This window comes from Helianthus annuus, chromosome 8 (assembly GCF_002127325.2).
Source record: "Helianthus annuus cultivar XRQ/B chromosome 8, HanXRQr2.0-SUNRISE, whole genome shotgun sequence".
NCBI lineage: Eukaryota > Viridiplantae > Streptophyta > Magnoliopsida > Asterales > Asteraceae > Helianthus > Helianthus annuus.
Window position 1 is genome coordinate 14,169,602 of NC_035440.2, and position 70,655 is coordinate 14,240,256.

The 70,655-nt window shown below is 36.4% G+C and overlaps 8 protein-coding genes and 1 pseudogene across 23 annotated transcripts; 2 read left to right on the plus strand and 7 right to left on the minus strand.

Moving 5' to 3' along the window:
- Positions 1-5,925: 5,925 nt before the first annotated feature.
- LOC110872148 (gamma aminobutyrate transaminase 3, chloroplastic) lies at positions 5,926-11,766 on the minus strand. The gene is made up of 19 exons (XM_022120932.2): positions 11,614-11,766; positions 10,517-10,599; positions 10,346-10,430; positions 10,189-10,261; positions 9,987-10,084; positions 9,451-9,543; positions 9,302-9,375; positions 9,180-9,218; positions 8,995-9,083; positions 8,795-8,871; positions 8,642-8,716; positions 8,495-8,542; positions 8,341-8,424; positions 8,137-8,224; positions 7,974-8,052; positions 6,867-6,957; positions 6,496-6,574; positions 6,281-6,396; positions 5,926-6,164 (listed from the first exon to the last, which is right to left on the minus strand). Exons 1-19 carry the CDS (start codon positions 11,647-11,649, stop codon positions 6,090-6,092), a joined length of 1,482 nt encoding a protein of 493 aa, XP_021976624.1. The 5' UTR covers positions 11,650-11,766; the 3' UTR covers positions 5,926-6,089.
- Positions 11,767-13,349: 1,583 nt separating this feature from the next.
- On the minus strand, positions 13,350-18,362 carry LOC110872149 (inorganic pyrophosphatase TTM2). 4 transcript variants are annotated; one of them, XM_022120934.2, is made up of 12 exons: positions 18,198-18,362; positions 16,938-17,285; positions 16,729-16,843; positions 15,955-16,150; positions 15,748-15,861; positions 15,478-15,651; positions 15,154-15,348; positions 14,957-15,079; positions 14,330-14,436; positions 14,147-14,246; positions 13,812-14,057; positions 13,350-13,716 (listed from the first exon to the last, which is right to left on the minus strand). In XM_022120934.2, exons 2-12 carry the CDS (start codon positions 17,275-17,277, stop codon positions 13,498-13,500), a joined length of 1,929 nt encoding a protein of 642 aa, XP_021976626.1. In that variant the 5' UTR covers positions 17,278-17,285; positions 18,198-18,362; the 3' UTR covers positions 13,350-13,497. The 4 variants fall into 4 exon arrangements, with proteins under 4 accessions (XP_021976626.1, XP_021976627.1, XP_035832352.1 ...); XM_022120935.2 differs by having other exon boundaries at positions 18,173-18,362; XM_035976459.1 differs by having other exon boundaries at positions 18,067-18,362.
- Positions 18,363-22,223: 3,861 nt separating this feature from the next.
- LOC110872150 (peroxidase 11) lies at positions 22,224-24,122 on the minus strand. The gene is made up of 4 exons (XM_022120936.2): positions 23,869-24,122; positions 23,593-23,784; positions 23,298-23,463; positions 22,224-22,756 (listed from the first exon to the last, which is right to left on the minus strand). Exons 1-4 carry the CDS (start codon positions 24,091-24,093, stop codon positions 22,332-22,334), a joined length of 1,008 nt encoding a protein of 335 aa, XP_021976628.1. The 5' UTR covers positions 24,094-24,122; the 3' UTR covers positions 22,224-22,331.
- A 1,209-nt stretch (positions 24,123-25,331) lies between these two features.
- LOC110872151 lies at positions 25,332-26,957 on the minus strand. Its single transcript, XM_022120937.2, has 2 exons — positions 26,827-26,957; positions 25,332-26,312 (listed from the first exon to the last, which is right to left on the minus strand). Exon 2 carries the CDS (start codon positions 26,288-26,290, stop codon positions 25,502-25,504), a length of 789 nt encoding a protein of 262 aa, XP_021976629.1. The 5' UTR covers positions 26,291-26,312; positions 26,827-26,957; the 3' UTR covers positions 25,332-25,501.
- A 2,938-nt stretch (positions 26,958-29,895) lies between these two features.
- On the minus strand, positions 29,896-33,305 carry LOC110872152 (LAG1 longevity assurance homolog 3). The gene is made up of 7 exons (XM_022120938.2): positions 33,059-33,305; positions 31,310-31,539; positions 31,056-31,211; positions 30,765-30,950; positions 30,475-30,659; positions 30,299-30,354; positions 29,896-30,185 (listed from the first exon to the last, which is right to left on the minus strand). Exons 1-6 carry the CDS (start codon positions 33,194-33,196, stop codon positions 30,323-30,325), a joined length of 927 nt encoding a protein of 308 aa, XP_021976630.1. The 5' UTR covers positions 33,197-33,305; the 3' UTR covers positions 29,896-30,185; positions 30,299-30,322.
- Positions 33,306-37,614: 4,309 nt separating this feature from the next.
- Positions 37,615-38,568, minus strand: LOC110869599. Its single transcript, XM_022118840.1, has one exon. The coding sequence runs from the start codon at positions 38,566-38,568 to the stop codon at positions 37,615-37,617; it is 954 nt and encodes a 317-aa protein (XP_021974532.1).
- Positions 38,569-42,342: 3,774 nt separating this feature from the next.
- Positions 42,343-43,170, minus strand: LOC110869600. The gene has a single exon (XM_022118841.1). The coding sequence runs from the start codon at positions 43,168-43,170 to the stop codon at positions 42,343-42,345; it is 828 nt and encodes a 275-aa protein (XP_021974533.1).
- Positions 43,171-65,496: 22,326 nt separating this feature from the next.
- On the plus strand, positions 65,497-65,996 carry LOC118480916 (annotated as a pseudogene).
- Positions 65,997-66,208: 212 nt separating this feature from the next.
- LOC110872155 lies at positions 66,209-69,355 on the plus strand. Of its 13 annotated transcripts, none has more exons than XR_004864717.1 (6): positions 66,209-66,651; positions 66,821-67,086; positions 67,292-67,372; positions 68,330-68,532; positions 68,784-68,873; positions 68,996-69,355. XR_004864717.1 is itself a non-coding variant. In XM_035976461.1 (5 exons), the coding sequence occupies exons 2-5, from the start codon at positions 67,910-67,912 to the stop codon at positions 69,080-69,082; spliced, it is 396 nt and encodes a 131-aa protein (XP_035832354.1). In that variant the 5' UTR covers positions 67,388-67,464; positions 67,572-67,909; the 3' UTR covers positions 69,083-69,355. The 13 variants fall into 13 exon arrangements, 2 of the variants coding, with proteins under 2 accessions (XP_035832353.1, XP_035832354.1); XR_004864716.1 differs by having other exon boundaries at positions 68,330-68,512; positions 68,789-68,873; XR_004864719.1 differs by having other exon boundaries at positions 66,821-66,917; positions 67,028-67,086; positions 68,330-68,873.
- Positions 69,356-70,655: the final 1,300 nt, after the last annotated feature.

Sequence of the window (70,655 nt, forward strand, 5' to 3'; positions counted from 1 at the left end):
CGCGGGAGACTCTTGGTGAAAATGTCAGCCACCTGAAGATTGGTTGGAACAAACTTGGTATAAAGTTTGCCAGAGTTGACTAACTCACGAATAAAATGATAGTCCAGGTCAATGTGCTTAGCACGTTTGTGTGAGACGGGATTTTGCGTCATAAACAAGGCACTCTTGTTATCACATAACAATGTAGGACGATCCGGTGGTAAAGCATGCAATTCTCGTAAGAGGTGAGTTAGCCATACTAGTTCAGCAGCGGTGTTTGCCATGGCACGATATTCCGATTCACAACTGGATCTGGAGATAGTAGGCTGCTTCTTAGCACTCCAGGATACAAGATTACCTCCCAAAAAAATGGAATAGCCATATGTGGAGCGTCGTGTATCAAGACAGCGTGCCCAGTCAGCATCAGAGTAGCCAATGATAGATGGTTGAGTGGAACGATTGTAAGTAAGCCCGAAGGATAGTGTGCCTTTGACATAACGTAATAGTCGTTTCACAGCTCGAAAATGGTCAACTGTGGGACTATGAAGAAACTAAGAGAGCTGATTCACCGCATAAGATAAGTCCGGTCGGGTAATAGTCAAGTATTGTAAGGCACCGACTAAGGAGCGATATAGAGTGGGATCTGAATGAGACACACCAGCAACGGTGAATGACTCATGGGGTGAAAGAGGAGTGTCAACATGTTTAGAGTCATACATATTTGCCCGAAGAAGGATATCCTTAGCATACTTAGCTTGTGTAAGGAAGATACTAGTAGTGGTTTTAATGACCTCTAAACCCAAGAAATAGTTTAGATCCCCAAGATCTTTAATGGCAAACTCGTTGTGCAGACGAGAAACAAAGGTGCGAATGATGCTTTCATCGTTGCCTGTAAGAATAAGGTCGTCAACATAGACCAGAAGATACATGATATGAGAGTCTTTTCGTAGAACGAAGAGAGATGTATCTGCACGACTGCAAGTGAACCCATATGATAAAAGGAATGTGCTCAATCGTTGAAACCAAGCACGGGGAGCCTGCTTGAGTCCGTAAAGAGCCTTGGATAGTTTGCAAACATGGTGTGGAAATTGAGTGTTTGCAAAACCAGGCGGTTGCTCCATGAAGACTGTTTCATTCAAATTCCCATTTAGAAATGCATTTTTAACATCAAGCTGATGCAATTTCCAGTTGTTAGAACCGCAAGAGATAAGACAATTCGGACAGTAGATGCCTTAACGACGGGACTAAACGTATGAGAATAATCTAATCCTGGAATTTGAGTAAAACCTTGAGCTACTAATCGGGCTTTGTAGCGCTCAATGGACCCATCAACGTGGTACTTGACACGAAACACCCATTTGGAGCCGACAACATTCGTGGATGTAGGTCGTGGAACTAGTGTCCACGTATTGTTTTGTTTTAAAGCCTCAATTTCGTCCACCATGGCTGCCATCCATTTCAGGTCTTTGGATGCCGATTTGAAACCTCTTGGTTCGACAACTGATGATAAAGCAACATGTAGAGCATGCGATTTTAAAGCAGCAAAATCTGCTTGATACTTGGGCTTAAAAATTCCGGCCTTTGCTCGTGTTGTCATAGGATGAAAGTTAGAGGTGGAGGTGTCTGGTACAGTGGAGGTGGAGTTGTTTGGTGGAGAAGTAGGCGAGGAAGGTTGGAAGTGGGCTGTTGTGGGGCCGAGGTTTGGTGGGTTGGTTGGGTGAATAATCGGGTTGGTTTGTGGGTTTGTTGGTGGATCAGGTGGTGCCTGTGTGGTGATGGGTGCGTTTGGTGTGGGTTTGTTGGTGGGCCGAGGTTTGGTGGGTCGGTTGGGTGAATAATCGGGTTGGTTTATAGGTTGGTTGGTGGGTCAGGTGGTGCGTTTGGTGGGGTTATTGGTGTAGTTGGTGATGGGTCGCAAAGTGGGCAGGGCGCATTTGGGCCAGAGTTTGTAGATGGGCTAGGAGGTGATGTAAGTGATTTGGGTGAGGTAGTTATATTTTGAGACTGTAGGTGATTTTGAGACAAAGGTAGCTCTTCACAAAATGTTGTAAGCACCAAGTTTTGGGGATACAAGTTGGCAGTAGTGTTTTTAAATGGGTAGGAAGACTCATTGAAGCGAGCATGACGAGAGATAAAGATCCGATTGGTAGAGGGATCCAGGCAACGAAAGCCCTTATGAGAAGGACTGTAGCCAATAAAAATGCATGGGAGGCTCCTTGGTTCAAGCTTATGCTTAGCATAGTCTCGTAGGTATGGGAATACTTGACATCCATAGACCCAAAAATTAGAATAATTAGGCACCTGTCCGAATAAAACCTCAAAAGGAGATTTATTGTCGAGTAGAGGTGATGGCACTCGATTAATAATGTAGGTAGCCGAAGTAAAGGCGTCTACCCAATATTGAGCTGGAACATGAGCATTAAACAGCATGGCAAGACCTGTTTCAACAATATGACGATGTTTCTTTTCTGCACGCCCATTTTGTTGGGGCGTGTATGGACATGAATACCTGTGAAAAGTTCCATTTTCTTCAAAAATTTGTTGAACTGTATGATTCACAAATTCGGTCCCACCATCACTCTGAAAGGTCTTTATTTTTCTCGAGCATTGATGTTGAACAAGTTTGATAAATGCGGATAAAACCGCGTAAAAACCTGTTTTTGTTTTGAGTGGATAAAACCACGTAAACCGGGAAAAATCATCAATAAAAATAACATAGTAGCGAAAACCATCTTTAGAAGTAATAGGTGATGGACCCCACAAGTCACAATGAATCAAATTCAAAGGAAAAGAAGCACGTTTTTCATTCAAACTTAAAGGTAAACGATGACCTTTTGCAAGTTGGCACGAAGTGCAAATATCCGGTTTAGGTAATAAAGAGGTAACAGACAAAACACCACATTTATTCAAAATGGAAATAACATCAAAAGAAATATGCCCTAAACGAGCATGCCAAAGTTCATAAGAGGCTTTATTCGAAACATTACCAACAAAGGCTTGTGGTCCATTCTTGAGCACATAGAGTCCATCAATGCATGTCCCACGAGCAAGAACCTGTTTAGTTTTCCGATCCTGAATATCGAAGTAGTGTTGAGAAAACAATACATCAACTGGGTGTTCTGCAGTTAACTTGCTAATGGATAATAACTTTTTAGTGAGATGTGGGACAACAAGTACATTATTGAGATGAATATTTTTGCACAATTTATAGGTTCCTGTGTGAGTGATGGGAAGTTGTTTTCCATTGCCAAAAATAACTTTAGCATTACCTTTGTATGGAGCCGAATGATGAAGGCACTCCGTGGCTGGAGCCATGTGATCAGAGGCGCCCGAATCGCCTGTCCAGTCTGGAGAATCATTTGTAACATGGCACTTAGCATGGAAAGCCTTGGCTAAGGATTCATCCGAAGTTGGTGCTTGACTAGCAAAGGTATGCAGGTTTGGGCAAGCAGAGGCATAATGGTCGTTTGTACGACATAGTTGACAATGAGGAAGGCGATGCGTGTTGCCACGGCCCCTGCCAGAAGAACCTCTGGAAGAAATACCACGAGCGGAACCACGACCCCGATTTGGCGTTGGAGAGTCACATCGTTGTTGAGCGTGAAACGCAGCAGGGGGTGCGGTAGTACCATGAATGGACTGAAGAAATAATTCGTGACTTTCTGCCTGAACAACAAGATCACGAAACGAAGGGGCTGGTTTTGTGGCACGAATGGCTGTAGAGAAGACCTCATAGGAGGGGCCAAGACCACAGAGGAACCAATGTAGTTTATCAATATCAGCAACGGGATGCCCAATGGCAGTAAGCTGTTCACAGAGAAGGCGAAAGCGACGTGAAAAAACCGTAATAGAGGACGCACCTTTGGTGAGTTGCCTGAGAGAATCCCGAAGAGATTGAACACGTTCAACAGAGGCATTGCTATAGGCGTTTTCAAGAGCACACCAGATCTGTCTCGCACTGGATAAACCGAGAACCTCCGCTGCGGCTTCTTCGGTTAAGGCGGAGAGAATTAGAAGAGAAGCTTTACGGTCAGCCTGAACCCAGGAAGTATATTGCGGGTTCGTAATCTCTTTTTCTTCAGAGACGATGGTTTTCGACGTCTGAGAAGAGGAGCCGTCAATATGATGCGAGAGGGTATGAAGGCCGACAAGAAGGGTCATATGGTTGCGCCAAACCAGATAATTATCGGCTGATAGCTTGATTGGAGATAGATGAGAAACAGAGGTGGTGTTTGAGAGGGAATCGGAAGCCATTGAGATGTGGTGGGGCTGAAGGAAATAGGGAAAAAAAAGGGAAAGAGGTAATTAGGTCACAGGAACAAGACAAAAAAGAAGGAAAGGAGTGAAGGGCTTTTGTCAGTAGTAGGCTGATACCATGTGAAAGGTGAGAAATCAACCTCATAATGTTTGAGGTTTGGGAGTATTCTATTTATACAGAGATTGTACAGTAATCTCTCCTTTGATTTAGGAGAGTCAATGACAAATACAAGGTAATAGATAATTACGAGGAAATACATTAAATACAAATAAATTACAATTATTTCCTAATACAAAGAAAGTCACAAACTATCATGAAATGCTAGAACTATTTGCAAAGGATAGGGCATCAGGTGCACAAGCTGAAACTGGTAAAGAAAGAAATGCCCGATTTTAGAAGGATGATGGCATTAACACAGAAACACCTCCAGAGAACTGGATGAATTCTTAGTTGCCAATGATGTAACTCTAGAGAGCCAATACAATCTTGATGATGATGATGTTCATGTGGTTGATCTTACGTCTTCTCTACCCGAGCAGTCTTCTAGTGCAAAAAAATATAAGAGCAGAAAAAGAAAAGTCGAACAAGAAGATGAAGGTTTAACCTCAATGATTATGAATGGTGTTGGCAACATAGCTAACGCTATTGCTGAAGGTAATAAAAATATTTAGGAAAGCTATAAAATACTTGAAAGAGTTCATCATCGCGAGTACACAGGTGATGAAATTATTAACGAATTGGAACCGATGGGTTTGGAACCTCAAGAAATACCACTGGCTTTCAATTATTTGGTGGAGAATCAACCTAAAGCGAGATCACTATTTAGTTGTTCTCCTAATATGCGGTTGAGTTTGCTGATAGGTATGATGGGTTTAGGTAATTAAGGACTCAAGGATGCATTTATCTAGTAAAGTTTTTCTTGTTTGATAACTTAGTACGTTTATGACCTTTTTATTTGTTTCTTGTTTGTTTGACCTTATTTAGTAAAGTTTTTCTTGTTTGATAACTTGGTTTCTTTATTTCCTCTTTTAATTTGGTGTTTTGTATAGTGGTTATGGCGTTATTCCACAGTTATTCGAATTTGTTGGTCAAACAGTATACCTATCTGAAGTGGTTCACTGTTTGATTGCTGGACCAGATGATTGGAGATTGGAATATGTTAAGTGAAATGCAGGGAATTTGTTGAAATGTGTTATGTTATGAGACTGTTAAATTAATCATTTCGGTTAAATTCAATAGTATAGCATCTTTTGAACGTTCAAAATCCTTGTAAAAACGTACTCTTGTTACTAATGTTACTTTTTCACACAGTTAATACAGGTCTAGTCCTCGGTTATGGTTTTTTCATAATTTTTGGTTTCTGGTAGGTTCGGGTTTAAACCGGGTCGGGTCGAGTTAACTCATTTGCTCAGCCCTACATGAGTCTCTATGTCATGACATATTTTTAGGTTAATTAAAATGTTCTATGTTTAAAGGGTATAATGGTAAAATTGTTCCTTTTTTTCTTTTCCTCCTAACTCGGAAACACATAAAAATATAAAATGCTTGATTTCTTATCTTTTCCTTTACTTTTCACTAAACTCGGGAACATGAAAAAAAAATCACATCTTTTCCTCTTTTTTCTCTTTTAATTCATTTTCCTTCCCCTCCCCTGTTAAATTAAATGAGACTCGGGAACATTGTTAGTATAATTTGTTTAATAGCCAGAAAGCCTTATAAAAAACACGCAACATAATATTTCCAAAATGATCTCCACACATTTTCAACTTTGTGCAAAAAAAACATTTTTTATTTGATAGTTTCAAGTTTAACATCTTTCTTGACACATTTTGTCCTCAAGTGTTGCAAAAGGCTACTTCAGCTGATGTTTGAGTTCTTCCACCTTTCTTTCAGTGTCCTTCAGTGCCTTCCCATATTTACTTATCAACTGTGAAAAACATCAAAAATATAAAGATATTATTTTACCCATTATATCGGCAATTGAAGTTTCAATAATCGGTTAAGTTTCAAACGATCTAACACAAAATTTTAGCGAAAACCCACCTCGTCAACTTCATTAGATGTCATGATGAAAGGCGGAGACATCATTATACTATCACCAGCAACACGCACCAACATCCCATGTTTCTCACACTGTGCTCCAAAGTATGCACCTATTTCTGAGTTCAAACAACATTAAAAACTTTGTATAAGGTTTGATGGTTATGATTTATATAGTTGAATATGCTCATGATTCTTAATTTAAAAAACAATCTTACTCCATTCAGGCGGGAACAATTCGTGTGGTGACTTGTTATCCGTAAATTCTGTCCCCAAAATCAATCCAGTTCCACGAATCTATAAACATTTTAACATTTAAACATGTAACGAGTTGGCATGTTTTTACTTTCTGAGGTCAGACAGGCAACTTCTAAATAAAAAATAAATGAATTGTTGTTACGACTATGACACCAAAACGATATGTTTGTGATGCCGGATATATAAAGTTTAACATATGGATACAATATTGCCTAAAAAGATATGAGGATTTTATTTGAAATTCTTAAGTTGAAAAGCATGTTTTTGGATCTCAAAAGTCAAAATGTATTGACCAAATGAAAATAACCCGAAAAGGCTAGAAATTACGTACCTCTCCAATTATGGGACTTGAGGAAAAGGCTTTTATACCGTCTTGAAACATTGGGGAGATACGGTTTACTTGATCGAGAATATTTCGCTCTCTAGAAAAAACCAACATATTGATTTAAAAATCATAAATAATATGATTTTCACTTTCATTTTATTCAAAACTAGGATTACAACCCGCCGCAATGCGGCGGGGATTCTTTAGTTATAACTAAGTCGGTCTAGAACCCGCACATTATGTTAACCCTGTCAAACGGGGAATAAATAGACGATGTAAAACGTTCACCCACACACGCATGTTGCATCGTGTTAACTCGCAAAATTTAGAACGAAACGTAAAAACGTTAAGCCAAAGACACACGTTGCGATGTGTTATGTCACAAAATTTAGAACCAAGCATAAAGCGAAAAATTTGCGGAAAATGAAAACTATAAAGAAACAAAGTTGAAAGTAAAAAACTTATGAGAATAAATTGCAAAAGATAAAGAGTGTTGGGTTAAAAGTAAAAAACAAATAGTTTTGGGTTAAAAGTAATTTATGAAATACTTTTGGGTGAAAAGTAAAAAAAATCATTTTTTTTTTTTGGAAAACCCCTAAAGCCAACGTTACGACAACCATATGCATAACCAGATTTTCTTTGAAAAACCCACAAAGTACACATCGCGTTGCAGCGGGGCGTAAAACGGTGTCAAATAGTACTAATGTCACACAACCGTCATCAACCACCAACACTGACTCGACCTAGGATATGCGTGTTGCGAAACCTTTCAAACATGGAAAAATAGAGGCAAAAACGTTGAACCACACATGTACGTTACGTCGTATTAACTCGAAAAATTTAGAACTATACGTAAAACGGAAATTTGCGAAAGATGAAAAGTATAAGTGACAAAAGTTGTGAAGTTAAATTGCAAATAATGAAAAGTTTTGGGTTAAAGTTAAAAAAAACAAATTATATAGGGTTAAAATTGCAAAAGGTAAAAACCTTTGGGTTATAAGTAAAAAAGTCAAGTTTTTTTTTTGAATAATGTGCAAAGCATAATGTACAAGTTGATATGCACCAAAAGTTTGCTTCTTTATAAGGGTATAATTGGAGCAAATAATAGCATACTGGTAAATCTTGAGAGTTTCCAGTGCAACAGCACAAGCTACAGGGTGCCCGGAGTACGTGAATCCATGAGAAAATGTACCTGATATTATAATATAAGCAAATTAAATATAAGATTATGTTGGAGATATAGAAATAACGGTTTCGTAAGTTTTTCGTGTAGTACCGAGTTTATTGCTTTGAGAATATATGACATCTGCAACCTTGGGGCTCACGAGAACAGCACCAATCGGCATATATGCTGAAGAAAGCGCCTGAAAATATTAATTGTTATTAACCTTTTGAATGATTAAAAATGGAAATTCAAATACAAAGTAAATTATTAAGTATATAACGGTTCTAGAAGTTAAACATTATAATCCTTTTATACCTTAGCAATGGTGACAAGATCAGGTTTAATGTCGTATTTATCACAACCGAACATGGTTCCAAGCCTTCCGAAGCCGCAAATTACCTGTAAATAATATACAATACTATGTAGGAAGCGTATCATGTAGGTAAGAGATTAAGAATATAGAAAGTACCTCGTCAGCGATGAATAAAATGTCATATTTTTTAACAACAGCTTGAATCTGCATAAACAAAAGACATAAAATAAAATTATGAAAACGAGCAATCAATTGAGCGTAGCGTAGGGTCAAAATGTTGGTCAATTTAAAAGTCAACTTGACCTTCTCGAAGTATGTTTTAGGAGGAAGTATCACACCTCCTGCTCCCATAACTGGTTCAGCAATAAAAGCAGCAATCTAAAAAAAAAAAAAAACCATAAAATATAATTAATTAAGTATTGACCTTTTGTTAAATGATATGCGAAGTGCGTTTACCGTCTCTGGTCCTTCTTTGAGAATAAGGTTCTCCAAATTGGTAGCCAATCTAGTTGAAAACTCCTCTTCGGTCTCACCTAACATATTATTTAAAAAACATTAAAAATTTATAGAAAAAGACGTCTTGAAATACCACGCTTATCAGTTATCACATTGTTTTCGGACGGTTAAATGTTCGTGATAAACAGAAAAAATCGAACCTGGAAGATGATATCGCCAATAATGGGGGCAATCTGTATGCAATACAAACGGAGTTGGCAGATCAAAATGTTGATGTAATGCCGGGAGTCTGAAAGAAAACAAAATTATAAACAAAAAAAAAATATGTTAGAAAATACACTTTTGACTTTTATGGTCAAAGTCAAAACTTCTATACACATCATACCCTGAAAGGCTAGCTGATATGAGAGTGGATCCATGGTACCTGTGACAATACAGAGTACACATTATAATTGTGTTAAGCATGCAATGTAACATTTAAAATTACTCGTATGGATGTTAAATTACGATTTTGTCCGAGCGATGATTTTCTTCTTATTTGGCCTTCCGAGCGCATTGTTGTAGTACCAAACCAGCTTCACCTATAAAATCGATATTGATATGAAAATGGTGTTTCTTACAAAAATTAAAATCACTAATACGTATTATAACTGAACCTGAGTATCATTTGCATCGGACCCGCTGTTTGTGAAAAAGACTTTAGCCATTTCGTTTGATGTGAACATTCCCAGAAGTTCTCTTGCAAGATCCTGTAAGCAAAAGTATATAATATTAGAGTTAAATGCCATTTTAGTCCCTGTGGTTTGGGCCATTTTGCCAGTTTAGTCCAAAGGTTTCATTGTTAACCTGTGGGTCCAAAAAGGTTTCACAGTTGCCATTTTAGTCCACTGGGTTAACTTTATCCATTTTTTCTGTTAACGAGAAGGCCAATTCGGTCATTTTATATGGCTGAATTGCCCTTTTAGTTTACAGAATTACATACAAAATGACCAAATTGGCCTTCTCGTTAACAGAAAAAATAGATGAAGTTAACCCAATGGACTAAAATGGCAACTGTGAAACCTTTTTGGACCCACAGGTTAAAAATGAAACATTTGGACTAAACTGGCAAAATGGCCCAAACCACAGGGACTAATAATATTATCATCAACTATTAATGTAACATGTATGTTAATAAACGGTTCTATTGTACCAAAGAAGGTTTTGTAGTACGGTTCCAGAACGAATGGTAGAAAGGTAAAGTATTTAGTTGCTTGGTTGCCGCAGCAATTAGACGAGGCTCATTCCCACCTAAAAAACAATTCAAAATAATATAAAAAAATAAGTAAATAACTCGTTTTAATAATTTGTTGACGGTTTTAGAAAGCTGTTAAAAATGAAAATACGAGATTGACCTAAAGGATTGCACCACAAGCCTGCAAGAGCATCGAGATACTTCTTCCCATTTACGTCATACACGTATGATCCCTATAAGTATTGAAAGGTAAAAAATAAATAAAAAAATGAAAATGTGACTATAAAAGTTAACAAAGTGTTACAATAACAGGATACCTCAGATTTTTCTATCACCAATGGGTTTGAATCAGTAGTCTGCCATCCCGCTGTGAAAGGCGCCAACATACCATGCCCCTTATATCTAAGAAACCGTATTAAAGGTTAAATGCAATAGGCATTCACAAAATATATGTAAACGAGTAGTGTTCTGCGTCAAATACGACATACCCATCATCATCAACAGCGGCGGCATTGGTACTGTGCCATCTTACGGTGGAAAGATTTCGCACATTTCTTGTGCATGTATGAACCTGTAAGCCACAACATTATTATAAAAAAAATGTATATAAATTCATAACTACTTATTGAAAGTGAATTCATAAGTGTACCAAGAATCCCATAGGTTTAAATTTTGAGTTAAATGCTATTTTAGTCTCTGTGGTTTGGGTCATTTTGTCAGTTTAGTCCAAAGGTTTCATTTTTCACCTGTGGGTCCAAAAAGGTTTCACTGTTGCCATATTAGTCCATTGGGTTAACTTCATCCATTATTTTTGTTAACGAGAAGGGCAATTCAGTCATTTTATATGGCTGAATTGCCCTTTTGTTAACAGAATTACATATAAAATGACCGAATTGCCTTACTCGTTAACAGAAAAAATGGATGAAGTTAACCGAGTGGACTAAAATGGCAACAGTGAATCCTTTTTGGATTCACATGTGAAAAATGAAATCTTTATACTAAACTGGCAAAATGACCCAAACAATAGGGACTAAAATGGCATTTAACTCTTAAATTTTTAATCTAACCATAGACATCTTCATTTTTTTTCTAATGGAAATCTGCTGTTAAAAAAAAAGAGAGAGATCTTCAATTTAAATAATACATTTTGTGAGAATCAAGAAGACCTTTTAACATTAAGGTCAAACCCTTTAACTAAAGTCAAAATTGACATAAATTCTCATAAACTCAAGGGAAAAAAACACAATGATCAGAATCAGATTGTATAACAAAAGTGTGGTGGGTGATTAATTTAACCAAAATCAACATCAATTAAATATCTGAAAAAGTGTTGGGTATAATTTAAGAAAATAAAGGCGTTGACCGTTCAATTTTGAAGTCACAAAAAAAGAATATAAGTCAGAAATACGTCTAGGTGCATTCATCAATCAACATAGCCCTAAACCCTGTTATCGAACAGAGAAACAGTAAAGAGACTTCAATTATACAATAAATGACGAAATATAAGAGATTAAAGATAGAATTTAACAATCAGATGATCATGAAACATAATATTAAAACATAATAAATGAGAAAGTGTATAAACCTTAGAGGAGGTTGATGATCGAATGAAACGATTCATGTTTTCTTGTTAGTGAGAGTGAGTGAGTGAGAGAGAGAGAATCAAGAGGACAATAATAATAATAATAATAATAATAATAAATAATTTGATTCCAGGGCCTACAACCAACCAAGGTTATGTCATGTATGTATGCATGAAGTAGACAAGTAGCTAGTGTGTACCTTTCTTTCTTTCTTCCACACACGGAAAACACTAAAGATTCCAAAGTGTTTGTTTTGGGTTTTATTTTAAGTTTAACCGTCAAAAAATTTACTTAAACATGTCAGGTTCGTGTTGATTTGATGATCCCTAGTCGACACGTTTATTATTATACTTTCTTTAGGGTGAACTATGACGACATCTTTTTTTAACCACATCAATATCTCTTTTTCAATCAAGTTAACTAATTGGGATCCGGCACAAACAATGTTGAATGTAAACAAATCTGATTTGTCCATAAATTAGATCTATAGTTGGTATTGATAAGTGAAGTTGGTTTACTTTGAATACTCCATTTGGTCCAGTGAATGCACCAAGAGTGTTTGAGATTGATTCTGTTGGCCGTTAAAAAAATATAGCTAGAACTAAGATTAAATAAATACAACACAAAAGAATGAAAACACATTTGATAAGAATATAATAAGATAATTTTATGATAGCAGATTACGATATCAACATTATAAGTAGCAGACAACATTTAACTTAAATCATGATATTATCAACACACCAATCTATATAATCAGTACATCCATTGTGTTGTTATTGCTATGATGTCTTATTTAGAGATGTACTGTTTTGTGCTATTACAAAATCTCTCACTCGTAACAACTAACAAGGGTGGTTACAGGAAGAACCCCCGTCTTCTCCTTCCAGTAACGAGCTTATGTGTTGCCTTTTTGCATATTTATCTCTGACGCTTTGTGACCAACCACCTTCAATTCTACCTTCCTCTAAGAGCATTCACATCCAATCCATCAAATTATACATACATTCCACTAAAAAACAACTCCTATATCAATATATTTTCACTAAAAACAAATACGTTTTCTCTCTCCGTTTCAATTAAATAATATTATCATTACATTTTTCTCTCTCCTTCACTCACAACCACTTTCAAAATATATTAAAAAATTATAACGGGTGAACAGTGTTCCCCCAAATATACAGATGAACAGTAACATTTTCTCTCTCCTCTACTCACAACCACTTTTTATACCCTTTATAATATAAAAACCCCTCCTCACATAATTTGATGGTTAGGATGTGAATGCTCTTACGCCTATAAACGCTCTTTGGGTTTATCCTCTTACATATTTTGGACAACAAAATACTTGCTAAGTACTTAATATGGGGATTCTTTTTTTATTTTCTAAAACGACAAACTCACAGACCCACTAATCTGGTCCAAGATTTAAATTTGATTTCAATGGCTCATCGCGTAGACAACTAAATTTGAAGTTCATCACGATGAAAAACGACAAGAAACAGTGCTCGTGCAGGAACCTGGAGCGCCCCTCATGTAGTATCATCCAAGATTTCGACAATTACGAACAACAAACCTTCAACCTGTAGGACCTGTAGGACCAATCGGTAAACACATCCAATTAGTCCCATCAGGATCCCAGTATGACTATTCTTTTTACTGAAGAACAATCTGGTCCTGATTCACCTATGATCAATGGAAGATAGAAACTCGAAAATGTGAAAGTGACAAAATAACATGAAAGCTAAAAACAGTATCTTTCTTTGGTAAAAACTCGAAAGTGACTAGCGTTCAGTCTGTAAAACCATTGATCAATTTGACCCATGAACATTCCAACTTTAAGAAGAAGAAAAAAACGAAAAGTGAACGAATTAATCGAAAAAGAATCAATTTCTTGGTGAAACACCCTTAAACAAGAAGATCCCAACACCACCACAGGCAAATGCTAACAGTAACGAAACCACGACGCCATCAAGCTTTGACCTTTGACTTTTCTTGAATTCTCTTTCCTCACGAGATCTTTCATCCATTTTACCACGAAGACTGTTACTCAGAAGATCAAGCTGATGCATAATTTTCAGTTGGTTTCTTCCAATTCCTGTTATCTGTTTTGAAAAAGTCAAACAGTAAACAAAAACTTTCATCTTTTAATAAAAAAGTCAAACACTTTGGAAACACATATTATTATAAATATTATTACCTCTTCTACCAAATTAGAATCCTTGACTAACTGAGTCGACGATGACGAATGGCGCACCGCGGATCCAGTGAAATACGAAGTCGACGCAGATCCAGATCCATTACACGCGTCTATTTTCTGTTGACTTTGACTACCATAACTCATCCCTTTAGTGAACTGCGAATTCAGTTCATCAATCCGAGAAGTAAATTCGTCCATGCGATCATTCAAAGTCGAAATCTGTTCTGAAAGTTGACTAATTGCTCCCTTAACAAGACAAGAAAGAAGAACAGTCAAGTCAACCATATTGACCTTCTAGAATACGCTAACATCACTTAAAGATACAATGAAATCACCTGGCTTGCTAACGCGCGTGTCGGTTCCTGACTCGTGTCCTCAAATCTTTTAATGGAGGTTAAATTTTTACTTGCGGATGAATACGAATGTGACAGTCCACTGCAGATATAAAAGTACGTAACCGTAAACAATGACAACGAATTTTATTATCTTTGTGGGCGTTAAACTATTAAGAGATGTACCTTTTATGAAATTTATTTCCCCTTGTAGGTAGAGTAACCGAACCTATGGGACTCGAAATCATTTCCTCATCTATGCTTAGTTTTGTTTTTAAATCATCCGGTAGCACCTAAGGCATTTGACATTTAAAAACTAAACTAACTTTTTTAGAAAAAATTAAAATTATTCAAGAGTAAAGTGTCGTTTTCGTCCCTGGGGTTTGACACTTTTGCGACTTTCTTCCAAAGGTTTGTTTGTTTTTCCGCATCTGGATCCAAAAGGTTTGAAATCTTGTCAATTTCATCCAAGTCGTTAACTCCGTCCATTTTTTAACGTTAAGTCAGTGGTATTTTCGTCTTTTTAGACATTTTTTGTGATGATTAAAGGGTTTGGGTGGGGAGAAAGTCAACATAGGTGGATCTTTATTTATTATAGTGTTTTTTACTTTTATAAAAAAATGTCTAAAAAGACAGAAATGCCACTTATTCAACGGAGAAAAATGGAAGGAGTTAACAAGCTGGATGAAAATGGCAAGATTTCAAACGTTTTGGATCCAGATGCGGAAAAACAAACCTTTGTACGAAAGTCACAAAAGTGGCCAAACCTCAAGGACGAAAATGGCATTTTACTCTTGATTCAAGCTTTTATACCATGACTTCATTCAAGAGCTTTTCGAGCTTCATTTGTTCAAGATACGTTCGCGGAATATACGACCCTTCTAATCCCAGACGCTCAGCAACGGATCTAACGCCTAAGCGGTCTCTTCCTAGCACCTTCTCAAAAAAAAAAAGTTTAAAACCATGACTTATAAAGTCAAAGTCAAAATCAAAGTCAAGGTGTGTTGTACCTGAACATAACGTCGGTTAACTTGTTCCAACCAGTCGATTTTCACGCACACGCTTTCATATGTGAACACGTGGCTACTTCTTTTTAAAATGGATGCTATTGTGTACCCTAATGCCATTAAACCACCAAGAAGCCGAACGCTAACTTCAAAACTTATTCTTGGAGATATTATAAATGGAGGATCCGTAACCCATTCCTTTAATTGTAAAATAAAAAAAAATAAAAAAAAAAAAAAAAAAAAAAACTTAAAAACCAGAAGTAATATGCATAAACATAAACATTTTACAAAAGAAAAAAAAACATCGATTAAACGCAAACAGCAAACCTCAAACATAAGATTGTATTTTCCTTCCCTGTTCCGCATCCGCAAATAAGATTGACAGGTTTCCGGATCTTCGCCAGGTGGCAAAAGAAAAATATCGTAAATCTGCTCCAATGATTCCGTACATTCTTCTGACATGGCAGATTTGACTTGTTCAACACTCACATTTCTTGATGACTAAAATGTTTAGAATTGCGGTTAATTAGCAAGAATATCAAGAAAGCCGAAAGTATAATTAATAATATTAAGAAATTAAAAAGAAAGTATGAAAACCTTTAGGATATAAGTGGGATTTTGAAATCCCGTAAAGGGATTAAACTTGTTAACGATCTTGATATGAGCGGTTTGGAGGTCGGGTTCGATGAATGCCTTATACATCGGATAAACCTGCATATATTAATTGATTATAAATACATATTTTGAAAACTTGTAAATCGAACCTTCTTTCTACCTATAAATGAATTAGAATTTAGATTAAACCGTTTCAGAAATCTGGTATATGATTTCTTCAGGTTCCTGTCCAGCCCGTTGTATGTCCCTTAATACCCGTTTAACAAGATCAAAATGAACGCCACCTGTCACGGATACTCTAAGATCCAACAAGGGCCTCAACTTTTCACTCAATGCATAGATCCCCTCGATTATCACTATTCGAGAGCTCGGGACTTCGAGTGTCCTGACACCATTATAAAATTACAAAACATCGCTTAAATGTGTGTAGGGCTGCAAACGAACCGAACGAACACAACGTTTGTTAAGAAATATGTGTGTTCATGAACACTTACCGAACGAGGTTTATGTCCGTGTTCGTTTGTTAAGGATATGAACGTGTTCATGTTCGTTTGTATATATATATATATATATATATATATTTTTTAGGCAACGAACGAAAACGAGCATTGATGAACACAAGTGGAAACAAACAAACACAAATAAGCGTTTATGAACAGAATGTACATTACACTGATACTTATTAAACATTTTATTTGTCGGAATTTTGAAGTAATACAAAAACTAAAAATACTAATGAACTATCGAACATAACCGAACACGTTACGTTCACAAACATAAATGAACGAACGCGGCCTCTGTTTATGTTCGTTCATTTAACTAAACGAACGATACGAAATTTCTTGTTTGTGTTTGTTTGTTTAATAAACGAACGGACACAAGTGAACTTCCCGTCGAACGGGAACGTTTGCTTCTTTTGCAGCCCTAAATGTGTGTGTTATTTAGTAAAAAAGATATACAAACCTGTAACCTGTGCGACAACTAGACTTGAAATCGTATATCGGGACTTCAATCGTCTTGCCTTCTTTCAAATCAAGAATGTTTTTTAGCAAAGTATCATAATCCGTCAAGCGAGGATCTATTAGACAACAAAAATAAAAAAAATGACACATTTGGTTTCTTGAATGTTGACATGAAAAAGTCAAAGTTTAGCAATGATGTTAACAGCTTACCATCAAAGTTACCATCAATTACTCGGGTGGCATCGTTGTAATTATCCATCGATATGACTGCAACGCTCGGCATGAAGCTAAGTATTTTGTCGGTGAATGCGGTTTTCCCAGCACCCGAAGGACCCGCTAACCCGATCAGTATGATTCCATCGTTCTTCTGGGCTAACATCTGGCAAGCCCGAATCACAACAAAGAATCCCTTTTCGAATGATAAAGAATCCTTAATTTGAACGATTTCAAACCGCGCATTGTCTTTTCGTTTAACTAAACGAACTTGATCTTTCAAGAGTCGCTGTTTTCTTGAATTTGATTCGACGTTCGAGTTATCTTGAGCCATCATGTTCAATTCTGTACAATAATAGTTGATAAGCAAGTAATTTACATTGTACTTTCATGGGACATACTGCTTACAACAAACAGATTTTTGGGCATGAAATCATATGTGATTATAATAAGTGACAGAAACAAAAACCCTAATAAACAAAGGGTGGTGCTAAAAATACACCACCCCCAAATCTATAAAGTAGAACGTGTCACATCATATGGGCCATATGATAGAGCGACGAAAAGAGACAAATCGTCGGTCGGACGACTTTTTCATATGTCACATCAATCATTTGTTTTTCTTTTTCTTTGTCAGTCAAACACATCAAACAGAAACAGACCGTATGATTTGACAAACACCACCTCATACATACAACCCTTGTACGACCCATATGACCATTTTTCGACTGTCATAGGACCGTATTCCCTAAACACATAATCAAGATTAATTTCTAATAATGAAGAAGCAAACAAAAGAACAAACTATTATGCACAATTGGGAAATTACCAATTACCCACAACATTCTTGTTTCTAAAACTAATAATCCAAACACATTCAATGTCAGCCAACCCAGAATCCCACAAATGTACGAACAACACACATCAATCAATCTTCACACAATTCCAAATTAACCAATCAAACATCAACAAATACTAAAACAAATCAACACCCAGATCAGCAATTACAAAAACAATTATACCCCACGAAAACAAAACTCAAATCGGATCTAAAACCAATCAAATCAACCGACATAACCGATCAAGAAAACCATTACAAAAACAGAGTAGTTTCAAGATTACCAACAATTGAACAAAACCCTTTAGTAAAGATCAAAAATTGATCAAATGGGGTGTTAATCCAGTGGGTTTGGAACAAGATTACACAGTGGGTTTGTGAATCAAGAACGTACAAAGATTGTCAGTAAGGAGGCATACGTGTGAGAGAGAGTATTAATTTGTTTTGTTGTGAAAGATGAATTGAAGGATAACGAGGTGGTGATTCTCCTCGGGAAATGGGAATTTTGCAGGATTTTTAGTGAGAATGAGAGATTATATAAACCCTTTGAACAAAGAGAGAAAATATCAGTGCGAGCATGTGTGTGTGTGTTTGTGATTATGGATGATTTTTTATTGTGTAAATAGATTTGGGCTGTTGGGGCCCATGTTATGGTCTTGGACCTTTTATTTTTAAAAGTTGGAAAGGGACTTGCTTTTGTAAATTTTATTATATTGATGTAGAGATGCCCAAGTTGGGTATTTGAATACCCGGTTTTGTGTATGGAACCGGTTTTAGGTACCGATTCATAGAGAAAACCGGGTATTGGAATAACCAGATATGGTTATAGTTTTGGTTCTTAACTAAAAAACCATACCTTAAGTATCAACTCACGCCCATGCCACATGACATGGGCCGTGACGTGAGTGAGGCGTGGTACATCGCCGAACGGGTCGTGGTTGGTAGCGGGGTTAGGGTAAATTAGTTTATAAAAAAATAAGAAATAAATGAATGAGTAATAATTTAAATATGATTGGGGTGGGTGATGTGGGTAAAAGGGTGAAAACATTGTAGGTGAAAGTGAGGGACAGTAAGGTGATGTGTCAATGATGTGACATGTATTTTATGACGTGACAGTGACGTGAGGTGAAAGGGATGTGAATTCATTACGAATAGCCGAAGAATCATAGACCTCTATCATATAAGCTAGCCTCACGTTAGCATCAAAAGTGTTATTTCTCTCCGCCATCTTCATTTGATTTCATTTCACTTTCCTGATTTTCTTTTGTAAAAGTATATATATATATTTATGCATAGTTTATTTGTATTAAAAAGACTGTCGATACCATAAAATAAAGTTTTATGCGTGTGTTCAGGGGCGTCCCTGGAGGTGGGCGGGGAGGACCACCGGCCAGGGCCCAAGATTACGAAAGGCATGTTTTAAAACAAAAATCTTATATATGTTATAATTATTTTTTAAGAGTATACCAACATAATTAGATGAATGGCTTAGTAGTTAAGTTCCCTATTTCCAAACTTGAAAGCCCGGGTTCGAGTCATGCTTGCTGTTATATTTTTTGAAGGGTTTCATTTTATTTTTTGAAGGTTTTTTTTTTTAAATCTAAAATAGATGATATTAGTTTTGATATGTGAATTGATTTTGGTGTGGATTGTGCTGACAAAAGTAAACCACATTTAGAGAAATAGGAAATGTGTTTGTTTTTTTCATTTTTCTTATTGTATTGTGTTTTTTATTATGTGATAAACCTTATTTGGCCCGAACCGTTGAACCGATCCGAAACCCGAAACACATGGCCGTAGCATCTCTGTTTGGTCTGAGCGAATACTATGATTTCGTGAACAGTTATATAAAAACCTAGTTTACATTTATATATTTCATTAAAGCTGAGGAGAACATTTTTTTGAGCTTGAACAGGGCACACGAATTTTTAGGGACGGCCCTGCGTGTGTTATAGTCGATTTACATAATAAATTGCACGAGTGTTAAAGGGACTTTCATATAATAGTGACTCTGAAATGAACGTCTAACTATATACAATACAAAGATTTATTCTTAGGAATTTAAAGAGGTCAATAATGATATTTAACTAAGTTTTAAATAACCCTTTAAACATAGCGTGTAGTGGTCGTATAATTTAATTAGGTTAAATTAACGTCTTTTTTTTTAACCGATGGTATGTTAATCAATATAATTTAATTTGGAGTTTAGTAAAATCTTCTAAAACAGAGGGTATACTAGCCATTAGTTTAATTTGGTGAAAGTTACGTTATTTTAAAGTTGAATAACATCTTTTGACTTTTCGTAGTTATGTTACATGTTTATAACATTTACAAATTTCATTGTCCCAATATATTAAAAGAATGTGTTTAAATGCATCGTTTTTTACTTGTTACACGGAAAATAGGCTCTACACTCATGACATAAGAATGTGTATTTAAAAAAACAATTTCATATTATTAACAATCTATATTTAATATATAGGTAACTACTTGCACAACGTATCATATATATACGAGCCAAGATGTTTTTTTCCGCTTCACTTATTTCACCCATTTACAATCCTACATCTTTATTACTAAAGGGTTGTTTGTTTCAGCTCTTAATGGTTTAGATTGTTTGTATCGCGAACAGATGTTTGAATGGTTCAGACATTTGCCCTCGAATGTTTAGTATTATATTTAGTCAAAATGATTAAGATCTCTTATCTAAATTAGTCAGACATTTGTTTTTTAATGGTTAAACATTATACTGGCTCTTAATGGATCAGACTTCTTACTAGTTAAACACTTAATGGTTCAAATCTCTTATTAGTTTAGCACTTGCTCATTATTCAGAGGTTGCCAAACAACCTCTGATTGTAACTTTTTTTAATTCAAAACTCTTGCAATTTCTAACATATAGTACTAAATAAAATGTCAACCTTAGGAGAAGTAAAAGTCACATTTGAACTCACATGTTTCCTTCCCTACACATGCTAATAATGTCGCATTTAAGTTTATGTACGTGAAGAAGAAATGGTTTTATATGCCATGTACATTGAACACTTCCTATTCTATCACCTCAACTACATATTCACCATCAATTATGATGATCATCTCCCCACATAGTACATATGAACTATCAAGTCAGTGGCGGCTTTGATGTTATGCGGGGAGGACCTCCGCACAAGACCCGTGATTTTGAGGGGCACACGATTTAAAAAAAAATCCGATATACATATATATGTTATTTTTTTAAATAGTAAAGACATACCAATTCCAATATAGCCCATTTACAAATCATATTTTATGTTTTAGAATTTAGCCCACTTGACATTAGGTTTATTGAGCCTCATACTAGTTTGATTTTTTTAAAATAATAATAATAAATCATTACGGAAGGACACATTTTTCAAGCACGAACAAGATACGTAAATTCTCAGAGACGTCTCTGCATCAAGTTCACATTAATAGGGGTCGTCACGTGGTAAAACAAACGGCGTGAAATGACATATTCAAGAATATTCGTTAGGAAAAATTGATACAATTTAGTTAGAAAGTAGTAAATAATCTTATGTGGTTGATTTCTCCCTATTGTTATTACATCAAACGTATTCATGGTGGAGGATAGATACGAATTGGTTAAGAAAGTAGTAAATAATTTATATAAATATTCTTTCTTAAGTAAAATTAAACTTTTAACTGATTTGTTTACAATAACTAAAAAGACACCTAATGCAGATGACAACTTGATTTGGTAATTTGGAGCAAAACCTCATGCCATATTAAACCAACTCATGTACTAGACCAGACCCTAGACCTAGGGTTGTAAATTGTAATCGAGTCGAGCCAGGCTGGGCTTGAGCTCGAGCTTGAATTTAAACGAGCCAACTCGGCTCGTTAATGTTTCAAGCTGAAAAGTCGAGCTCGGCTCGTAAAAACTTCGAGCCAGCTCAAGCCTAATCGAGCCGGCTCGTTAATTATTTTTTATATTTTTTATTAATTATTTTACAAATATTTATAACATAAAAAAATAAAAAAAATTAACACACTTTTCTAAAATATATATACACACACATACATACAAGTCACTGAGTCAAGCCACATAGCCGAGCCGTTGCATCGAGCCAGGAGCCGAGAACCCTTGGCTCGAGCTCGGCTCAATTATAAAACGGGTTGGCTCGAAAACAAAACGAGCTTTTTTCAAGCGAGCCTCGGGCCCTAGCGCTTTTTGAACACCCCTACCTAGACCTGACCCGTTAAGGCAACAAACTAATTATTTTCGATTATGCTTATAATTCTGACGATCAAAGTGGGTTTTTTCCTGGTGGTCCTGACGGTTTTGGGCCATCCTCGTTCAGGCCATCGGTTCAACCGATCTGAACCGGTTTTTGACCACCCCTACACATTAACACCAATGAACACCATATTTAAATATTTTTTACACGATTTTTAAAAACAATATATAATAATTTCAATAACATAGTGTTATAAATATAAATAAGGCCCAGATTACATCTTGATCATGAATATAATAAAATTAAAACCTTGTAAAATCAATCACCAATCCATCTTTATGTATTCATAAACCTACAATTCTTCCTCACTTCACCATCAACATAAGTCTCAGGATTTGTAATGTTTCCCATTTTCACCATAGACTCAGAAAACTGTGCGAAAAACGCTATCTGATCTTCTGCGTATTTCCTCACAAGTTTACTTGTTTGGACTCCAAGAACGCTGGAATAGAGTTCTTGATCCGAATTAAGAAGACCTTCACCTCTAAGAAGTATGTGGTAATATGTGTTATCGAAAAGACTAGGTGAAACATAGTCCATTGCCGCTTCGTTGTTATCTCCTCCTCCTGCAGCCGGACATGTTGCCTTTAAATTTTTGAGGTTTGGCTCTGCGATGTTGCTCATTGTTGCGGTTGTTTGGTAGTCTCCATAGATTCTTGCTCGATAGTTTGTACAACGAGCCATTCCGATTGTGTGAGCACCTAATAATAAAAGATCCTTGAGAAATTTATCGAGGCAAACACCGCTTATATCATAAAAAACAATTATACTTGGTTTTTATAAAAAAAAAAAAAAACTACTTACTTTTGATAATTTTTTTTTTTTTTTTTGTATAGTAAAGTCCTTCACTTGTCTAAAATGCACATACTTGTGAAATATTTTGAAATAATCACTTGTATACTCCTAAATTTGGTCAATTTTGATAAGTTTTGCAAAAAAAAAAAAAAAAAAAAAAAAAAAAAAAAAAAAAAAAAAAACTATACAATCTTTGTTGCACAATTTAAAAGTTAACAAGACATATTTGTAACAAAATTTGAAAGTTCAAGTATTTTAGATAAGTTTAGGGACTTTAATATACAAAAATTAGTTTTGACTTTTTTGTAAGTTGAGAGACTTTAATATAACAAAGCTAGTTCAGGGATTTTTCTATGAGAAATAAGGAAGTATGTTGGTTTTTTTTTTTTTTTTTTTAATAAATTCAACCTTTTTGAAATTTATAGAATACTTTTTTTTTTTTTTTACCAGAAAGTGCAACCATGTCAGTGACAGAGAGGCTTTGATACAGAAACTTAGATATGATGGATAGAAGGCCGTCGTTTGGACGAGGAATATTTGATTCCACCAGCGAAAAACTAGCTGTTTTCGAGTCTTTTCTACCAGCCGGGACATCCCAATAAGGTCCACCAACCTGTAACCACAGTTCATAACATCAGCAATAATCATAAGAGAACAATCTTTATTGCTAGACCGGTTACTGGACCCCACAAATACCCTGTTAACCAGTGGGACCAGGTAAATGCGATATGTTTTAACTTACCAACACAGTTGCATCTCTTGCAGCATATGTAAGAAGATCAGCGCATGAAACTATGCCGGGACACTCAGATTCAAGCTTTTCCTTTATCCTATCAATGAATTCAAAACCCTTCAAAGCATTTAAATTGGTGGGAGCATTCTTTTCTCCTTGTAACGTGACTGTATCGTCTAGCAACACCGATCCATCACAACCCTAGATCAAATCAAGAAAGATTAAATAACAAACTAAAAAGCTCAAAAATGGAAACAAAGAAAGAATCGTTTTTGTTGAACGCACTTGTACGAAGCAGTCATGGAAGTGTAAGCGTAGGATCAAAGCGGCGTTTCTAAGATCAGACTGCACAGCACACTCCATTTCTTTCCTAACAATGGCTTCTGCATTTGGGCAAGAAGATTTGTAGTAATCTAAAGACAATGGTGGGTTAGTTTTAGTTGCATGCAAGAACTTGAAGCAAAAGATGGTGAGAAATGAAAGAATGAAGATGGTTGGTTTGATTTTCATTGTGATTATGTTGGTTTGGGTTTCTTGGGTGGTACTTAATGGAAATGGTTGGGACTGAGGCTGTATAAGTAAAGAAATTTGCATGCATGCGTGTGTAATATGTTGCTTTTTTGTATGAAATTGTGTTTTTAGTCAAGAGAGGATGGAACCACTATTGGGTTAGTTGGTGGCCATTTTTCAACAAAGATTCATAAAAGGAAAATTCTAATTAATTGTCTTTTGATTATGTAATTAACAGTCAATATCTGCTAAACATTCGTTTACTTTATATATAAATTGATAACCAACCTTCAACAATCGATGCGAGCATGGACTGTTTCAAGCTCAATATCTAAAGTTCAACGTGAGTAGTTTTTCAAACTTGAGAACTGCTCGAGCTAGTTTATTGTTTATTAGTTATTTGATATTTTATTCATGGCCACATATAATTATTTTTATATATATAATATATATTGTTTTGTGGGGAGAGTTTAAATGAGAACGCTAAATATTGTGAGAACCGTGAAAACGAATTAAAAAACAATGAGAACTTCGTCAAAAACAATTCAAATTCAAAATTTCTTTTTACACTTATCATTATTATCCGAATACAATGTTAGATATTAAATTTATACGTTGAAATTTACGTGAATTGGTAAATAAAGAAAATGTACACATGTGTAAGTTTGTCATTTACACATGTGTAAATTTGTTATATTTACACATGTGTAAAAATCTAATAAGAGTGATTTTAAGAGGAGAAATGAATTATTTAATGTTGTAAATTCTTTTTTTGGTGTTGTATTTTAATTTCAATAAGGATTGTATTAAAAAAAATTGGTTTTGATTGGTGTTCTCATTCGTTCTCACGGTTTTCGCAATATTTAGCGTTCTCAAGATAACCCTCCCCATTGTTTGGTTATTTTTATCAAATATATATGCATAATAAATAATATTAAATTTCTATAAATAATAGGCCTGTTTAGCTTGCGAGGCTAGTGAGGCCCAACATATAAAGTCCGGGCCCGTTTATTAAACGAGCTCCGATTTAGGTTCGAGCTCGTTTAAGCCCAGTTCGATTCAAATCTTTACAGAACCAATTTGAAGTAGCTCATCAGTCATGCAGCTCGACTCGTTTACACCCCTACTCCAAACTTGTCTTTAACTTCCACCATAGTAAACCAAACAAACATACAGTTTCTTAAACAAACCAAATCAAATTCAACTTACAATCTTAACTGACTCGAAAACCGCAAAACCATTTTAACATTTAGTTTTTTTAGAGTTGAGATCTGTTTTCCAAGACCAAACCAAATAATGAACACTAAAAAGTCACAACTCCTTAAAAAGTACATGTATTACAAGAAAGGAATAATACACACTGCTCAGTTCTCAAATACAAAAAAGTATGAAAAATTTGAACTCGAAATCAGGTATATAGTTCAGAATCCAGGTAATGATTTTTAAAACCAAACCTCAAGCCTTCATCTTCATCATCAGCCTCAATACTAACTTCCATGTTCGGCAACACATCTTTAAGCAACAAATCTTTAACCACCGACGTTACCAAACCACCCGATTCAGGCCACGAGACACACAGAGTCGCCTTTATATTCATCATCTGACAACAACCCAACAGAGCAGCACCCAACCCTTCTACAACACTTCCTGAAGGAAAATAGCTTAAACTTTTCAAAAGCGGGACCCTTTTTCTTTCCCTCGAGGTTTCCAGCTTCATTACAAATGTATCATCTGTTGAAATCCTGCCTCGGAAGTTTCGGCTTTGAACAGAATCAAAGATCACAACACGCTGTGGGATAATGTTTTGACCGATGAGCGTTTTGGCAATCGAGTGGGTTCGCTCTGAAGAAACCGAGTATTGGAAGTTGGCAAGAACGATGGATTCACTACCGTGGCTGATGGCGTACAGGTTGCAAGATTTGTCTTTAAGAGAAGGGTTAACAGAGTTCCCTGAGGATGGTATTTCCGGTAGAATTAGGGTTCCGATTAGTGTTTTGGGGGATAAGTGGTGGAGTAAGTGTAGAGATGGGGTGGAAATCGCGATTATGAGGAGTGAGGGTCGAATTACGGTTTTGGAATTTGGTGTGGAGTGTAATATGAAGGGAGATGGTAGTGGTGGTGCGGGTGGAGCAAAGTTGTTTAAATCTTCTAAGAAGAAACGTGAAGGCGGTGGTAACTCTGTTAGCACGTCTTCCATGTCTTCTTTAGGTTATTATCACCTTAAATTCACACACGAAAGGTTAATAAATATCAGAAAACTTCTCATCATTTGCTTTATATCACTCTTGAAACTAACTATAAGCAAACAAACAAACAAACATACACAGTAAACTGCAGCAAAACTGATATCTTTTCTACACTTGTGATCTCAACATTAACCGGAAAGAAGCACAAATTCAGGTACACTATTAACAAGTTGTTCTTTCTAATTATCACTAATCCAACTTTCTTACAAAGGAAAACATCACATAGTTCAAGCTATAGTGTATAAATTGACCTAATTAAGCAAAATCAATAACACATGATACTAAAATAATCCAGAAAATCTTCACTTGGAACCCTAATTCCATACCTACGTGTTTCATTAACATTTTTAGCATAACCTACTTGCGGAATAATTATTTAGGCGAATCCAGGTGAAAAACCCTAACAGAAAGTCAATTTTTACATTTCTTGAGCAGGAAGAAACATGTAATAGTGCGTGAAAAACAGTAAAACTGAAAGAAAACATACCGATTATAATGATATTGATTGGAATTACAGCAGTGAAGAAGAGAAACCGTTGTTTTTGAGATCTGATAGCCTACTGAAACCTGCAATTTCCTCTTTGATTTTGGTCTCTTTTATGCATTGCGTTTTATTGAAGATGAAGTTATTTCAGCTTTATCCCCTCAGGTATTTGGAATGACCATGAAACGCCCCTCATCTATAGACACTATTCATTTAGCTACACTCGAACTTTACGTTTGTTAATTGAGCCCCTTGATAATTGATATTGATTTTTGAGTAAACTGCCATTTTGGTCCCCGAGGTTTGGCCAGTTTTGCCACTTTAGTCCAAATTTCAAACGATTTGCGATTTTGGTCCCTGTGGTTTCGTTTTTTTTTGCCATTTTGGTCCAAATTTCAAATTTGGTCAGATTCCCCAACTAAAACCCTGATATTTTGTCTTTATCCTCAGGGGTATTTTGGTCATTTTAGATTTAATATAACTTAAAATTTATTAAAAATAATTAAACCCAAATACACCACAAATCAACAGTCCCTTCTGACCCAAATACACCACAAATTCACTTCAATTTCATTCTCAATTGTTACAAAAATGACATTTGCATCATTCTACTGTGATCAATCAAAGAGATCATCGAACAAACCTATGATTTCACCACAACGAGGTCAGAATCAAATCAAGTGGATGATGATGAAACAGATAATGAATTTTGGTTGCTTCGAAGACCACCAGCATGATGATGATGAAGAACACATAATCAAGCTCACCGGAATTGTTGAATTACGCTTTAACCACCACCTGCCTCTCTCTCTAGCACCCCTATCTCCCTCTTCTCTCTCTCTCTAAACAACCCTCTGTCTCTCTCTCTCTCTCTAACACCCCTAAATCATCTGCCGCCCCAAATTAGGGTTATTAACATACTTGCAGATCCTAACATTCAAAGCCATTTCCTTAAATACAACCCAGAAAGCTCAACCCGTGTACGGCGGAGATGAAGGACTTAAGACCAGGCCGGAGTTTCAGAAACGGTGGTGGTGGTGCTTGTGCCGGCAAAAAGGATAGAGGGAGAGAGAGAGTGTGGTGATGGTGGCGGTGGTGATCTGAAAGGGGAGATGAAGATGAGGGTTTTGAAGATTTGAAAGGGGAGATGAAGATGAGGGTTTATTGATTAATGTGTATTGTTTAATTAAAAATGTGTTATAATAATTCCAAAATGACTAAAATACCCCTGAGGGTAAAGACAAAATATCAAGTTTTAAGTTGGGGAATCTGGTCAAATGAAATTTGGACCAAAATGGCAAAAAAAAAAAAAAAAAAAAAAAAAAAAAACAAAACCACAGGGACCAAAATGGCAAAAGGTTTGAAATTTGGATTAAAGTGGCAAAACTGGCCAAACCTCAGGGACCAAAATGGCAGTTTACTCTTGATTTTTTTTAACATCCAACAAAGCGTACCCACATGTGCGATCGCAAACAACGCCAATGACCCTTCTTGTCACCAATTCCAGGGGAAACTTGTCGCTCGAAAGTCCACGGTGATAAAACCCTTAGCTCGCGCATTACATTTTGTCGGCATAATTATTGTAACGTGGTTTGGAGCACCTTTTCGAGGTAAGTTTTACATCAATAGACTCGTATCCTAGTTCTGATCCAAAGTCCTAATACGTCAGTTTGTAATTCAGAAAAAAAAAACTTAACGGAGTTAAGTTTTTTTTTTAACTGAGGACCGGTGGAGAAAAATATGTGAAAGGTGGGACTGACATGGAGAATATTCAAAGGTGAGACTGACAATGGCCATTGACGTCTAGTTGAGATTATTACAAGCCAATTCTCCTAATATCAATATGATTTCTGATTTTACATGAAAAAATCACTCAATCCAATTAGGGTATAGTAAGGTTTTTAAATTAGTCTAAAACACACAAACTTGTGAACAAAGTTTGATGAAGGAATGTGATAACCTCATAAACAGATCAAATTTTGATGAAATGGCACTTCAAATGTGCAAAAATAATGACACGGATAATTTATATACCCGAGATGATATAAATTTGTATATAAAGCGATCAGGATGAAGTAGCGTTCCACGTCAACAAAAGAGTCTACGTAACATACTATGGAATGGGGCAATGCGCTGGTAGCCAACATTGTTTGGTATGCAGAAATGAGAGGTGGAATGGAATGAGTGATTACGAGAGAATGAAAAAAAGAGTGTTTGGTTGGTCAATGGAATGGAATCACCCATTCCAAAAGTCATTCCATTCCCTCAAAATCATTCCTTCAACCCCCATGTTTTTTTTTCCATTTCATCCCCTCTTGCAACTCATCAACAACACCACAACCCACGACCTTCGCCACAACCCACCACCACCTACCACCGACGCAATCGCCGCCACCCGTCACTGCCTCACCCCGAAAGCTACCGCCGCCGCCGCCACCCCCTCGCCACCGTTATCACCCACAGCTGCGACCAACCGCAAACGCCACTCGCCGCCGCCGCCCACCACCATCGTCGACGCCACCACCACCACCAACCGCCACCTTTGCTGCCACCCACCACCACCAACGACCACCTTGTCGCCGCCATCACTCGTCGTCACCGCCGCACCGCCACTCGCCGCCGCCACCACCACCACCCATCGCCGCCGCTGACACCCACCACCGCCACCTATAACCACCCACAATCACTACCACCGACCACCACCACCACTCACCGCTAATTTTATTACTCCGTTTTTCTTGCCTACCGAACAATACACAATAATAATTCATTCCATTCACATGGTAACCAAACAAGACATGGAATGGTAGTGATCCATTGCATTCCCTTGTCCATTCCATTCCCTCGTCCATTCCATTACTGTTCATTTCACAAGTAGATGCATTTTAAATACAGTAAATAATATACCAAAATCAGGTTGAGAGTTATTTTCACTCAGAATGAAAAAGTGTATTGGTTATTTTATGGTATTTATAACACGGGTGATGTGTTGAGGGATATTATAATGCAAAATGAATAATATGTTATTTATTCATGATATTAATCCTAATAGAATGAAAAGCAGCAAATCCAGAAGAACAAAAGATAAAAGCTTTATCAATTACATTACAACATCTACAAAACCGAAAATGCAACGGTAAATGAATGAAGTTGATTCACCAAAACCACCAAGGTTCCTTGACGACGATAAGAATCCGGTGAATACAAGAAAAAACTATCAACAAACTGAAAACACATCACCAATTGTCTGAACCAGCATGTAACATGACAACAGTTGACTTTGTATATCAATTTTGACCCTTTATCTATACAAGTCTGTCCAATAACAAAACACTACACAGTTTGATCTGAAAAACATCTCCCTGCAAATGAACACAAAATTATAACACTTTTCTTCATCTAACATTTTATAAAGACAGAATCTTTATAAAATTAAAATATATAATTTCAAATAAAAAATGCAACTTATACGAACCTACGGGAATGAGAGATCAAATGATCAATCTTCATGTTCTTTATCACTGTCTGAATCTGCAAACCGGGCAAAACAAGAAACCAAAATCAGCAAGAAAAAGACTTGGAATTTATTATTTATTATTGTTAAATAAATAAACATAATAACGTATGTAAAAGATGAACGGTTTAACTTACCAGAACGAACATCGTCGCTGAGTTTGCCTCTATCTTGAATCTGTTTAACAAGCATGCGGTACATAAGCACCCACCAGTATATGTGAAGAACAAGCAGGCAGTAAAGAAGAGTGTTGAACACATAGTAGTATAGTGGGCCCTCCTTAATATGCTTCTCCTTATCCAAACTCACAACTACCTCATAACTGAAATTTCAAAAAAAAAAATAAAATAAAAAAAAAAATTGTATTTTTGATGAAAATATTCTTTCGCGTATTATTATGTAAACACGTTGATCATCATATTCTAACCTTGTACTCCACAATATCCAAAACGGGTAATAAATAAGGCGAAGCACGACCCAAGATATCACAAATATAATAAACGAGAAGCTTGCAAGTCCTTCTGCACCGCTGTATTTAGACATCTTGCCTACTTCAAGAAACACGTCGCTTGCATCGTGAAGGGCTAAAATTATCGAACCAGCACGAGCAAACCTACAAACGATATAAAAAAAGAACTTACTCATCCTTAATTTCTACAAAAAAAAAACATATTCATCCTTAATTTCAACAAAAAAGGCGAAATAGAAAACTAGAAACCTGCATATATACGACATTGCAATGAGAATTGCCGTTGCAACATGATGCCCCATCGACACGCCAAAATCAGATCTTCTTGTTTCCCAGAAAATCAAAGCGAAGATGGAATACGTGTAGAATCCACCCGTATACATGTACAGACCTTTCAATTTTAACCTGGAAATCAATTAAGAAAGATTATTGTTATTATTATAACTAATTAATAATTTTTATTGTTAAGGATTAACTATGCATAAAATTAATAAAGAGCTTACTTCATTTTTTGGTCAGGCCATTTCTGGTCACCGGGGCCTAACCAAAAACTGTTTGTGTTAGTGAACCATGGTTCGTTATAAGTTACGGCCAGCGCTAGAATTTCTGCTGAAAGATAATAGATGCATTTCCAAGCTGATTCTTTGAATTTTCTTATCTTCTTAATTCTGTCGTCTGTCTCGACATCTAGCTTCTGCTGCCCCTTATCGAATATTAACCATCTACCTACACGCTGCAACGTGTGACTCAGTTATAAACAAATAGTTATCTTAAATGAACTTAAAAAAATAGTTATCTTTTAATCATGCATATTTCTAGTTTTCTACTAAGTGCTTATCTTTCTTTTTCATTGAATTCTTGTGCCCCTAATTTCTTCAAACGTTTAAAGTAATAAAACTTACGCCCCGCTTGCGGTGTGTGCATAATGTATATATGTGTGGGCCCTTGGGGCGCAAAAGCGAAATTGCACTAATTTTAACGTTATTTTACTAATTTCGTGAAAATAATGTTAAAAGCAACGGATGGTTAATCATGCATCATGTTGTGGTGTTGATAGCCGAAAGACAAAAGGGCACACACAGAGACACACTAATCGGCCTTTGTCCAGATTGCTGAGTGTTATGTTCCTTATGTCCAAGTCTTTGATGCAAAACTACTATCGAGCCAGGGTCTCACTAGAAGCAACCTCTCTATTCCAACGGGGTAGTGGTAAGGTTGTCTCATGGTTTTAAAAAATGTTTGAGGCGTGCGCCTCAAGGCGCGCCTCGAGGCGAAACGGCCCAAAAACGAGTCTGAGGCGCGCCTCATGGTGTTTTTAATGTATATACGCCTCAGAGGGGCTGAGGCGCTAAGAAAGCTGCGCCTCAGGGGATTTTGATAGTTGTTTTTGATGTTTTTGACTTTTTGTGTCAATTTCAAGCATTTCATGTCTTTTTTAAGTGTGTTTCTGATGAATCAGATGATGAAATTAGTTAGTATTATTATTTTTATAATATATATAATTTTTATATTTATTTATTAATACCGCCTCGGCCTTACGCCTCGTTTCGCCTCGAGGCTTACGCCTCATGAGGCGAAGGGAAAACGCCTCGAAACTCGTTTCCGTTCTTTTAAACTTTGGGTTGTCTACATCTTACCCTCCTCAGACCATACCTTAGCTTTGCTATTGGTGGGATTTACTGAGTATGATGATGATGATGATGATTAAAGTAATAAAACTTGCATTTTGCTCTTTCAAATCTGGCACCCAATCATCCTCGAGTTAGGGAAGTACTCATAAGCTTTATCCCCTTAAGCATGATCAAATAGATGATTCGATTCCTAATTTCAAAGGCATCATTGAAAGCTTTCTAATCGATAAATTCCATACTTTGTAAAGCGACTCACACGGCACGACGAGCAAAAACTTGTGAAATCTCAAAGAACTATAAACAAAACCTCATCTAACACTAAAGACCAACACTAAAACATTCATAAGTCATGTTAACCATTAATTACACAAAGTATCTTATCAAATTTACACTAAAAACATTAAACTTTATCGCAAAAGATTAATCAAAAACAATCTATGATCTATGGCATTACAAGAATCACAACTTATGTTCACATGAACTAAAAAAACATCCCCTGTTGACTTCCATGATCCAAAATTCAGATTACTAGACATATATAATCTTCAAACATAATCAGTAAATAGATTCAATCTAATTCTCCACAACCCCTAAACAAATTTAAACCAAAACAATTATTACCTCAAAAACAAATCTGTCGAGGAAAAAGCGGACAGTTGGGAAGAAGACAGCAAACATAGGAAGAGCAACAAAATCCCCATATATTGGGAACGATTCATGTTCAAAATCAAGAGAGTTTAGAGTCTCAATAAGACCCATATCGAAACAAACTACAGTTTGAAGTTTGATTTGATTTGATTGGATGAATATGGAGGTTTGTTCGAGGGGAATGAACAGAGGTTTCAAACAGGCCCCTTGACTTGGATTTAATGTACGGTGAATGAACATTTAATGATGAGTTTAATTGTTTCAGTTTTGGTTCAACTGGAATTGCACAACGTGCAACTCATTTGTTAACTTTTGGTTTAATTGCCGATACATGATAGTCTACCGGTACATTAGGTTTATCGATATAATTGGGTGGTTCCACTAATGATGCTCCAGTGTTCTGTTAGTGATCCAAATTTGATAAGAATAAATATTGGTTTATTACCCGATGCGTCATTGTCATAGGAAACCCAGCCGTACCGGTAACAATATTATCATAACAGGTACCAATATTCATTTTTACGAGTTTCTTTTAATTGGTTGACTCAATATAATTATTTTCCATGCCAGGCAGATACTTGACACTCGCTCATTGGTCCTAGGGCTGTTCATGAGCCGAGCCGAGCCGAGCCAGGCCAAGCTCGGGCTCGGCTCGATTATAAACCGAGCTGGCTCGGCTCGGCTCAGATTTGAAACCGAGCTGAAAATCTAAGCTCGGGCTCGGCTTGGTTTTAAACCGAGCTAGCTCGGCTTGGCTTGGTTTGGCTCGATTTTATAAAAAAAAACTAATATATATCTCTTAAAATTTAATAGCCTAAAATATTATTCAATAATTTAAAAGAATATATTCAAAATATGTTCAACCTAATACAATTCAAACCAAAATCAAGTTTAACAACGCAAAATAAGTTTTAATTTCAATAAAATACAATATTAGTTCATTAGTATGGTAATCAATCTTCAAATATGCCATAAATATCAAATTACAAACCTATATACATGTAAATAATAATCAGTTTTTTTTTTTGTAATATATTATAATGTATATAAAATTAAAACTTATTATAAGTAAAATAATTCGAGCTAAACCGAGCCGAGCTACAAAGCGAGACGAACCGAGCCAGCTCGGCTCGTTACGAGCCGAGCCGAGCTAGGCTCACTTTCTAACCGAGCTGGCTCGGCTCACTTTTAAACCGAGCCAAATCGAGCGAGCTTTTTCCGAGCTAAATCCGAGCGAGCTCAGAGCCGCGAGCTTTTTGAACAGCCCTAATTGGTCCTGACAAATTACAATTTTGCCCCATTTCAATATTACAATCTTGCTATCATTTTAGTTTTTTTAGTAAAACTATGTTAATTTTTTTTTTAATTAGTTTACTCGATGTAACTTTTATTGAGATCATGTTATGAATAGTATGTACAAGTAATCAAAATACACACGTATATGTTTTGAAAGTGAGAAATATTTAGCTTAGTGTCTCGCAACACGAACGGGACAAAAACTAGTTAATATACAATAATAAATACATTAATGTTGAATGAATTTACGATCGTCTTGTTATTTTAATTCCTTGTATCCATCAAAAGCCACATTAGAATCTTTCCATAAAGCAAGACCACATGGCCACATGGAAAAAAAAAATATAAAACTTCTATAAATTATTATCCTGTGTTCCTTAAATGGCCACATGGGAAAAAAAATATAAACATTCTACAAACTAGTTGATTTTCCGAACCACGCGTTACGGCGGGGACTTAATGACTGCAAAACGGCAAACAGATACCGAATATCAAAACATAAATAAAAATGACGTGACAAGATCACTGCGTCCTAAAAACGATTTTAAATAACCTATTATATAACAATAAGACCCGCACGTCCTACACGCTGGAAATTCGGTTGTTTTCAGTTCAGTTATTACGGTGCTAACACGTTAAAATATGGATGAGCTCGGTACCGCTGAATGTACCGAATGCAGTCTCAGACTCCCAAGCTTCTTTCTTTTTCTCTTTCGGTGGATCCTCGTTTGTATTGCTTGAAGACGTATCATTATTTTCAGAACTTCCCGTGAAAGCATACATGTCGCTGAAGGGATTCAAGAAAATATCATCCATTTTGATTGTACCTGCAAAATCAACCGACACTTAGAAAAATTTTTCAAAACTTTTGAAAAACCTAACACAAAAGCGGATCTATCTGTGACTGACAGGTAAGCGGATCTATGTGGTTCAGATAAGCGAACCAAATAAACGAACCAGACAATAACAGTTTGAGCGAACCAGAAGTTGTCCTTTCGAGCGGACCAGAAACTGTTCGTTCGAGCGGACCGTATGAGCGAATCAGTCACTTGGACAAATAAGCGGACCAGACAAGTACGTTCGAGCGGACCTGTATATGTCCGTTCGAGCGAATCTAACAGTAAAAATGTCTGAATGAGCGAACCACTTAGGTTATTTTGAGCGAACCTTTTGTGAAATACGAGCGAACCTATCAATTTTGTCCAGAAAAGCGAACCTCTTGTTCGAAAAAGCGGATCACTGTTTTTACCCTGTTTTAACCATTTTTAGTCCGAATTTCAACCTGAAACTTTCTAGGGTTTGTTATTAGTATGTTTTACACGTTATACTCAATTTTCAGACAATTTCAACCGTAGGAACCACTGTAAATTGAAAAAGTATGAGAGAAAGTGAGTAGAAAAGAGAGATTTCTGCAGATTCAAGCTGTAGCAGTATGAACTCCTCGTCCTGAGCTCTGATACCACTTTGTTGGACCGTTGTTTGACCCGAAAAGTCAGCCGAGACAGTTCATCTTCGTATATAAAGGCGGAATCAGTATATATGAAGTTACACAGCTTGTCCTATTAATTCCACTGCTTTTTATTGCTTTCAGAATAAATTTTGACAGAGTTTCGCTCCAGAGCACACACATCCGTAATGATCCGCTCAAATGAACCTCCTATTTATAGGCCACACTGGTTCGCTTATTTGACCGACAAATAAGCGGACCTACAACTTTGCACTATAAGCGTACCAACTAAGTACCTATGAGCGGACCTATATACTACTTTGACATATAAGCGAACCTACATTTAACAATACATATTTTGACATTTTTGACTCTGTGTTGACCTAATCTTGACCTAAGACTTCGTGTAGACGTAGTCAACAGACATCCCATGCATCAACAAAAACCACGTCTAAAACGTAGTTAAAAAAAATAAGACATTAATGCTCAAAGTTGTGTGGATGGAAAGATCAAAGATGTAGAAATATGAAAAATGTAACTTGTCCCACAAGGACAAACCTTGGAATGTTATTTAAGTAGGAACTTTTTTTGGATATTGATTTTCTCACATATGAACAAAAGTGGGGATGACCCTGAAGGGTATGAGGCATTCTAACTCCCACATGGGAGCACAATCTTATGTTTTGATAGTGCACTTTGCATTCGCACTTGATGATACATTAGTAACTTTTTTATTACCTAGCAACTTGGTTTAACTAATTTTGTGTTTTTTACACATTTTAAATATATTAATAAATTTCTTAATTGATTAGCTAGTATAGACTTATATTTGTTGTAGGTGTGAAAAACATTTAATGAAAAGAGTTTCACTTATCTAGAACTGCAATTTTCTTCTGCACATACAAATAAATCTAACAGTTTCGATCATAAAACTCTTCACGTGTAATAACAAATAAAAGACTTATAGATGGTTCATCACACTCGATTCTCTTTGAAAACCACTATCTTTTGCGAGTTCTTGACTCTTGGGGTGAGGACATCTATCATTGACACACTCTCCGCCTACACACCGACAAAACAAACAATTTCCACATAATGGTTCACACTCAGCAACACTTTTGCAGCGTGGTATACTACGTCGAACCGCGATTGTCCCCTGCCACATCCCTTCACACATAATTTGAATAACCCATATATTAGATAGTATAAGATCAACAAGTTGAAAAGATAACATGTATATATATATAAGCACAAGGGAGCATGCACAAGAGGTTCTAATTACCAAATAGAATGAAGGCAAACACCATAAACCTAGTCATAGCTTGTTGTGTAATCCCCATTTTGCTTCTGCTATGATTTTCTCTCTATAATACATGTATATATATACACACAATTACACACAAACATGGTTTAATGTGAACATAATGTTAATGTTATATAAGGTACATGTGGATATTTTAAATATTTAATCCATATATATCTAACGAATAATTTTTTTATTTTTGTTTTTACATTTGACATTTGTTTGCATTTATGGCATGTGATGTGTTTTCTACTACAAGTAGAAGGATATAGGATATACATGTGATGTAATTAATACAATACTCCTCTTCCATTCATTTACATTGGGTTTTTTTTGAACGACAAACATCAAACACTTTATTCGATCACTAAAAGTTTTTACAGATACACAAAATGGTTAGTAAGCTACTAAGCCAACCACCCATATTTAAAAACTCCTATTACATCACCACAAGGAGTCGTAACAAACAAGAAACTAAGTTTCCTATCTCAAAACGCACCCAATCTCTCCATTCCAGAGCGCTGATTTCTTTGCTCTATTTTTTATCCACAGGAAAGTCATAGTCTGCATCTCACCAAAGGTCCCTTCTATGTTCACGTGTTTTCCTTTGAAAATCTTCTCGTTCCTTGCCTTCCAAATGGCCCAACACGTTGCTAAGATAATCGATTGTAGATACACTCTTTTTGGTTCGTCTAAATGCGCAGATTTGTAGAATTCGAACAGGTCTTTTATTGAGTGTGCAAAAATCTGCTGAACTTTACACCAATTACTTACTTTATGCCACAACACCGCTGCTGCGTAACAAAAGATAAATAAATGATCTGCGTCTTCGTCTCTTTCCCCACATAACGTGCAGACTGGATCGGTAGCTAGCAAACCCCTCTTCTTTAACCCGACCATCGTTGATAACCGGTCTTGTACCCCGCGCCACCCGAAAATGTTTACCTTTTTAGGAACCCATTTAGCCCAATCGTAAGGATAGAATGGTGTAGCAAACCTGTTTAGCATTTCTTTCGTTGATGAAACCGAGAAGACTCTGTCACCCGAGTAGGTCCATATCCACTTATCATTCCTGTTTTCCAGTTGGATTGTGCTTCTCACTGCCTCGATTTGGTGCAGTTGGTCTAACAATGCATTTGTGTTAAGCATAAATTTCCACTCCCACATGTTTAAACGGTCTTCAACAGAGGCATGCTTATGTCTTTCCAAACTGAACAGTTCCGGGAAAATATCCTTCAGCGGGACCTCTCCAGTCCACCAATCCAACCAGAAACGAACCTCTCTACCATTACACACCACCCCTTTTATCATGTTTTGAACCGGCAAATTGTAATTGTGAAATTCTTTCCCCGCTCGAACAATGTTGTTCCAAATTCCGGAAATGCCTTCCCTAACAGGAAGGTACGACGCCGAATATGTATGCAAATGGATTGCCATAATAACTCTCCCGCAAAGGGAATTTTTTTCATGTTTAAGACGCCATCACCATTTTGATTATAAACTAAGATTCATATTTTAAGAGCACCTAACCCTAGGCCCCCCTTATCCATCGGTCCAATGACCCTATTCCAAAATACCCATGCCGTTTTGGATTTATCCTCATCCCCCCCCCCCCCCAAAAAAAAAAAAGAGTATTCTTCGAATGCTTTCAAGCTTATCCAAAACACCTTGCGGAGCTTTGAAAAGCGAGAAGAAATAAAGAGGAAGACAATCGAGAGTAGCTTTTTAAATTGATTATTTTCGTTACACAAATATGAGATTATTACATGAAATTTTGATGGTTAATTGTGATGGTTCACAATTAAAAGGTGAGTTCAAATTCTGCTTTGTGCAATTATTAGTGTTTTTATTCTATAAAATTTAAGAATTGTTCTGTAAAGAAATCGTAGTTTTATCCATAATAACAACGATGTCTCTTCATAACAATTTTTTACACAACAATTCTTAGGTGGCCCATAACTTCATACCACGAACATCGCGCACCTCCTCTTCTGGCTAGTTATTTGTGATTGTTTGCTACATCTGGGGGTTGTTGTGGTTATGTTTGATACATTTGATAGTTGGATATTTTTGACCGAGTCGTGCATTGGCTGATCCATGCACGTCCCAAGACTTGACCCACCATGGACACGTCGCTACTCATGGGTGGGAACCATAACGGGAGTTCATCCGCCATTTTGTTTTGTAAATGTTTGGTAAGAATTGGTGGTATTTTTTTGTTTTGTTGGGTATAAATTTGAAGGTATTTGATTATGGTTTGGTTTGGTATTTATAATTTAATTTTTTAAAGAAAAAATTATTTTTTTTATTTTAAACGGTTACCGTTGAACTCGCCCCCACGTCCAAATTTGTTCCTTTCCCGAGTCGGCATTGTCTCCCCGGTTAATTCATCAAATCGTGTCGGCAAAAGGTTGGTGGCGGTGTTTGCCGCGCGGCAACCACGTTTTCCGCACCCTTTGCCGACTCTTCACCGTACACCCTTATCGTGTCTACAAATTATGTCAAAATTCCAACTAAAACCTCCCCTTTTTGGCTGCCACCATTAACAAAGTTCGATTTGCTTCTGTTTTTTATTACACCGAATAAGTTGCTTATGCAAAGTTATTTCTATCATTTGACCGATGAACTTGATTTTGTAACTCTTTTAACATTTCATGTGTTGGTAGTTTCTTTAAAAGCCTGCTCCTCATTGTCCTATAGAATTGATTTTTGCCTCATGTACCACCAAAGATAGTATTTCCATGGCATGGATCGAACGATCTTCTCAACAGTTGCAGCATCCATAACCGTGTCTATGAAATCGCATCTTGTTTGTGATTGCAATCGGGAAAATTAGTGAAAAAGTGACATTTTTCCTAACGTTGGACAAATAACTATATTTATATATGTGTGATGAGTTACTACTTGTTGGTTTTCATTCTAATATGAAAGATTGTCGCAACCAGGAAAACCACGTCTAAAACGTAGTTAAAAAAATAAGACATTAATGCTCAAAGTTGTGTGGATGGAAAGATCAAAGATGTAGAAATATGAAAAATGTAACTTGTCCCACAAGGACAAACCTTGGAATGTTATTTAAGTAGGAACTTTTTTTGGATATTGATTTTCTCACATATGAACAAAAGTGGGGATGACCCTGAAGGGTATGAGGCATTCTAACTCCCACATGGGAGCACAATCTTATGTTTTGATAGTGCACTTTGCATTCGCACTTGATGATACATTAGTAACTTTTTTATTAACTAGCAACTTGGTTTAACTAATTTTGTGTTTTTTACACATTTTAAATATATTAATAAATTTCTTAATTGATTAGCTAGTATCTAATACTAATAAAAGGGTAATTTTAATGTCAAATGGCATTCTCTTATAAAAAGTATTTCATCAAAATGCCATGTGGCAATTTATTATGCTACCTCAACTATATAATAAATAATAATAAGTAAATTAATATAAAAACTATTAAATGATTGAATTTAATACATATTAGAAATAATCTTATATTAATAATTATATCTATTGAATATTTTTAATTCTTAATAATTAATATTTGTTATCTACTTACCCATACTTTAATATAATATCTCTAATTTAATAAATAAAGACATATTTATCAAAAGAAGATGTAATAACAAAAAATTTATACACCCATCATTATTTGATGTAACCAAAAATTTAAAACCTTATCATGTATATAATTTGTCATTATCGTTTTCACAGATGTTAAAGATAAATAAACAATATATATATATATATATATATATGTATGTTTAATATATATAATCTTAGATTATGAATTAATTCCATTCCATCTTCTACTTTGATAATACTTAATAAAATAAGAAAATATTAATTTGAAATAAAATATACTATGTATTTTGTATTCAAAAACAAAATTCTTACTTCGACGCATCATTTAAAATATTTAAAATGAGTAATGCTATATTTTCTTTAAGTGCGTATGTATAGTTCATATTAGGGTTATATGTATTCATATTAAAATTTATATTTATGATGTGTGATGCAAGAAATAATATGAAATATAAAAAATAATTTAAAACATGTAATGGTTATGTCCTTCAAACGCAACCAACCTCAACAATAACATATTTATTTAAAAAAAACTCATTCAAGTTTATATAAATGGAAAACACATTTGTTTCCTCAAATAACTCGATCAACTCCATGTGTGTATCCTAAAACCCATGTAATACATGGGTCTATAAACTAGTAGACTTATATATTTGTTGTAGGTGTGAAAAACATTTAATGAAACGAGTTTCACTTATCTAGAACTGCAATTTTCTTCTGCACATACAAATAAATCTGAGAGTTTCGATCATAAAACTCTTCACGTGTAATAACAAATAAAAGACTTATAGATGGTTCATCACACTCGATTCTCTTTGAAAACCACTATCTTTTGCGAGTTCTTGACTCTTGGGGTGAGGACATCTATCATTGACACACTCTCCGCCTACACACCGACAAAACAAACAATTTCCACATAATGGTTCACACTCAGCAACACTTTTGCAGCGTGGTATACTACGTCGAACCGCGATTGTCCCCTGCCACATCCCTTCACACATAATTTGAATAACCCATATATTAGATAGTATTAGATCAACAAGTTGAAAAGATAACATGTATATATATAAGCACAAGGGAGCATGCACAAGAGGTTCTAATTACCAAATAGAATGAAGGCAAACACCATAAACCTAGTCATAGCTTGTTGTGTAATCCCCATTTTGCTTCTGCTATGATTTTCTCTCTATAATACATGTATATATATATATACACAATTACACACAAACATGGTAATAAATTTTAATGTGAACATAATGTTAATGTTATATAAGGTACATGTGGATATTTTAAATATTTAATCCATATATATCTAACGAATAATTTTTTTATTTTTGTTTTTACATTTGACATTTGTTTGCATTTATGGCATGTGATGTGTTTTCTACTACAAGTAGAAGGATATAGGATATACATGTGATGTAATTAATACAATACTCCTCTTCCATTCATTTACATTGGGTTTTTTTTTGAACGACAAACATCAAACACTTTATTCGATCACCAAAAAGTTTTTACAGACACACAAAATGGTTAGTAAGCTACTAAGCCAACCACCCATATTTAAAAACTCCTATTACATCACCACAAGGAGTCGTAACAAACAAGAAACTAAGTTTCCTATCTCAAAACGCACCCAATCTCTCCATTCCAGAGCGCTGATTTCTTTGCTCTATTTTTTATCCACAGGAAAGTCATAGTCTGCATCTCACCAAAGATCCCTTCTATGTTCACGTGTTTTTCTTTGAAAATCTTCTCGTTCCTTGCCTTCCAAATGGCCCAACACGTTGCTAAGATAATCGATTGTAGATACACTCTTTTTGGTTCGTCTAAATGCGCAGATTTGTAGAATTCGAACAGGTCTTTTATTGAGTGTGCAAAAATCTGCTGAACTTTACACCAATTACTTACTTTATCCCACAACACCGCTGCTGCGTAACAAAAGATAAATAAATGATCTGCGTCTTCGTCTCTTTCCCCACATAACGTGCAGACTGGATCGGTAGCTAGCAAACCCCTCTTCTTTAACCCGACCATCGTTGATAACCGGTCTTGTACCCCGCGCCACCCGAAAATGTTTACCTTTTTAGGAACCCATTTAGCCCAATCGTAAGGATAGAATGGTGTAGCAAACCTGTTTAGCATTTCTTTCGTTGATGAAACCGAGAAGACTCTGTCACCCGAGTAGGTCCATATCCACTTATCATTCCTGTTTTCCAGTTGGATTGTGCTTCTCACTGCCTCGATTTGGTGCAGTTGGTCTAACAGTGCATTTGTGTTAGGCATAAATTTCCACTCCCACATGTTTAAACGGTCTTCAACAGAGGCATGCTTATGTCTTTCCATACTGAACAGTTCCGGGAAAATATCCTTCAGCGGGCCGTCTCCAGTCCACCAATCCAACCATAAACGAACCTCTCTACCATTACCCACCACCCCTTTTATCATGTTTTGAACCGGCAAATTGTAATTGTGAATTCTTTTCTCGCTCGAACAATGTTGTTCCAAATTCCGGAAATGCCTTCCCTAACAGGAAGGTACGCGGCGGAATATGTATGCAAATGGATTGCCATAATAACTCTCCCCCAAAGGGAATTTTTTTAATCTTTGAGACGCCATCACCATTTTAATAACAAACTAAGATTCATATTTTTAAGAGCACCTAACCCCAGGCCCCCCTTATCCATCGGTCCAATGACCCTATCCCAACATATCCATGCCGTTTTGGATTATCCTCATTACCCCACCCCCCCCCCCCAAAAAAAAGAATCTTCTTCGAAAGCTTTCAAGCTTATCCAAAACACCTTGCGGCGCTTTGAAAATCGAGAAGAAATAAAGAGGAAGACAATCGAGAGTAGATTTTTAAATTGATTATCTTTGTTACACAAATATGAGATTATTACATGAAATTTTGATGGTTAATTGTGATGGTTCACAATTAAAAGGTGAGTTCAAATTCTGCATGTGCAGTTATTAGTGTTTTTATTCTATAAAATTTAAGAATTGTTCTGTAAAGAAATCGTAGTTTTATCCCTAAACTTCTTTTTCATAATAACGATGTCTCTTCACAACAATTTTTTACACAACAATTCTTAGGTGGCCCATAACTTCATACCACGGACATCGCCCACCTCCTCTTCTGGCTAGTTATTTGTGGTTGTTTGCTACATCTGGGGGTTGTTGTGGTTATGTTTGATACATTTGATAGTTGGATACTTTTGACTGAGTCATGCATTGGCTGATCCATGCACGTCCCAAGACTTGACCCACCATGGACACGTCGCTACACATGGGTGGGAACTATAGCGGGAGTTCATCCGCCATTTTGTTTTGTAAATGTTTGGGAAGAATTGGTGGTATTTTTTGGTTTTGTTGGGTATAAATTAGAAGGTATTTGGTTATGATTTGGTTTGGTATTTATAGTTTAATTTTTTAAAGAAAAAATATTTTTTTTTATTTTAAACGGTAATATATTACCGTTAAACTCGCCCCCACGTTCAAATTTGTTCCTTTCCCGAGTCGGCATTGTCTCCCCGATTAATTCATCAAACCGTGTCGGCAAAAGGTTGGCGGCGGTGTTTGCCACGCGGCAACCACGTTTGCCGCACCCTTTGCCGACTCCACACCGTACACCCTTATCGTGTCTACAAATTGTGTCAAAATTCCAACTAAAACCTCCTTTTTTTGGCAGGCACCATCAACAAAGTTCGATTTGCTTCTGTTTTTTATTACACCGAATAAGTTGCTTATGCAAAGTTATTTCTAACATTTGACCGATAAACTTGCTTTTGTAACTCTTTTAACATTTCGTGTGTTGGTAGTTTCATTAAAAGCCTGCTCCTCATTGTCCTATAAAACTGATTTTTGCCTCATGTACCACCAAAGATAGTATTTCCACGGCATGGATCGAACGATCTTCTCAACAGTTGCAACATCCATAACGTTGTCTATGAAATCGCATCTTGTTTGTGATTGCAATCGGGAAAATTAGTGAAAAAGTGACATTTTTCCTAACGTTGTACAAATAACTATATTTATATATGTGTGATGAGTTACTACTTGTTGGTTTTCATTCTAATATGAAAGATTGTCGCAACCAGGAAAACCATGTCTAAAACGTAGTTAAAAAAAATAAGACATTAATGCTCAAAGTTGTGTGGATGGAAAGACCAAAGATGTAGAAATATGAAAAATGTAACTTGTCCCACAAGGACAAACCTTGGAATGTTATTTAAGTAGGAACTTTTTTTGGATATTGATTTTTTGACATATGAACAAGTGGGGATGACCCTGAAGGGTATGAGGCATTCTAACTCCCACATGGGAGCGCAATCTTATGTTTTGATAGTGCACTTTGCATTCGCACTTGATGATACATTAACAACTTTTTTATTAACTAGCAACTTAGTTTAACTAATGTTGTGCTTATTTACACATTTTAAATATGTTTATAAATTTCTTAATTGATTAGATAGTATAGACTTATATATTTGTTGTAGGTGTGAAAAACATTTAATGAAAAGAGTTTCACTTATCTAGAACTGCAATTTTCTTTTGCACATACAAATAAATCTGACAGTTTCGATCATAAAACTCTTCACGTGTAATAACAAATAAAAGACTTATAGATGGTTCATCACACTCGATTCTCTTTGAAAACCACTATCTTTTGCGAGTTCTTGACTCTTGGGGTGAGGACATCTATCATTGACACACTCTCCGCCTACACACCGACAAAACAAACAATTTCCACATAATGGTTCACACTCAGCAACACTTTTGCAGCGTGGTATACTACGTCGAACCGCGATTGTCCCCTGCCACATCCCTTCACACATAATTTGAATAACCCATATATTAGATAAAATAAGATCAACAAGTTGAAAAGATAACATGTATATATAAGCATAAGGGAGCATGCACAAGAGGTTCTAATTACCGAATAGAATGAAGGCAAACACCATAAACCTAGTCAAAGCTTGTTGTGTAATCCCCATTTTGCTTTTGCTATGATTTTCTCTCTATAATACATGTGTATATATACACAATTACACACAAACATGGTAATAAATTTTAATGTGAACATAATGTCAATGCTATATAAGGTACATATGGATATTTTAAATATTTAATACATATATATGTAACGCGGTAAAACCCGTTAGGATCTCTCAATGATATCAAACTTTAACTTGTGAAAGTGCGGAAAACAATCACAAATCAATTCAAGAACATATACTAATAATCAAGATGAAAACGATAAACAAAACACAAACCGAAATCTTGCATTCAATGACAGGCAATGACTGATACAAGACTTCAACAGGAACTCGGTTCCTATACCCCTTGTGTCGCAACCCACAGCTCACAAAATCAACAACCTCAAACAAGAGGTAGAGATGTGCTTAAAAACAAAACAACTGGGCCATTAACCTAAGCCCATGCGACACCAAGAGGACTAGCCCAAACCTTACATTATCGACCCAAAACATAAAAGCTAAACAAATACATAATCAACCCTTAAACTATGCTTACCTACATGAATAAACCTTCGGGTTCCAACAATCTCCCTCTAGGTTTATGCATGAAGGTTCTTCTGACTTCAATTGCCTTGATCACCACCACTTATACTATCTTTATATCCACCGAATCCCTTCTTATGAATATGCAGAACAGACGCTACAGCAGACGTCCAACCCTTAGCAATTTCTTCATATTTCTCTGTAGCTCTGATTTGATTGCATGCCAATACTTCTAGATCTTCAACAGCAAGATTCAACAAGTCAATCTGATCGACCAAACAAAAACTTGCATCTCCATCACAAACAATCACCGCCTGCCCAAGACGTTCATCATATGCCCAAAAGTGTAATGTTTTCAGTGCACCTTTGGGAATCTTTCTCACTAGCGGAATTGCCTTCTCTTTATCCGTAGCTGGCCAATGCACAATCTTCATACGCTTGTTTGTGTAAGGATCTCTAATCCCTTTCGCTGGTTTAACAATGGAATCTGCCGTACGCATTGAAGGAAAACCTTTAAGAACCTCCCTCTTCAACCTCTCAAAAAATGCATATCCAGCACCTCCAGGCTTATCATCCACATAAGGTGCATTAGACAAATCTGTCAAATCCACCTTAGTGAAAGACTGAAACTGTCCTGAACGTTTGTACCACTCGACAGGACCAACTTTTCTCTTTATCCACCATCTCTTACGATCATGGTCATATCCCCAGCTAACTACACCAGAACGATTACCAACTTTATCATAGAGAGTTTCACCAACATCCATTAAATGATGAGTTGCATGAGCATCTTCATCATCTGGATTCACATTCTTGTTCTTCAAGATCACTAACTCTCTTTTCCTTTTCATCCTCTCTGCCTTCTCTTTGTCTGCAACTGGATCTGTAACTCTCGTGAAATATTTTTCCATCACAGCACTTCTTTCAGCATCATCTTTAGCAATAGCTTTTCTTCTGTTTTCAACATCAGTTGGATCAGAAAATTCTTGCCCAAACTTCTTCTCCAACTTTCCTCGTAAATCATAAACAATATTGAACAACAAGCTAACATCTCCTTGAAGTTGCTCAATCTGTTGATCTTTCTTTACAATAGTATCTTCAAGTTGGATAATCTTTGCATCTTTATGAATCGAATCTTGCTCAAGCACAACCATTCGTTTCTTCATATCTCTCATGCTGATAAATTCATCTTCATCACTTGAATCATCATCAAACGGCATTCTTAGTGGTTCTTCAGGTCTTTTACCACTAGAACTGCCAGGTTCATCATGAACAATTCCAGAGGGCCCAGCGTCATTGTGAACTTCAACATTCATCGTAGCTATCTCATCTCTTTGAGTATCAACGTCAAACTCAAAGATATTCTCTGCAGTGGTGGTAGTATCGCTAACATTCTTTTCAAAATCGAAGTCATACAAACCTTCGTCATCATCAGCAACGTTCACGGATTGATCTTTTCCTTGTTCAACAAACATTCCAGGTCTAGGATCCCTCCTTTTCCTTTTTAATGGAATGGAATCAGAATCCATAGGGCTTTCAACAGGCTCTTCAGTTGATACTGACAGATTGGAAGGAGGATTTCCCATCTTGTCAGTTACTGACTTTATTAGCATAGCCAAGCTTTCAGCAGTAATCACTGGTTCAACCGTAGAAACAGCATCAACTTCAGGAGGAAGTTCTATGTCATCATCAGAGTCACACATTATTTCAACACCTTCATCGTCAGAGTTAATTGTAATACGCTCTGTCTCAGGCTCACCTTCAACTCTCCTCAGAATATCATGTTCTTCAGCAACAATAGCACGTGCAGATACACTATGCTCTGGAACAGATCGTGTCATTACTGGATTCTCACCACCATCTTCCGTCTCTTCGAACTGACCAAATTTCTCCAATTCAATCAAACCTTCAAACTTTTTCTCAGTTCCCTTCTTTGTAGTAAGAGCACCAAAACATGAAGGACCCATAGGCTTTAATTCCAACGTATTACCAGATCTCTTCAATCCTGGATAACACTCATTCAAAATCATCTGCACAAACCTTGGATACATAAGAAACTTATCCTTTCGAAGACCAATTGCATTTCTCTTCATTGCTTCCAAGATATATCTTGAATAATTGAACGGCTCATTTGTAATCACACATATCAAAGCAGCAGACTGAGTGATATTCAACTGATCAATTCCCCCTCTATTTTCTGTCATGCACAAAAGGAACATGTGCAGTAATAGACGCCAGTAAGGATGCACAAACTTCTTTACCAGGGGAGGAAACTTTCCTTCATAGCTTAAACGAGGTAGAATTGCTTCCACTGTTCCAGCAGGAAGTGCTATAGGATCTGTTTCCTGATCATTAAACTTCAACACTTCTCTAATCATCTGCTCAGTCACTATAACTTTCATCTCTTGAATCTCAGCAACTATAGCTCCCTTTCCTTCAACGATTTCGACTTTAGCACTCTTCCAAAAATCTCGGATAAGGCTTTCATAAACAACTGGATTCTCACGAAGAGCATGAACAATCCGGCATGTATTTAGGCCTTTCATCAACGACGTATACAGCTGCTTGTGTTTCTCTGGTGGAGGTGCTAAGTATCCGACTTGATTATGAGAAGATATAAACTTTAAATCCATTTTTCTGCACACAACACAAGTCAAATAAGTTTCCAATTTTGGTTATAACAGTGATAAAAATAAAATAAAAATAAACACTGTCACTGTTCACTCGAGACCATGAGTCGAAACTAAAAAGTCTCGAGTCGAAACCACTTGTCTGCGAGTCGCAACCATGAGTCGCAATCAACAGATTTCGAGTCGCAATCATGAGTCGCAACTAACAGACTTTGAGTCGCAACCATGAGTAGCAATCTTGATGTTGCGACTCATAACCACTGGTTTCGAGTCCTTGTATTGTTTGAGTCGCAACCACAAAAACACATAAACTTCATCTAAGTGTTCTTGATTGCGAGTCAAAAACTTCATCGGAAACTTCATCGGAATCTTCAAATCTTCAACGGAATCTTCAAGTCTTCATCGGAGCTTCTTCAAACATTCATAATTTACTGCAAAAACTTGAATAATGACATCATAATACCTTGATTATCAAAAGCAGATTGCGAGTCGCAACCGGAGACAGGTCGGAATCCTCAATGATGACCGGAATTTCGAGAGAGAATAAAATTTAGTTGCGAGTGAACATAGGTTATGACTCGAAACCACCTTTTTATACTCCACTTTTATCACGGGCCCATGTCTTATGGGCTTGGGCCTTAAGAACTTGGGCTCAAACAGATTTATCAAACATTCTCTTTAACCCCATTTCAAAATCAGATTTAATTTTAAAAATTATCCGTTAACCTTCTGAGCAATGTTTGCAAAATAAAAACCTAAAACAAAATTAAATAATAAAATATTATTTACAAAAATAAATTAGGAAATTTGCATAGATACTCAGGGATCAAATCACAAGGTTTCGGGCTTGACTTCACTTATCAACACTGATCTACTACAGGATGATCTAGACAACTGCCAGTATATTTGTCCTCTTAAACTCATCTCCCTAGACCTTTTCCATATCACTGCCTGTATCTCATTTTATCATGTTTTGATATTTTAATAATGAACACCCAAACAAATACTAATCAAATCCTGGAATTATGCACAGCTCACTCTATCATGCAAGCAGTTTCCCTACCACATATTTCACAAGTCCAATCCAAATTTCTGAAATCTTAACTGGGATTAGATTGAGAAGAGAACAGAATAGATCTTAAGCAGAGATGGTGTAATATACAAATCAAATGAGTTTTCTCAATTTGATATAGGTTTCATGGGTTTCTTTTGGGCACTAGAGGGCCTCTTTCGGGTGTTTAGATCTACAGCGCGACAACGTACAGCTAGGTCAGCATGTATCTGGATGCAGCAGAAGCTGTAGTTGCCTAGCACCTCCAGGTCAGCATGTATCTGGATGCAGCAGAGGAGGTACACGACTTTTTCAGATAAGATTTCAGAATCAGATCAAAATTGTGTGTATCGGGAAAAACATACAGACATTCAAATAGACATGAGCTAATTCCAAGTGATTTTCTTTTCTGAGGTCATGTACTAGTTTAGTTCTGAATAGAAACAACTAATGTTTCCAATCTTAAGGATAGAGCCTACCAACACATCATACTAGAGTCAAACTATTTCGATACTGGTCTTACATGAGTAAGCCCTCGACCATAATGTGAAAATTCATTTCATTTCCCAGTCCAGCCACACTTCTTTTTGTATTTTTTGATTTTTTTAATGTTTTTGTATTTTTCGATTTTTTAATGTTTTTGTATTTTTCAAAATTTCTCCCCTTAAATTTGAGCATAAATAAAAAAACTACCTAAGAATAGAAAACTTTATGAACAAATTTACCTACGAAAAACAAAAACATGCTCAATTAGTAAAACGGATCATTTTTAGAAAATCCACAAGCATTCTGAATTTCGAGCTGCTGATAGGTTTGGTGAACAAATCGGCAGCATTTGCATCTGTGTCGATTTGTTCAAGAGTAATAAGACCTCTGTCAAAACAATCTCGAATAAAATGAACTTTAATATCAATGTGCTTGGTTTTGGAGTGAAAAACAGGATTTCGAACAATTTGTATTGCAGCATCATTATCGCAGTAAATAGTAGTGTTAAGACTGCAATTGATGTTGCATCCACACCACTTGAGAGCAAGAAGCAGAAGCAGCAACATACTCGGCTTCAGCTGTAGATATCGCCACTGTTTGTTGTTTCTTGCATTGCCAAGAAATGAGCCGATCACCCAAAAATTGGCATCCCGCAGATGTAGATTTCCTGTCACTGTCAGTACCTCCAAAGTTGCTGTCAGAGAAAGCAAACAAGTCGAAATTGGAATCCCTCGGATACCACAGGCCAAACCGAGGTCGGCCTTTAAGATACCGAGAGATTCTTTTAACAGCAGTAAGATGAGAAGTTTTAGGATTAGCCTGATAGCGTGCACAGTTGCAAACAGCAAACATGATGTCCGGACGGCTAGCTGTGAGATACATCAATGACCCGATCATGGACCTGTATTGACGTTGATTTACAAACTCTCCTTCTTCATCTTCAGTCAATAGTGGTCTCTCTGCCATTGGTGTTTCAGCAGGCTTTGCATCCGTAAATCTGAATTTTGCCAGCACATCATCCACATACTTCCCTTGATGAATAAGAATCCCTTGCGAACTCTGCTTGACTTGTAGACCCAAAAACAGTGTCATTTCCCCCAGAGCACTCATTTCAAACTTCTTCTTCATAACTCTCTCGAACTCCTTTCAAAGATACTCACTTGTAGATCCGAAAATGATATCATCAACATAGATTTGAACTAAGATTTGATCACTTCCCACCTTCTTGATAAACAGAGTCTGGTCTATGGTGCCACGCACATACCCATGAGCCAAAAGATGCTCTGTTAAGGTAGCATACCAAGCTCGAGGAGCCTGGTGTAACCCATACAGCGCCTTGTCTAGCTTGTAAGCGTACTCAGGATGGTCTGGATGCACAAACCCTGGTGGCTGCTCGACAAAAATTTCTTCCTTCACATCTCCATAGAGAAACGCGGTCTTGACATCCATTTGATAAACAGTGAATCCCATGTATGACGCGTAAGCTAAAAAGATCCGGATGGCTTCAAGTCGTGCAACCGGAGCATATACTTCATCATAGTCCAGTCCTTCAATTTGTCTAAATCCCTGAACCACCAGCCTTGCTTTGTTTCGAATGATGACTCCTGCAGAATCCTGCTTGTTTCGAAATACCCATCTAGTTCCAAGCTTACGTTTTCCTGTTGGCAACTTGACGAGTTTCCATACTCCAAGTTTTTCATACTGGTTCAGCTCTTCGTGCATAGCATCTACCCAGCCAGGTTCCTGCAAAGCTATATCAATGGTTTTAGGTTCGATTTGAGAAAGATAACAAGAATATAAGCAAGTGTTAATGGTTCCTGATTGACTCCTGGTTAAAATTCCTGCATTTACAGGTCCAATCACATTTTCTATTGGGTGATTGCGTTGAACGCTCGTAGGTATGGCCAAATCAGGTACAATCTCCTCTTCAGTGGTGGTGTTGCTAGACTCCCCCTCATTAGGTGCTGTAGTAGTATGAACTACAGGAGAAGTGACGATACAATCCTCAGGAATTGGTTCAGGAAACAATGCAGAGTCACTAGTTGATGCACCCTCAGGGGATCGATTAATCGTCGGCGTTGGTGTAGGATGCTGCGTAAACACCATTCCCGGTGGATCAATGGTATGATGCCTCACGTTGTCTTGCATCTGTGCTTCGTCTTCCGTATCTTCAAACGACAATGGTTGTTTGGGAATAGACACACCTGCAACTGAAACATCACTCGACAAAATGTTAAATGATTTAAACAATGCATAATAATCGTATAACCAATCTGGACCAACTCTAGCATCTGTAGCATTCTCTTCAAGCCATTCAATGTTGCACGACTCGACAACCTTTTTAGTTACTTTGTTGTATACTCTATAAGCGGAGCCCTTAGCATATCCAACAAAGTAACATTCGTCCCCTTTGACTTCAAACTTTCCGTTGGAGTCCATGAGTAATAATACACATGGACAACCAAAGATACGAAAGTGTGAAACCGAAGGTTTACGTCCTTCCAGAATCTCATAAGGGGTTTTCATGTGACGTTTGTTTACTAAAGCATGATTCTGGATATAACAAGCCGTGCTAACAGCCTCGGCCCAAAAGAAACTAGGAAGCTTTGAATCAGCCAGCATAGTACGCGCAGCCTCAATGAGAGTAAGATTCCTTCTTTCAGCTACTCCATTTTGTTGTGGAGTTCGAGGCGCACTGAACTGACGATCGATTCCCTTATCAATGCAGAAATTGTCCAAGGTAGAATTCTTGAATTCCGTCCCATTGTCTGATCGAATAACCTTCACCTTAGCGCTCGCTTGATTTTCAGCCAAAGTGATGAATTGTTTTACCAAGACAGCAGTTTCATTTTTGTGGTTGAGAAAATACACCCAAGTGTAGCGAGAGTAATCATCGACGATTACCAGACAATAAGCTTTCTTCCCAATACTCAGCACATTCACTGGGCCAAAAAGATCCATGTGAAGTAGCTCGAGTACAGCTTTTGTCGAAGGTGCTGGTTTAGTCTTATGGGGTTTTCGATGAGCTTTCCCTTTCGCACAAGCAACACATTTCTCCACCAACATGAAGTCCTTGATTGGAAGATCACGTACCAGTTGACCTTTAGCTAGACGGTTCAGGTTTTTCATATTCACATGCCCAAGTCGACGATGCCACAGCAGACCATCATGCTCCGAAATCTTTGAAAATAGACAAGTGATCTCTTCACACGGTTTCTTGTTCATATCAATAACGTAGGCATTTCCCTTTCTCTCAGCTGTCATCAAGAACCAGTCTTCTGGAATAACAATCCCAGGCTTAAGAACATGACACCCCTTCTTCGTGAAATGAACTGAATTCCCTCGATCACAGATCTGCGAAATACTTAACAGATTGTGTTTCAATTCTGGAACATAATTAACATTCTCAAAGCTTAAGACGCCGTTTTGAACAGTTCCTTTTAACGTGATTCTGCCTGACTCTCCTCCCGCAAATGAGACATATCCACCATTAAACTCTTTGACATTTACCAGTTGGGATAAGTCTCCTGTGATGTGCCTGGAACAGCCACTATCCATGTACCAGAGGCGCACGGTAGTCCTCACAGCTGTTCCTGCACGATTAGCGGGATTAGTTAGATTTAGGAACCCAGCCCATAGTGGATCTGGGTTTTCCTTGTGCATCAATATACGTTACTCTCTGCCACACTAAATTATCTTTATTCAGAAATTTTGAAACATCCCTTTTGGCGACATTTTGATGACATGATTTCATCGAATTGGATTGCATACCATTAGCTTTAGGTTTCCAAAACTGTCTTGACCAGTTAGAATTGAAACTTTCAAAAGCATTACCAAAAGAATTACTTCGATTACGCTGAAAATTTGTTTGTCTATTCTGAAATTGATTATAGCGTTTGGCTGCATTCCAATCCTGATCAGAAGGTCTAGTCCTATGATAGTTGTTCTTCATTGTCTTAGTCCTTGCAGACATCATGGACTCCGAACAGTGATATCGGTTAGACGTGACCTTCTGATTTCGCCCTGATGTTTTCTTGTTCGATGTCCTTGGGAGTTTACCACAATTTCTGGCAATGTGACCAGCAATGCCACAGTTAAAACATGTTTGACGTTTCACATTTTGAGTATTCTTGACATTTTGACTCTGTTTGCTTGATTTCGTGTGATTTGATGTTTTAATTTTCTGAACATGTTTGACTTGTGATTGCTCTGAGGATTTAGATGATTTGACTTGTGGTTTTTCTTTAGATAAATTTTCTTTTAAAGATTTCTCTCTTAGATCAGCATCCTTTTCATTTTCACTTAATCTTGATTCAGAATTTGAACATGTACGAGTTTCATCCAAATGCGTTTTATCAAGGCATTTATCATATGAAACTGATTCAGGTTCACTTCCCGAACAAGAAGAAGTCTCAACAATATGCTCTTCCTCAATGCATTTGTCATGTGAAACTGAATCAGGTTCCTTTTCTGAACATGAAGAAGTTTCATCAATGTGCATTTCCTCAGAGCATTGATCATGCAACACAGTTTCAGGTTCATTGTTTAATTCAGTTTCCAATGGGGTCCCACTAGATTCAACATTAGGGACACCCACTGAGACAGATTCAGAAGAAGAATCAGGATACTCTTGATTTTCTTGAGAAGTCGTTTCAGTGGTTTCACTGAATGCATCCTGAGGGACCTCACCTGTAACATTTTCACAAGCTGAAACATTAGAGATGTTAGGATCACAAACATTAGCTGAAAAACAATCATCACCACACTTATTGTTCAAATCATCAACACAAACATTATCAGTTTTGCCCAAAACAACAGGCTCACAAGACGAAATATAAGCTGAAAACGACGCAAACAAAGAACTAGTAAAAGCAATGTCAGACTCAGTTGGTTCAGAATAATGTTCAAAATATGGTTCAGAAACATTTGAAATAACGACCGGTTCACTCCCATGAACATCACCACACTTTACTTCAGAGCTATCATCTGCACATGACGATGAAACATTAGGATCAATTGTGCCTTTAGGAACAAAATTCAATGGAGTAGACTTTTGTGGCTCAACATGTCTGTCATGAACAGACGATTTGTTATTATTTGAACCATAAGTCATTTTACTCTCGTTCAGCATCTCCTCCTCAGTCATTGGTAAATAAGTGTAATTATCATTATATGGAGGAGGAGTCTGAGTATAACCCAAACCACGCCCTTTCTTTTCCTTGTATGCAAGTTGTTGATCACATAGATTTTTAACTAGTTTACTGGAAGAATCAAACTTCTTGATATTTAGTTCATTAATTTGATATTTGTTTCGAATATCTTCCAGTTCCTTAGTCAAAATGCATACCTTCTCTTGAGCTTCTAGGAAATGAGCTGTTTTTACACTGACATCATCTTTTAGTTTGATGATGTCCTTTCGCTGAGCTTCAATCTTTTCTTTATAAAGCTTCTCATTTTTAGACAAAGTAAAATTCTTATTTTTTATGTCATTATAATCTTGAATGAGCTCAGCGTTGTGTATTCTGTAAGCCTCAACCCTTTCCCTACACTCAGGAGTACAGAAAACAGAAATTACCTCTTCTTTGGTGAGACCTTTAACAGGAGCTGAAAGAATTTGAGTCATGAATGCAAAATCATCAGCTGCAGTCTCTTCCTCTGGCTTTGGGCTATGTTCGCTTGAAGTCATGAATGCAATGTTGGATGTAGCAGTTTGATTCTCTGGAGCTGATATGTTCAGACGCTCAATTTCTGAAGTCCAATCAAAATTGAGGTTGGGCTGAACCACCAGTGCTTGTGCTAATCCTTGCGGCTGTGGACTTCCAGAAGCAGCAGCATCTGCTATACTTGTAGTGGTCACAAGAGCTCTTTCTCGATTAGGAGTTGCAGGTTGGGCAGGAGTTGCAGGAGTTTGATCTCTGTTTATAAGTGGCTTCGGGCAGTTTCGAGCATAGTGTCCTTCCTCATGACAGTTGAAGCAACGCAGATTAAAGGGCACTTTAGCAGCTCCATTCCATGCATTTCCCCACCTGTTTTTACCTATTCTTTTCACAAAGTTTTGGGCTCTGAAAGCTGCCATTGCCATCTGCCAGGTGATGTCCATTTCTTCAACATCATCTGGATGAATCTGTGTCAGATCATCAGGACTCCACTTTGGTGGATCAAGTTTTCCTGCAATAAAAGCATTCAAACAGTTGATCACTGAAGCTGCTATATCCAGTTTTTCCTTCGATTGATTTGCGAAGAAGGCCATCATTTCGTTGTTTGCAGCGGAGGCAGAAATAGGAGCAACAGCAGAGACATTTCCAGCATTTGGAATTGAAGCAGGAGAAGCTGGAGAAACGACTTGATTAGAGGATCCAGATGAGTGCACCTTTGCTGAAGTTGGAGTAGCGGATGAAGTATTGCGAAACATCTGAAAACCTCCTTGAGACAATAAGGCTGTGTTGCTGTTGTTAGAGGAAGCGGGAGCAATGGAGAAACCAGCAGCTAGCATACTGTTCTTGTAATTTGTTTCTCTTTGCTTATCATCCAGTTCGCATGCCTTAATGTGAGAGATCATCTCTGACAGAGTGCATCTAGCGAGATCTTTAGTCTTCTTGATCATAGCAACATGATGATCCCAACTCTTTGGTAGTGCATTAAGAAGTTGTCGGTTTGTGGATGCATTTGTTGTATGAATTTCTTCCATTTGCATTTGGGTGATCAGCTTCACAAATCTCTGAATCTGATTGTCTATCGTTTCACCATAAATATGGTTGAAATTGTTGAAGTTTTGTTGCAGCAGATTTCTTCGGCTCTCTTTCATATCTTCGTTTCCTTCATATACTTCGATCAGAGAATCCCACAATTCTTTGGCAGATTTGCAGGTGCGAAATCCAATAGCAATATCAGGACCCAAACCCATGGTTAAGTAAGAAAGAGCTCGATCATCTTCTTCAACAATAAGCAAATCATCTTCAGTGTACTGATCTCTAGGTTTCTTTCCCTTAAGACCTGGTTCAGTGGAGCTTTCCATCATAATCTCTCTAGGACCTCTCAAAATGCTTCGCCACAGTTTATAATCCTTAACCTTCAAGTGCTGTTCAAAGCGCCACTTCCACTCGGGAAAATCATTAGCATCGGTTAACCTAGGAATGCGTGTTGTGGTTCCAAGCTTTGAATCCAATTCTTGTTGTTGATTAAGGGCAGTCAATTCACTGTTGTTTGTCGACATGTTTAATTAATCAGTTAATTAATTAATTAAATATATTTTTTAAGTCCAAAAGTCAACAGTTCAAAGGTTCGTAAATCAGTGTCGTTGCGAGTCGAAATCAGTGTCGTTGCGAGTCGAAACAGCTTTGGTTGCGAGTGGAGACTGACTGATGGTTGCGAGTCGTAACTAAAACAGGATGAGCCGAAACTGTGGTTGCGAGTCGAAACAGCTTTGGTTGCGAGTGGAGACTGACTGATGGTTGCGAGTCGTAACTGAAACAGGATGAACCGAAACCGTGATGGATGCGAGTCGAAACCAAACGTGATGAACCGCAACGGTGATGGTTGCGAGTCGAAACCAAACGTGATGAACCGCAACGGTGATGGTTGCGAGTCGAAACCTGCAAAAGAATAAAAGATAAGATCTGTTGACTCGCAATCCCTATTTTTCAGCACTTCCAAAATTCAAAGATATTGTAATCTTTGAATTTGTTGACCACCAACTTCCCGTAAAATCAGCAAACACCTTTTCAAAGATCAACAAACCAAAATCAGTAAATTTTTAATAAATCGATCAGGAACAGACTAAATATTTCAATGGTTTTCACTGCAAAAACAAGCAACAAACTGGATCAGTAGCACAAACAATTCTTGAATCCAAATGATATCAAAACCGAGCCCTTGAATGGCTTCAATGGCTCTGATACCAATTGTAAAACCCGTTAGGATCTCTCAATGATATCAAACTTTAACTTGTGAAAGTGCGGAAAACAATCACAAATCAATTCAAGAACATATACTAATAATCAAGATGAAAACGATAAACAAAACACAAACCGAAATCTTGCATTCAATGACAGGCAATGACTGATACAAGACTTCAACAGGAACTCGGTTCCTATACCCCTTGTGTCGCAACCCACAGCTCACAAAATCAACAACCTCAAACAAGAGGTAGAGATGTGCTTAAAAACAAAACAACTGGGCCATTAACCTAAGCCCATGCGACACCAAGAGGACTAGCCCAAGCCTTACATTATCGACCCAAAACATAAAAGCTAAACAAATACATAATCAACCCTTAAACTATGCTTACCTACATGAATAAACCTTCGGGTTCCAACAAACGCATATTTTTTTTTTGTTTGTCTTCACATTGACATTTGTTTGCATTTATGTTATGTGATGTGATTTCTACTACAAGTAGAAGGATATAGGATATACATGTGATTTAATTAAATTAATATACCTCTTGCATTCATTTACATTGGGTTTAAATTGATTATTTTCGTTTTACAAATATGAGATTATTACATGAAATTTTGATGGTTAAGTGATGGTTCACAATTAAAAGGTGAGTTCAAATTATGTATGGTGCAATTATTAGTGTTTTTATTCTATACGATTTAAGAATTGTTCTGTAAAAAATTCGTAGTTTTATCCCTAAACTTCTTTTTCATAATAACCATGTCTCTTCACAACAATTTTTTACACAACAATTCTTAGGTGGCCCATAACTTCTTATGACGGACATCGTCCACCTCCTCTTCTGGCTAGTTATTTGTGGTTGTTTGCTACATCTAGTGGTAGTTGCGGTTATGTTTGGTACATTTGATATTTGGATACTTTTGACCGAGTAGTGCATTGGCTGATCCATGCACGTCCCAAGACTTGACCCACCATGGACACATGACGTTTAGTTATCTTTGTGTGTTTGCATCACTTAGCACATGTCTTATTGGAGCATCTTCACAACTAAAGGATCATGTTTTAGGAGACTGTGAGTACCGACCACACACATGGCGATCTAGGGGGAACATAGGAGTACCATTTTCTATTGTCTCTTTTATCTTGTTTTGAATTAATTTGTCCAAGTGTGGTTAACTGCTTGAGTACATCAGCGATCTAAGGCGAAAAAGGGAGTACCAGTTTCCAGTAATTGCATGAAAATGATCAAGACAATTAAGACTTTCTCCCCCAAAAATAGCATACCCTTAGAAAACCCAATTTGAGCCTTAGCCATTCATTTTTATCCCTACTTAAACTGTTGTGATAATTATCGGGCAATGGCTAAATCACTTGAAGAATTTTAGTCCAATGGAGAAAAGAATACGTCACAATATATATAAAAGTTTTCGACACCCAAGAAAATTTAGCAAAGAAGAATTAGTGGTCCCTGTAGAATCCAAGATTGAAACGGCTTGGTGTTACTAACCTTAGACTTGGCGAGATCCAGTTGAGATTCCTCTCCTCGTCGTTGTGGTGACGGTTCCTCTTGCAGGTAGCGAGTCTCGGGCTGCGACCACATGAAAATCTCGTTAGAGGGCCCCGGGGGTTCGCCCCGAAGGCACTCCGACGCTCAAGTCAGTATCATATCAACCATGATAATATTACATGAATGTAAGCAAGTGTATGTTGTAAGAAAATAGAGAGTTAAGGGAAGAAGGAGCCCCAAATGGAGGGGATAAAATAACCTGATTCATTTAGAAGAAGGAACTTTCTTTATATAGCAAGATTCTTGGGTCATAACCCTAAAGGGTTGGCCTAAGAATGGACTTATCAGGAATAGGTCTACTTGTACCAACTAAGCATGTTGAGAAAGACCAAATGGGCTCAGGCCCAGTCATCATTCAAATGGATTAAGTCTAGGCGAGGAGCCCAGACAGGGGCCCTCGTCGACAAGTCATCCCTAGTCCAAGCCCATTCATTTATGGATGGGCCTAGGACTTATTGTGGTCCTCAAAAGTCTAGGCGGGTCGTTTTCCGCCTTTTAACTGTCTCACCTATTTGTCGGGTAAATAAAGTCTAAGCCACGTTATGCCAAACCTATCTATAGTAAGGTGACACCTGAAGTAGGGTAGCACAATACCTTACTCTTGCGAAACCGTTATGTCTTTCCTATTTAACCATTAGGTTAGGTAATGCGCCGATGTGGTATTAGTCTCTTTTGTGAAAGTACGAAAGTACCTTTAACTTGAGATGTAATGCTTTCAATGTGCATTTTTCACATGACATGTGTATAAATACATGCATATATTTTATAATAAACTTATGTTTAGAAAGACTGATGAGTACTTGTACCTTAGGGATAAATGGGATTACTTAGACCATATCTTATCTAGTTCTGTTTGAACCAATTTTCAATTATCTTTCCCCCACTTTTTTATTATCTCTAGTGTGTCACAGGGTATAAAAGTATTTCAGTAGCTTTTGTGAGAAGTCACATACTTATGAAAAAAAGGTTATGCATACTTTTTTTAACTTCTACAATGGTCAAGACACAATATTACCCGAAAAATAAATCAACCCCCAGTTTCTTTGGGGGTAACATTGCATGAGTAAAATCTATTTTGATTTTCAACATGATTTTGGAATTTCCTTTTTTATATGAGGAAAGCTAGACCTCACATGTCCATGGAAAATTAAGGGTACAAGCTCATGAAGTTTCCCCGAAAACAAAATTGCATAATCTCTTGCATCTGGATCTTGGATCTTTGTATACACTTTTTCTTTTTAGTGGACAACATACATTTATATCTTATACACAAGTATTTGCAACTTTAATTTTCATAAGAGAAACATGTTGCAGAACTTCGTTTATGTTTCTTTTCTTTTCTAATCGATATGTGTTTTTAGTTTAGCAAGTAGACTATATGCTTGCTTGATATGTGTACGAATATATTTCAATCATATTCAAGAGGATGAGATTAGAACCTGGTGATCGGAGTTGAGATGTAGATCTGGGAAGCATGTTGGGCACGCAAGAATCACAGGATCTGACCGTTAGTATGAAGAGATCGAGACACGCTTGTACTCGGTCCCACGGGTGGCGCCAATGTCAAATCCAAGATTAAAACGACTTGGCGTTCCAAACCTTAGACTTGACGAGATCCAGTTCAGATTCCTCACCTCGTCGTTGTGGTGACGGTTCCTCTCGCAGGTTAGCGAGTCTCCCGTGTTACACGACCGAGATTTTGTCTGTATCTAACTGTTTTGTTACGATATCAATACGCTAGCAACACTAAATAAAACAACCAAAAGAGAAAATCCAGATTATTTCCCTAATATATATCATAGATGAAAAGTTGTAAATGACTCTATTAATAATATAAACATTCCAAAATTGAAGCGAAGAAAAAAATTAACGCAACCTCGTATATAGTCTTTAGAAAAAGCGAACGAACGGAAGTTATAAGGAAAAAACAAAACTATAAGGCTAAAAACGTATATTATTTGTAGTATAAGGCTTGTAATAGAAACTTATAAAAAAGGTCAAAGCTATCGTTCACGCAAGTTGGTAACTATTATAAACTATTGGGTTAAAAACAGATATTAGTTATTGTATAAGGTGTGTAATGGAAAATAAAAAAAGTCAAAGTCACTTTTCACAAAAGTTGATAATTGTTATATATATAATATAACTAGTGGGTTATACCCGCGCTTCATGGCAGCCCCCAATTTTTAACAATTTATTATTGGTATGGATCCAGTTCAATTTGGTATCGGCACTCGCTTTAACAATCGCAAGAGAAACAAAAAAAAAAAAAACAATTGATCGACAACAATAAAAACAAATATCAATTGAAACTATATAAAAAATACCGAACCGGTATCGACGTTGTTTGGTTGGTATTTGTAACTCTTGTGCAAAATTTCGGGCTTTCAAAAAACTTTTTCTTTTGGAAGCAATTCGTTAACCAATACTTAAACGTAACATGTTAACGTAACGTACACACCGGGATAAGGACATAAGCTACACATACCCTAAATACCCTTTACATAACTTAGATATAGGTTTTGAAGGGTTAGGAATGATAAAAACACGTTTATACAAGTTCAGGGACCATTTTTGACAAACTGCAAAAGTCTGTCGAAACCCTCAGCGTACGGACTGAATGTACTAACCCAAGCATCTTTATTCTCATTAAAATCTTGTATTTTATTGATAAGAATGCAAAATTATCAATCGTGGTGCAATTTCGATCATTTTCGTGTTTGGTAAAGTCTTGTACGTTATTTGCGAAATGCGTAACCGTACAACCGAATGAACCGACATCCACGACATTCCCGAACTAAAATCCAAGTTACTTGTACCTTAACACCTTTATATAACCTAAAAATTAGGTTAAAAGTGACAAAACGCGACAAAACAAGTCCAGGGGCCAAATCTGCCAATTAATGAAACTTTTTGCCCCTGCCCCCTTGCCTTGCGGACCATATGAGGGCCCCCCTTACGGTCCGTAAGGGTTGCCCAACTCAGAATTATTTGGCAGCTACCTGGCAGCTTCATGCTTGAAGCCTTCGAGCCCAAATCCTCTCATCAAGACACATGTTATGACACTTGGAATGATCTCAATGACTTCCTAAACACTATAAATACCTATCAAATTCACTTGTTTTCTTTGCTCATTTCCATCTTTCTCTTCTATCTTCCACATTGGAGGTTCCTAATTATTTGGGAGCTTCCTAGAGTTGAAGACTTCTCCTTGGATCACTAGTAAGTGTTCCATTTCAGTGTTCTTCATTTATAGGCTAGTTATGAACAAAAAGTCAAACAATTTGACTTTCTGTTTGACTTTTGGTTCTGACCTTAATTGGTCAAGTCAAAGTTCAATTGAACTTTGCAATGTAATCGTAATCACGAAGGTTATAATCCCTTGTGATTGCACCTTCTGATTACCACGTTTACTAGGTGAAGCGACGAGTCAAAGTTTTGTTTATTAAAAGTCAAAGATGCGCATAAGCGCATTTTACGACGAAATGGTTTTCGGGTTTTAAACTTAACTTTTTGACACCAAATCAGTTTTATAAACATAATTAAACATGTTCCAAGATGTCTAACTCGCCGTTTCTAGTTTAGCGCTTATTTCCTTAGTCGTTAGTCGAGCGGTTCGACTACTGCTTAGACTTTCGAATCTGACCCGTTTAGTCAACTTTAGGATCCAACCAAGACCTTTATTGTGACCATAGTATTTTAGGGAATAACCTACTGAGATTATACCTTATGATCTTATCGTTTGGTTAGTCAAATGATGAGTCGATTATATATTCTTTAAAATGCTGAAAATACTCTTTTTGCGCATAGATTAGTTTTAAACATATAAGAACATTATTTTGACATCTAAACTGATTATACAACATATATAAACTGATTTTGACATATTAGACTCGTCATAGGACATATTTAACTATCCGAACCCATAGTTACGTTTACGACCCGTTAAAGTGGCGTAAACCACTTTAGTGAGCCGTAACTAGTCAAATCACATTGAAACACTTCGAAATCATAATGTATGGTATTATGAACCATGTTATACAAGATCCAACTCTTGTTTGGTTTATATACCTCATTCTATCCGATCTCCCGTTTCAAGTTTCAACACACTAACACATAATTATCTGATACACTAGGAACCACTTCAACTCTTAAACATTGAGCTTTGCTATTCGATTAAACAAGACCTTTACGCAAACCTGTGAGTACATAGTTCCTATATTTTACGTTTTTCAAATGTTTTGGTGTGATTCATATGTGTAATCAATTTTTTTTCTCAAATGTTTGGCATATATGTGTTTACTAAGTATTTTTTGTGTGTTATTGACCCGAAAATTTATGAGATGGAATTTTAATTGACCCATTTTGACCCATTGAGTGAAAATGTTTTACCCAAACCAACCCATATAATTTAAAAAGCAACCCAAAGTGACCCACTTGGAAGACTTTGGGTCAAGATTGCCCCCTCTACTCAAAGTTGTGTGGATGGAAAGATCAAAGATCTATCTACTATAATAAAAGAAACCAATTTTTGAACACGTATCATTCATTGAAGGTATTCTCAAATGTATACTTATCTTGTATTAACTAAATAAATAATAAATTAATATTAAATCTTATCATACTTTAATAAAATATTATCCTCAAATCTAAATTGTTAATTATACTCTTATACAAAAAGCAACTTAGGTTGCCTTCACACACCATCGCATCACTTCGGGATGAAGGCACCGTTTCATTCAAAATAATGTTCCACCGTTTCCCAAAGTTAATTCCACCGCTTGAAATCAAACTTTTACAATTACATACCATATTATATCTTAGGATTATATACCATATTATATATTATACAATGACGCATCCACCGGTTTAATTGAAATGAAAACTCAAATTTCCCACCAGAATGAATACCGATTTGCCAAATATCATTGAACCTCTATCATAAAAAAACAGATTTTTGTTTGTTCCTCTCTCTGGAAATTAACCCATATTTCTTCCCTCTGTTTAGATCTCAAACAAAAGATCCGTTCGATGCGTGTATTCAATCTAAAAAAAAAAATTGTATATTCAATCTCCAAAACAAATCTATTTGCTGCAAAGATAAAATATCATAAGCAGCATAACCTTTCTCTCAACGTCTTCTTTAATTCCATCTATATTCCCCTTTCATAGATACAAGTTCCGGCCACCATCAAAACGCTTCATCATTCAATAACCACCATCACATCGCTTCATCATACAATAACCAATAACCGATATACAAAAATTCGGAGTCGACAACATTCATATTCATTCACGCATTGTTTCCTCACGAAGGCGATTCGATTCATCGTTCAATAATAAAACACGATTCGATTCAGATTCGCGAGGTTATATGATAAAGATTCCTCATTCTTTATTTAACAATTTATTTCAGGATACGTATACATATGCAAGCGTTCACATAACATAAAAATATGAAAACTCAAATTCGCTTCATCATTTAATAATCGCTTTTGTCAAAAGGCAATTCGATTCAAATTCGTGAGATGTGGAATGACAGTTTCGAAGAAGAATTCGCGTTGATCCTACAAATCGTTGATCATGAAAATCTGATAAAACCTTACGATTTTGTTATGAAAAATGTCGCTTTTGTCAAAAGGCGATTCGATTCAAATTTGCCATGTGTGGAATGACAATTCGAAGAAGAATTCGCGTTGATTCGAGAAATCTTTGATGACTTTTTTATTCGCATTGCAATGGATATTGAATTTTCTGGGGTTGTTCTTCGTCCAGTCGGTAATTTTATAAACAGTAACGACTACCATTACTAGACGCTGAAGGATAACTTTGATGTGCTCAAATTTACCGACGTTTGGAACTGATAAGTTTTGTATCTGGCCATTCAATTTCCGTGTATTTAATGTCAATGATGCTGTTTATGCAAATGATTCGGTTGAGCTTTTGAAACATATCAGGATTTGCTATTAAGAAAAACAATGAAAACCGAATCGATGCGTGTAGATTTGGTGAAATTGTTGATATCTTCATAGATTGTGTTGAATGATAGTGTGTACTGGGTTGCATTTCACAATGGGTATACTCTACGTGACACGTTCTGGATTTTTAAGTTTGATTAATATGTATTTTCCTATCATCTATAATATTATAAAAAGGAGAAGTGATGTACGAAAATGTAATTTTACATTACATCCAACTCTTAAAGCAATATGTACAATTAATAAAAGCTTGTTTTGTAAGGATAAAATTGTAAAGAGATGAATATTTTAAGACTCTGTGAGGGTATAAAAGTAAATTCAATGAACAGCCATACTCACATGCTCAAATTCCTTTCCATCGCTGCCCTTAAAAGAAACCTAATCGACATTCCTCTGAATCAAACCGAAGATTGAATGCTACGCAAATGAAACGGTGAAACGGTGGGAAGCAATCAATCATGATTTGAGATATAAACTTGCAGATACAAGATACAGGGAGTCAGGGACGGATCATTTTCTCTTTCCCTTCCAAACCTCTGGATCCCGTCTTCCGAATTCCACATCTGCAACCACAAAAGGGCTCTTTAAAGTCACCGTTTCACCCTTTCACTAACCCTAAATCCTCTTCGTTTGGTCGTCATAAGGTGCTGTCCAAGATCAAATTAAAGATAAGGCAAGGTCTTAGGTCAGGCTTCAAATAGGGAAATCGATTATCATCAGATCAGGTTAACAACAAACGCTATCACAGATTCAATCTCTTTATTCTGCAGTTGCTTGGATACGAACAGGTGAAGCAGTAAGTCGTTATGATTGATTTTGTGTTTCTGGAGGGTTTTTTGTATTCAGTGGATCTACATAAATGATCAACCAGGTTTGAATTTTTGGAACTTCACTTTTTGCAACGCTTTTGTTTCACCATTATGATTTTAATTTTTTTGGATCTTTTTTTAATTTTGTTCCACCAGGTTCGATTTCTGCTCAGATGGAACGATTTAATTTTGGATGTGGCTGATTAAAGTTGAATCATCATTATATATAAATGGTTTGCAAAACGTCTCTATGGTGATTCTCATTACTTTGCTTTGCTCATTATTTGCATTGTGTTTAGTACTTTAGTTGCAAAACTTCGTGAATTGAATTTGAGACTGAAGTGGAGATGTGGCGTTTGGAAGGAAGGAATGGAGGATCCTTGGATAGCAGATGGTGAATTTAGCATTCGGGTCTCAATCGGGTAAGTTTTTAAAATTATCTCAAGGTTTCATGTTCTTTTGTGCATCCTGTAATGTTGTGATCTATATGAATGTAGGTGTAAATACTATCATTTGTAATCTGATGTGTATATGCAGATAATATGATCATAGCTTTTCCTGATCTATATGATAATTCGGCATCGTTTTGCTTTTGGGTTTACTAAAGGGTGATTTACTGGTATGTAGGAAGAGTTGGACATTGGATAAGTGCTTGTAAACGTTCAGACTTGAAAACCGACGGTGAACAAAATCATTTAAATCACAAATGTTTTTATTCTTTATATTTTGAATTTATTTACTTAAATGTTTCTGAAGCTACTGGTAGTGCTAATAACGATTACTTTGAAGAAGTTTATGAGGTTAGCCACCTAACGACTCAATAAGTAGTAACAACTTTGTTTCACTCAAAAATATGTTTTACTCTTACTTAACATATTTAAACGTTATTCGTTTGCAATTTTATCAGTACTATGCCAATGGTGATGCGTGGCACCTTCCACCTGGCGTGTATAAGACTATATTAACTCTGAAAGAGTCCGGAGGTCATAAATTATAATCAAATATTCATCTTTATCTTATAAGTTGGCATCTTTTGTAAGTAAATAATCATTCATTATATATATAATATCTTACAGTTAAACTGCTACTGTGAAGGCTGAATTTCGATGTTTACTTTTGAAAATTTTGGGTTAACTAAGACTATTTTGGTAGTTTTCCATTAGTTTAAGTTGATTTAAATATATTTACTGGATTTCCTGAATTATTTATGTCAGACAAAACTTGCAAGAAATTCTGGATACTGTTATGGGAGATCTCAAAAACAAGTTATTGTTCACTTGGGTGAGTTTAAGCTTTGAACATTCTAATAAAAGCTGTGTTGGATAATCTTGACGGGTTCGGTTCGGGTCATGGATACGGGTCTGAAACGTGCCAGCAGTTAGTGTATTCAGTCACATGTTTTATGTGTTTGAATGAGTGTAGGTAGTGGAGTCCAAAGTTTTAGGATTAGTTAGTTTTTAGTGGGTCAAAACATGGGTGTATCTCCTTTATTTACGTAGCATGAGTTGTATATATATGAAAGTTTTAGGATGAATAAAGTGTGGGAATTCAAGCAGTAAAATTATTCTCTATTCGTGAGTATATTGTTAGAGTTTAGAAGCTTGAAACCCAACAAGCTGTATATTATAGTTAATATATTAATTTGATGTTGTTTATACTTGTTAGGATCAAGAACACTGCACAGATTCAGGTTTCATGTGTCTGGAAAACCAAGATAAGCCGCTGTTCTTGAAAGAACTTAGTCATATATGGGAGAAAAAGTACCAGAATCTTCCGTGGAGTGATGGAGAATATTCGGCTTCCAACACGCCGTTGGTCACCTATCCTGAGAAGGCCCTTCTAAATCCTGTATGACGTCATATATGAATGTATATCTCAAATGGGTCGCCAAAACATTTAGGTTAAGAACTGGTGGGTAAAATGGGTTGAACGGGATATAACTTATGGCTCCTAACTTATAAGTGTTGAAAATCATCAATGAGTGTTTTTAAAATCATTCAGCATCTAATGTATTTAAGGGTAGTTAGGTCATTTTAAGAAAGCGAGAGTAAGGATGAAACCCGTAAAAGATTTTTAAAAAATGTATTACTATTAGGTTGAAAAGTGATAATCATGTTAGGTAAGTCTGATGCGTACCAAGTATATGATGGAATGCCTTAATGACGCCACTGCCTATGGTGCTGGTTCCGCCTCTTGCTGCTCGAACCAGGTTCTATCCCCTTCTCGATTTTTATAATGTGCCAATGATAATTCTCTTTTTGAATGATCTTTTTTAGTATGTTGAATTTAAATTGATTTAGGTTTCGGTTTCGGTTTTGACTATATCATAAGGATGTGATGCTGGGAAGCACCAACAAGCTTTCAACCTCACTGGAGGATTCGCTCTGTCGAAGTGCTTTGATGACGATAGTCCTATAATGGCATGGGTATTCCACGACCCAAACTAAATGATGTTGCAAAGGGACCTGGAGACAAAAGAAGCCTGGTAAACGCATGTCAAAATGATATGTGCCATGTTCTAAAAGCCATGCACATAACGTTCCCATTTGCCAACGGCTGTTATTTTTCTTTTGCATGATTAGATAGTGCCATAGTCGGTTAGTGGTGATGGTTTTCTTAGTTGCAAGTTAGCCATTTTTGTTAATTTCGTATTGCTTCTGTAAGGCTATATATGAGCCATATGTATTTAGATTAAGGGAATGAAGAAATGAATTATTCAAAATCTTGCTTCTCTTAACTCAAGTTTCTCTTTGGCTTCTCTCTATTTTCTAAGAACCATTTGATTAACTATTTGGTTCGTATCACAAAATCATCTCTAATGCAACGATATCATCTGAAACTATGTGTGCCAAAAAAGATAATGTACCCGCAGCAACGCGCGGGCATTCCCACTAGTTATATTAAACGTTTGATGAACTTTCCCAACCATACTCGAAGTTTGGCCTTTGATATAGCTTTCATTATTTTTAAAACATTAATAATAGGAAGTTACTAAATGGAAATCTGCAGAATTTATGATATTATAGTTAAATTTGAAGTTGTGAGTAATATGTGGATGGCAGTTTTTCTTTCTAATTTTTTATTGTGTACCAGTGCTATAAATAATACTAATTGTATAAATTATATACGTTGTAGACAATGAGACATGTATAGTTATTATAAATAAATAATAATGGCATTGTACACATATAATTATATAAATAGACAACTTGAACAAGACTATTAATTCCTATATGTAACTCTGTATGGGACGAAGAATTTTTGTTAGCAATAAGAACTTTATTTTAGTTTTTTAATCTTAAAAAAATATTATTTGTTAATGAATAATGACTTCTTTAGTGGCTTATTATTTAAACCTTATAAAACATTACTATATACAAATGATTTATGATTTAGTGTCGTGGTGTAGGCTAGGAGTAGAGCAAATTGAAATAAATTATTTTTCTTAAACAATTTTTTTTTTTTTTTTGCATAGCATGTAATGATATTAAAGACTTTAATAATCAACATCCCGCCGCAACGCGCGTGGAAGATCAACTTGTTTAATACATTTTTTTAAACACATACCTCTCTTTCCTACTTATCTTTTATTAAATATACAAATAATGAATTAATATTAAATGTTTTCCTAATTTATTAAAAATAAAACTTTTTATTATTTGGTATACAAAATTATATTTATTCAACTTGTGTAAAACGTGGGGTTTCTAAAAATATTCTTTTTATTATTTACTATTCAAAGTTACATTTATATAACCCGTGTAATATATGAAGTTTTTAAAGATATAACCTTATATCATTTGCTATGTAAAATTAGATTTATTCAACACGTATAATACACGGGGTTTTTTAAGGATATATTTTTTTTATTTGGTAGATTTTTCAACCCGACTATACACGAGTTTTTTAAAGATACGACGTTTTTAGTATTTAATATACAAAATTACATTTATTTAATCTCTGTAATATACATTATTTTTAAAGATATAAC

Excerpts from the sequence above, each read along its gene's own strand:
- LOC110872150 (XM_022120936.2), bottom strand. The coding sequence starts at position 24,093 with ATGAAAATCAAACCAACCATCTTCATTCTTTCATTTCTCACCATCTTT. Across the intron at positions 23,785-23,868 it reads TCCATGACTGCTTCGTACAA|GGTTGTGATGGATCGGTGTT; the intron begins GTGCGTTCAACA and ends GATTTGATCTAG. Across the intron at positions 22,757-23,297 it reads TGACATGGTTGCACTTTCTG|GTGCTCACACAATCGGAATG; the intron begins GTAAAAAAAAAA and ends TTTTATTATTAG.
- LOC110872155 (XM_035976460.1), top strand. The coding sequence starts at position 67,910 with ATGGGAGATCTCAAAAACAAGTTATTGTTCACTTGG. Across the intron at positions 68,513-68,783 it reads AGAAGGCCCTTCTAAATCCT|GTAAGTCTGATGCGTACCAA; the intron begins GTATGACGTCAT and ends TAATCATGTTAG. Across the intron at positions 68,874-68,995 it reads CCTCTTGCTGCTCGAACCAG|GATGTGATGCTGGGAAGCAC; the intron begins GTTCTATCCCCT and ends CTATATCATAAG.
- LOC110872151 (XM_022120937.2), bottom strand. The coding sequence starts at position 26,290 with ATGGAAGACGTGCTAACAGAGTTACCACCGCCTTCACGTTTCTTCTTA.
- LOC110869599 (XM_022118840.1), bottom strand. The coding sequence starts at position 38,568 with ATGGCAATCCATTTGCATACATATTCGGCGTCGTACCTTCCTGTTAGG.
- LOC110872148 (XM_022120932.2), bottom strand. The coding sequence starts at position 11,649 with ATGAATCGTTTCATTCGATCATCAACCTCCTCTAAG. Across the intron at positions 8,425-8,494 it reads TTTTATTCATCGCTGACGAG|GTAATTTGCGGCTTCGGAAG; the intron begins GTACTTTCTATA and ends TATTATTTACAG. Across the intron at positions 6,958-7,973 it reads GAAACTCTCAAGATTTACCA|AGAGCGAAATATTCTCGATC; the intron begins GTATGCTATTAT and ends GGTTTTTTCTAG.
- LOC110869600 (XM_022118841.1), bottom strand. The coding sequence starts at position 43,170 with ATGATAAAAGGGGTGGTGGGTAATGGTAGAGAGGTTCGTTTATGGTTG.
- LOC110872149 (XM_022120934.2), bottom strand. The coding sequence starts at position 17,277 with ATGATGGCTCAAGATAACTCGAACGTCGAATCAAATTCAAGAAAACAG. Across the intron at positions 16,151-16,728 it reads AGTTGTCGCACAGGTTACAG|GACACTCGAAGTCCCGAGCT; the intron begins GTTTGTATATCT and ends TAATGGTGTCAG. Across the intron at positions 15,349-15,477 it reads AATACAATCTTATGTTTGAG|GAATGGGTTACGGATCCTCC; the intron begins GTTTGCTGTTTG and ends TTACAATTAAAG.
- LOC110872152 (XM_022120938.2), bottom strand. The coding sequence starts at position 33,196 with ATGGGTCTTATTGAGACTCTAAACTCTCTTGATTTTGAACATGAATCG. Across the intron at positions 31,540-33,058 it reads TCGACAGATTTGTTTTTGAG|CGTGTAGGTAGATGGTTAAT; the intron begins GTAATAATTGTT and ends CACACGTTGCAG. Across the intron at positions 30,660-30,764 it reads TGGATATTGTGGAGTACAAG|TTATGAGGTAGTTGTGAGTT; the intron begins GTTAGAATATGA and ends TTGAAATTTCAG.